Source organism: Pseudophryne corroboree, chromosome 4 (genome assembly GCF_028390025.1).
Source record: "Pseudophryne corroboree isolate aPseCor3 chromosome 4, aPseCor3.hap2, whole genome shotgun sequence".
Taxonomy (NCBI): Eukaryota; Metazoa; Chordata; class Amphibia; order Anura; family Myobatrachidae; genus Pseudophryne; species Pseudophryne corroboree.
In genome coordinates this window covers 136,138,193-136,210,281 of record NC_086447.1, presented here as the reverse complement: position 1 = coordinate 136,210,281, position 72,089 = coordinate 136,138,193, and positions in this window count along the sequence as shown.

Genomic DNA, 72,089 nt, shown 5'->3' with positions numbered 1-72,089 from the left:
GCTGTGAGGCCAGGAAGGCCCCAACGGAGGAATTTCAGCTAGGTCGATTTCTGCACTTCCTACAGTCAGGGGTGACTATGGGCCTAAAATTGGGTTCCATTAAGGTCCAGATTTCGGCTCTATCAATTTTCTTCCAGAATAGAACTGGCTTCACTGCCTGAAGTTCAGACTTTTGTTAAGGGAGTGCTGCATAGTCAGCCCCCGTTTGTGCCTCCAGTGGCACCGTGGGATCTCAACGTGGTGTTGGATTTCCTGAAGTCGCATTGGGTTGAGCCACTTAAATCCGTGGAGCTAAAATACCTCACGTGGAAAGTGGTCATGCTGTTGGCCTTGGCGTCGGCCAGGCATGTATCAGAATTGGCTGCTTTATCATGCAAAAGCCCTTATCTGATTTTTTTATATGGATAGGGCGGAATTGAGGACTCGTTCCCAATTCCTTCCTAAGGTGGTATCAGTTTTTCATGTGAACCAACCTATTGTGGTGCCTGCGGCTACTTGGGACTTGGAGGATTCCAAGTTACTGGACGTAGTCAGGGCCCTGAAAAATATATGTTCCAGGACGGCTGGAGTCAGGAAAACTGACTCGCTATTTATCCTATATGGACCCAACAAGCTGGGTGCTCCTGCTTCTAAGCAGACTATTGCTCGCTGGATCTGTAGCACGATTCAACTTGCACATTCTGCGGCTGGACTGCCGCACCCTAAATCTGTAAAAGCCCATTCCACGAGGAAAGGGGCTCTTCTTGGGCGGCTGCCCGAGGGGTCTCGGCTTTACAAATTTGCCGAGTTGTTAATTGGTCGGGTTCAAACACTTTTGCAAGAGTCTACAAGTTTGATACCCTGGCTGAGGAGGACCTAGAGTTTGCTCATTCGGTGCGTCATCCACAATCTCCCGCCCGTTTGGGAGCTTTGGTATAATCCCCATGGTCCTTACGGAGTCCCAGCATCCACTTAGGACGTCAGAGAAAATTAGATTTTACTCACCGGTAAATCTATTTCTCGTAGTCCGTAGTGGATGCTGGGCGCCCATCCCAAGTGCGGATTGTCTGCAATACTTGTATATAGTTATTGCCTAACTAAAGGGTTATTGTTGAGCCATCTGTTGAGAGGCTCAGTTATATTTCATACTGTTAACTGGGTATAGTATCACGAGTTATACGGTGTGATTGGTGTGGCTGGTATGAGTCTTACCCGGGATTCAAAATCCTTCCTTATTGTGTCAGCTCTTCCGGGCACAGTATCCTAACTGAGGTCTGGAGGAGGGTCATAGTGGGAGGAGCCAGTGCACACCAGGTAGTCCTAAAGCTTTCTTTAGTTGTGCCCAGTCTCCTGCGGAGCCGCTATTCCCCATGGTCCTTACGGAGTCCCAGCATCCACTACGGACTACGAGAAATAGATTTACCGGTGAGTAAAATCTTATTTTTTTAGTTATCACATTTTACGCCTGTGATTTTAGATGGGTATGTACAGTACTTATTATGTCGACATTCAGGAGTATTGACATTCAGAATGTCAATACTGTAATGTTGACAGCAGTGGCGGTACCAGAGGTGGGGCTGCAGCACAGTCCAAAGTTCAAATAGGGTCGACACACCAACTGCCACCAACTGTCTTCCCAAATGGACTCACTGGCAGTTGGTGTGGCTTCCCTATTTGAACTTTGGACTGCGCTGCAGCCTCACTTCTGAAGCCGCCACTGGTTGACAGATTGAAAATGTCAACATTCAGAATGTCAAAGTATTGCACCAGAATGTTGACATGTTCAAAATTACATCAAACATGTTCAATATGTCGACATGATGTATGTCGACATTATGGACATATAAGTTTTGGGGTTAAATTTAGGCTGTGGTTAGGGATATATTAGGGCTAAGCTGTGGTTAGGGTTAGGATAAAATAACAGTATTGACATTCTCACTGTTTAACTGCAAAATGTCGACAGTTTGAACTTGTTGGCATTAGAGATGAGCGGGTTCGGTTTCTCTGAATCCGAACCCGCCAGAACTTCATGTTTTTTTTCACGGGTCCGAGCGACTCGGATCTTCCCGCCTTGCTCGGTTAACCCGAGCGCGCCCGAACGTCATCATGACGCTGTCGGATTCTCGCGAGGCTCGGATTCTATCGCGAGACTCGGATTCTATATAAGGAGCCGCGCGTCGCCGCCATTTTCACACGTGCATTGAGATTGATAGGGAGAGGACGTGGCTGGCGTCCTCTCCGTTTAGAATTAGAATAGATTAGAGAGACACTTGATTTACTAATTTTGGGGAGCATTAGGAGTACTCAGTAGTGTACAGTGCAGAGTTTTGCTGATAGTGACCAGTGACCACCACTTTTATTTATAATCCGTTCTCTGCCTGAAAAAAGCGATACACAGCACACAGTGACTCAGTCACATACCATATCTGTGTGCACTGCTCAGGCTCAGGCCAGTGTGCTGCATCATCTATTATCTATATATAATATTATATATATCTGTCTGACTGCTCAGCTCACACAGCTTATAATTGTGGGGGAGACTGGGGAGCACTACTGCAGTGCCAGTTATAGGTTATAGCAGGAGCCAGGAGTACATAATATATTATATAGTGAGTGACCACCAGACACACAGTGCAGTTTATTTAATATATCCGTTCTCTGCCTGAAAAAAGCGATACACACAGTGACTCAGTCAGTCACATACCATATCTGTGTGCACTGCTCAGGCTCAGGCCAGTGTGCTGCATCATCTATATATATATTATATATCTGTCTGACTGCTCAGCTCACACAGCTTATAATTGTGGGGGAGACTGGGGAGCACTACTGCAGTGCCAGTTATAGGTTATAGCAGGAGCCAGGAGTACATAATATTATATTAAAATTAAACAGTGCACACTTTTGCTGCAGGAGTGCCACTGCCAGTGTGACTAGTGACCAGTGACCTGACCACCAGTATATAATATTAGTAGTATACTATCTCTTTATCAACCAGTCTATATTAGCAGCAGACACAGTACAGTGCGGTAGTTCACGGCTGTGGCTACCTCTGTGTCGGCACTCGGCAGCCCGTCCATAATTGTATATACCACCTAACCGTGGTTTTTTTTTCTTTCTTTATACATACATACTAGTTACGAGTATACTATCTCTTTATCAACCAGTCTATATATTAGCAGCAGACACAGTACAGTGCGGTAGTTCACGGCTGTGGCTACCTCTGTGTCGGCACTCGGCAGCCCGTCCATAATTGTATATACCACCTAACCGTGGTTTTTTTTTCTTTCTTTATACATACATACTAGTTACGAGTATACTATCTCTTTATCAACCAGTCTATATTAGCAGCAGACACAGTACAGTGCGGTAGTTCACGGCTGTGGCTACCTCTGTGTCGGCACTCGGCAGCCCGTCCATAATTGTATATACCACCTAACCGTGTTTTTTTTTTCTTTCTTTATACATACATACTAGTTACGAGTATACTATCTCTTTATCAACCAGTCTATATATTAGCAGCAGACACAGTACAGTGCGGTAGTTCACGGCTGTGGCTACCTCTGTGTCGGCACTCGGCAGCCCGTCCATAATTGTATATACCACCTAACCGTGGTTTTTTTTTCTTTCTTTATACATACATACTAGTTACGAGTATACTATCTCTTTATCAACCAGTCTATATTAGCAGCAGACACAGTACAGTGCGGTAGTTCACGGCTGTGGCTACCTCTGTGTCGGCACTCGGCAGCCCGTCCATAATTGTATATACCACCTAACCGTGGTTTTTTTTTCTTTCTTTATACATACATACTAGTTACGAGTATACTATCTCTTTATCAACCAGTCTATATATTAGCAGCAGACACAGTACAGTGCGGTAGTTCACGGCTGTGGCTACCTCTGTGTCGGCACTCGGCAGCCCGTCCATAATTGTATATACCACCTAACCGTGGTTTTTTTTTCTTTCTTTATACATACATACTAGTTACGAGTATACTATCTCTTTATCAACCAGTCTATATATTAGCAGCAGACACAGTACAGTGCGGTAGTTCACGGCTGTGGCTACCTCTGTGTCGGCACTCGGCAGCCCGTCCATAATTGTATATACCACCTAACCGTGGTTTTTTTTTCTTTCTTTATACATACATACTAGTTACGAGTATACTATCTCTTTTTCTTTGCGTCATGTGCTGTTTGGGGAGGGTTTTTTGGAAGGGACATCCTACGTGACACTGCAGTGCCACTCCTAAATGGGCCCGGTGTTTGTGTCGGCCACTACGGTCGCTAATCTTACTCACACAGCTACCTCATTGCGCCTCTTTTTTTCTTTGCGTCATGTGCTGTTTGGGGAGGGTTTTTTGGAAGGGACATCCTACGTGACACTGCAGTGCCATTCCTAGATGGGCCCGGTGTTTGTGTCGGCCACTAGGGTCGCTAATCTTACTCACACAGCTACCTCATTGCGCCTCTTTTTTTCTTTGCGTCATGTGCTGTTTGGGGAGGGTTTTTTGGAAGGGCCATCCTGCGTGACACTGCAGTGCCACTCCTAGATGGGCCCGGTGTTTGTGTCGGCCACTAGGGTCGCTAATCTTACTCACACAGCTACCTCATTGCGCCTCTTTTTTTCTTTGCGTCATGTGCTGTTTGGGGAGGGTTTTTTGGAAGGGCCATCCTGCGTGACACTGCAGTGCCACTCCTAGATGGGCCCGGTGTTTGTGTCGGCCACTAGGGTCGCTAATCTTACTCACACAGCTACCTCATTGCGCCTCTTTTTTTCTTTGCGTCATGTGCTGTTTGGGGAGGGTTTTTTGGAAGGGCCATCCTGCGTGACACTGCAGTGCCACTCCTAGATGGGCCCGGTGTTTGTGTCGGCCACTAGGGTCGCTAATCTTACTCACACAGCTACCTCATTGCGCCTCTTTTTTTCTTTGCGTCATGTGCTGTTTGGGGAGGGTTTTTTGGAAGGGCCATCCTGCGTGACACTGCAGTGCCACTCCTAGATGGGCCCGGTGTTTGTGTCGGCCACTAGGGTCGCTAATCTTACTCACACAGCTACCTCATTGCGCCTCTTTTTTTCTTTGCGTCATGTGCTGTTTGGGGAGGGTTTTTTGGAAGGGACATCCTGCGTGACACTGCAGTGCCACTCCTAGATGGGCCCGGTGTTTGTGTCGGCCACTAGGGTCGCTTATCTTACTCACACAGCGACCTCGGTGCAAATTTTAGGACTAAAAATAATATTGTGAGGTGTGAGGTATTCAGAATAGACTGAAAATGAGTGTAAATTATGGTTTTTGAGGTTAATAATACTTTGGGATCAAAATGACCCCCAAATTCTATGATTTAAGCTGTTTTTTAGTGTTTTTTGAAAAAAACACCCGAATCCAAAACACACCCGAATCCGACAAAAAAAATTCGGTGAGGTTTTGCCAAAACGCGGTCGAACCCAAAACACGGCCGCGGAACCGAACCCAAAACCAAAACACAAAACCCGAAAAATTTCAGGCGCTCATCTCTAGTTGGCATACTGGTGTTGACATTCTGAATATCTGAAATGTCGACATGGCATATATATATATTCATAGTCAGCTCCAGTTCCTAAAAGTGTTATGGGGGGCACACACGGAGTGATGTTCAGCTCATTTCTAAGCAATCTGACTAGATTGCTTAGAAATTAGCTGAACATCGCTCCGTGTGAAGGCACAATCTAGCAGGTCGCTTAATTCACCGCTGGGTGAAATGAGCGGCCCCCCGTGTCTGTCCCACCCTCGGTCAACACATCACGCTGTGCTGAGCTGGGGGAGAGATGTGTGCTGAGCGGTCTGTGCTAGACCGCTCAGCACACATCTCTGGGGAAATCTCCCCATCAGTACGGCCCTTTAGACTAAACAATGACAACTTTATTGTCATTAACAAGACAGAATGAATTGTCAAGTGAAAAAACAATGAAAAACACCATAGCACAATAAACAACAGACAACAAAAACATATGGAATTTCACCTCCTTACACAAAGGGGTCTATTTACTAAACTTTAGAAGGAGATAAAGTGGACGGAGATAAAGTAGCGGCCAATCAGCTCCTAACCAGTGGTGCAAGTAGAAAAAATGTCTTATATGTACTGTGTGCGCGCGCCGCCAAATGCCACATGGGGCATGGCCAATGAAATTGGGGGAGTGATACACATATGGGGGGATGATACACATATGGGGGGAGGGGCAGATACACATATAACCCCAATAGTGCCAGATACACGTTGCCCCACAGTGCCAGATATACATTGCCCCACAGTGCCAGATATACATTGCCCCACAGTGCCAGATACACATTGCCTCACTGTACCAGATATACAAATGCCCCCAGGGTGCCAGATATACATTGCCTCACAGTGCCTGATACACATTGCCCCCCAGTGCCAGATACACAAATGCCCCCAGAGTGCAAGATATACAATGCCTCACGGTGCCAGATACACAAATGCCCCCAGAGTGCAAGATATACATTGCCTCACAGTGCCAAATACACATTGCCCCACAGTGCCAGATACACAAATGCCCCCAGAGTGCCAGATATACATTGCCTTACAGTACCAGATACACAAATGCCCCCACAGTGCCAGATATGCCCCCAGTGCCAGATACAGAAATGCCCCCAGTGCCAGATACACATGTCCCCCCAGTGCCAGATATGCCCTCAATGTCAGATATGCCCCCAGTGCCAGATACACATGTCCCCGCAGTGCCAGATATGCCCACAGTGCCAGATACACATGTCTCCCCAGTGCCAGATATGCCCACAGTGCCAGATACACATGTCCTCACAGTGCCAGATATGCCCAAAGTGCCAGATACACATGTCCCCCAGTGCCAGATATGCCCCCAGTGGCAAATACACATGTCCCCGCAGTGCCAGATATGCCCACAGTGCCAGATACACTTGACCACCAGTGCCAGATATGCTCCCAGTGCCGGGTATACATGCCCCCCCCCCCCCCTTCCCCTGCTGCTCACCGTTGCTGCTGCTGTCCTGTGTGTATGTGTGTGTGTGTGAGGGGAGGAGAGCGCAGCCTGCGCCTCTGCTGCACCTCAGTCTCCGGCGGGTGTCTTCGTTCAATTCAGAGCCGATCCGTGAGCCAATCAAAGCTCGCGGTCTGGCAGCCTTGGCTGCCGGTCTGTGAGCTCTGTTTGGCTCACGGGCGGCGCTGAATTGAACGAAGACACTGAGGGGCAGGAGAGGCGCAGGCTGCGCTCTCCTCCCCTCGCATCAGCGGCGGAGGGATGGATGGAGCGGCGCCCCGGCGGCGGTGGGTACGGCGTACCCACGGCTAAATTCTTAAGGGTATTCCGTACCCACCCGTACCCGCACACTTGCACCGCTGTTCCTAACTGCTCCTAACTGCCATGTCACAGCCTGGGTTTGAAAAATGGCAGTTAGGATATGATTGGTTGGTACTTTGGGGGACATTCCGAGTTGATCGCTCGCTAGCTGTTTTTAGCAGCTGTGCGAACGCATATTCGCCGCCCACAGGGGAGTGTATATTAGCCTTGCAAGTGTGCGATTGCATGTGCAGCCGTGCTGTACAAAACCATTTTGTGCAGTTTCTGAGTAGCTCTGAACTTAAACAGCCCTTGCGATCACTTCAGTCTGTCAGGTCCCGGAATTGATGTCAGACACCCGCCCTGCAAATGCTTAGAGACGCTTGTGTTTTTCCAACCACTCCCAGAAAACGGTCAGTTGAAACCCACAAATGCCTTCTCTTTGCGATCAGCCTTGCGAATGGATTCTTCGTAAAACCCATTGCACAGCAACGATCCGCTTTGTACCCGTACGTTGCACCTGCGCAATGCGGTGCGTACGCAAGCTTAGTTCTGACCTAATCGCAGCGCAGCGAAAAAACCTACCATGCCATCAGGTCAGAATGACCCCCTTTATCTCCATCCGAGGTTTTGTGAATAGACCCAAAAGACTCAGATCAGTTCATAATTATAGATGAGGAAAAAACTGTAATGTAAAAGCTTCATGCAGGGCAGGTGCTAGGGTGTTTTGCGCCCTCATTCAAAAGGTATAGTGCCCCATTTCTCCCTATCCCGGCTTAAGAGACCCACTTTCATGCAAATATATATGCAAATTAGTTTGCCCATAATCCATTATGACTTTAAATAATGGCCCTCATTCCGAGTTGATCGGTCGCAAGGCGAATTTAGCAGAGTTACACATGCTAAGCCGCCGCCTACTGGGAGTGTATCTTAGCATCTTAAAATTGCGACCGATGTATTCGCAATATTGCGAGCACAAACTACTTAGCAGTTTTAGAGTAGCTCCAGACTTACTCTGCCTGTGCGATCAGTTCAGTGCTTGTCGTTCCTGGTTTGACGTCACAAGCACACCCAGCGTTCGCCCAACCACTCCCCCGTTTCTCCGGCCACTCCTGCGTTTTTTCCGGAAACGGTAGCGTTTTCATCCACACGCCCATAAAACGCCGTGTTTCCGCCCAGTAACACCCATTTCCTGTCAATCACATTACGTTCGCCGGAGCGATGAGAAAGCCGTGAGTAAAAATACTTTCTTCATAGCAAAGATACTTGGCGCAGTCGCAGTGCGAATATTGCGCATGCGCACTAAGCGGAATTTCACTGCGATGCGATGAAAAATACCGAGCGAACGACTCGGAATGAGGGCCAATGTACTGTAACGTTTGCACTATTTTGCCGTGTAGCTGACATAATAGGACTCAATTGGTGATTAGTACAAAGTATTATAAAAGAAAAATATATTAGAAAACAAAAATGTGTGCATGTGCAGCCGAGCTCTGCAAAAACAGTTTGTGCAGTTTCAAAGTAGCTCTGAACCTTCTCAGCGCTTGCGATCACTTCAGCCTATTCGTGTCCAGATTTGACGTCATACAAACCCGCCCAGCGAACGCCCAGCCACGCCTACGTTTTTTCAGACACGCCTGTGTTTTTTCAAACACTCCCTGAAAACGGGCAGTTGACACCCAGAAACGCCCCCTGTCAATCTTCCTGCGGTCGTCAGTGCGAAGGAAAACTTCGATAGAACCTGAGCACAACCACAAAGAGCTTTGTACCCGTACGTCGCGCGTGCGCATTGCGGGGCATATGCATGCACAGAAATGCAATTTTTTCACCTGATCGCTGCGCTGCGAAAATCGTCAGCGAACGATCAACTCGGAATGACCACCATTGGATGAGAGCAAATGAGAGCATTTGTAGTAGAGATGTGCGGCGGGCACTTTTCGTGTTTTGGTTTTGGTTCTGGTTCCATGCTCGTGTTTTGGATCTGGAATGGTTTTGCCAAAACCACCGTTTTGTGTTTTGGTTTTGGATCTGGATGATTTTGAAAAAAACACCCCATAAAAACAGCTAAAATCACAGAATTTGGGGGTAATTTTGATCCTATGGTATTATTAATCTCAATAACATTAATTTCCACTCATTTCCAGTCTATTCTGAATACCTCACACCTCACAATATTGTTTATAGGCCAAAATGTTGCACCGAAGTGGCTGTATGACTAAGCTAAGTGACACAAGTGTGTGGCACAAACATCTGGCCCATCTAGGAGTGGCACTGCAGTGGCAGACAGGATGGCACTTATAAAAAAAATAGTCCCCAAACAGTACATCATGCAAAAAAGTAAAATAGGTGCAATGAGGTAGCTGTATGACTAAGCTAAGCGACACAAGTGTGCGGCATAAACACCTGGCCCATCTAGGAGTTGCACTGCAGTAGCAGACAGGATGGCACTTAAAAAAAAAATAGTCCCCAAACAGCACATCATGCAAAGAAGTAAAAGAGGTGTAATGAGGTAGCTGTATGACTAAGCTAAGCAACACAAGTGTGCGGCACAAACACCTGGCCCAGGGCCGGCTCCAGGCATGTTCGAGTCGAGCGCCCGCATGCTGGCGCCGACATGTTGGAGCCTGGAGCCGGCCCTGTCTTATGCTAAAATCAGTGATCTGTGGCTATGCGCGCTGTGCGGCGCCGGCGTCTGATGTCAGACACTGGCGCCGAACAGCGCGCACAGATCACTTACACACACAGCGCGCCCGCCTACAGCAACACTCCCCCTCCCTCATCGCTGGCACAGCAGGTACTTTGGGGGCATATGCGGCACAGTGGGGGCATTAATGTATCTGGCACTGTGGGGGCATATATGGCACTGTGGGGTCATTTATCTATCTGGCACTGTGGGGGCATATCTGGCACTGGGGGCATTAATGTATCTGGCACTGTGGGGGCATTAATGTATCTGGCACTGTGGGGGGATTAATGTATCTGGCACTGTGGGGGGCATTAATGTATCTGGCACTGTGGGGGCATATCTGGCACTGTGGGGGCATTAATGTGTCTGGCACTGTGGGGGTCATTTATCTGGCACTGTGGGGGCATATCTGGCACTGGGGGCATTAATGTATCTGGCACTGTGGGGGCATATCTGGCACTGGGGGCATTAATGTATCTGGCACTGTGGGGCATTAATGTATCTGGCACTGTGGGGGCATATCTGGCACTGTGGGGGCATTAATGTATCTGGCACTTTGGGGGGCATTAATGTATCTGGCACTGCGGGGGCATTAATGTTTCCTGGCACTGTCGGGGTCATTTATCTGTCTGGCACTGTGGGGGCATATCTGGCACTGGGGGCATTAATGTATCTGGCACTGTGGGGGGCATTAATGTATCTGGCACTGTGGGGGCATATCTGGCACTGTGGGGGGCATTAATATATCTGGCACTGTGGGGGCATATCTGGCACTGTGGGGGGCATTAATGTATCTGGCACTGTGGGGGGCATTAATGTATTTGGCACTGTGGGGGCATTCATGTGTCTGGCACTGTGGGGGTCATTTATCTATCTGGCACTGTGAGGGCATATCTGGCACTGGGGGCATTAATGTATCTGGCACTGGGGGCATTAATGTATCTGGCACTGTGGGGGGCATTAATGTATCTGGCACTGTGCGGGCATTAATGTATCTGGCACTGTGGGGGGCATTAATGTATCTGCCACTGTGTGGGCATATCTGGCACTATGGGGGCATTAATGTATCTGGCACTGTGGGGGACATTAATGTATCTGGCACTGTGGGGGAATATTTGGCACTGTGGGGCATTAATGTATCTGCCATTGCTGGGGGCTTTAATGTACCGGCATTAATGTATCTAGCACTGTGGGGGGCATTAATGTATCTGGCACTGTGGGGTCATATCTGGCGCTGTGGGGGCATTAATGTATCTGGCACTGTGGGGGGCATTAATGTATCTGGCACTGTGGGGGCATATCTGGCACTGTGGGGGCATTAATGTATCTGGCACTGTGGGAGGCATTAATGTATCTGGCACTGTGGGGTCATTTATCTATCTGGCACTGGGGGCATATCTGGCACTGTGGGTGGCATTAATGTATCTGGCACTGTGGGGGGCATTAATGTATCTGGCACTGTGGGGGCATATCTGGCACTGTGGGGGGCATTAATGTATCTGGCACCGTGGGGGGCATTAATGTATCTGGCACTGGGGGCATATCTGGCACTGTGGGGGGCATTAATGTATCTGGCACTGAGGGGGCATTAATGTATCTGGCACTGTGGGGGGCATTAATGTATCTGGCACTGTGGGGGCATATCTGGCATTGTGGGGGGCATTAATGTATCTGGCACCGAGGGGGCATTAATGTATCTGGCACTGAGGGGGCATTAATGTATCTGGCACTATGGGGGCATATCTAGCACTGTGGGGGCATTACTGTATCTGGCACTGTCGGGGGCATTAATGTATCTGGCACTGTGGGGTCATTTATCTATCTGTCACTGTGGGGGCATTTATGTATCTGGCACTGCTGGGGGGCATGTCATGTGCATCTGGAACTGCTGGGGGGCATGTCATGTGTAGCTGGAACTGCTGGGGGGCATGTCATGTGCATCTGGCACTGCTGGGGGGGCATGGCATGCATCTGGCACTGCTGGGGGCATATCATGTCTATCTGGCACTTCTGGGGGGCATATCATGTGTAGCTGGCACGGCTGGGGGGCATATCATGTAGTGTTCCTCCCGTGTCTCAGTGCAATACCTGGTGCAATGTGTCGCAGTGCTCTGACTGGCGCAAAGTGTATAACGTGCTCTGCCTGGCGAGGTGTGTATAGCAATGACGTGCGGTGGGGTGAGGCAGGTGAGGCAGAGCCTTTCCTCTCATACTAACGTTTGTGCCAGAGTTTTGACTGTATAAAGTATATGAAAAATACAAAGAATATGTTTGAAATATCTTCTTTGCATTATTCTAATCATTTTTATAGCCAAAACTCTGGAGTAAAAAGTCTATGGCAGGTGAGGCAGTGCCTATCTTTTCTGCACATCTCTGATCAAAACTCACCAAATTTCCAGGAGTTTATACTGCTGCACCTGTTAATGCCCAGATGTACGCTTTGCTCATATATTGCATGTAAATCTGGCTCTGGTGCTAGCCAGTGCCTCCTGAGCTATTTAGCTCACCGCACGTCCCTGGTGTATAGTAGGTTCTACCTGGTGCAATGTGTATTAGCTGCACTACTGTGTGGTGTAATGCGAATTGCCACTATTATGTGGCCACGCCCCTTCCCCAAGTCGCACACTGTCCATGATTTCGCCAGGGGAGCATTAAGCATTACGGTATGCACATAATTTTGCCCTTCTAATTTAAAAATGTGCCCTCCCGAATGCAAAATGTGCCTTCCCCGTGATCAGCACCCTGCCCTAAAAAAATCCTACAGTAAACACTATCATGTATAGCTGGGGGGCATGTCATGTGTAGCTGGCACTGCTGGGGGGCATATCATGTGTAGCTGGCACTGTTGGGGGGCATATCATGTGTAGCTGGCACTGCTGGGGGGCATGTTAAGTGTAGCTGGCACTGCTGGGGGGCATGTTAGGTGTAGCTGGCACTGCTGCTGGGCATGTCATGTGTAGCTGGCACTGCTGCGGGGCTTGTCATGTGTAGCTGGCACTGCTGCGGGGCATATCATGTGTAGCTGGCACTGCTGGGGGGCATATCATGTCTATCTAGCACTGCACTACTGTAGACATTATGTGTATCTGGCACTATACTGGAGACATTATGTGTATCTGACACTATACTGGAGACATTGGGGGTAATTCTGAGTTGATCGCAGCAGGAAAGTTTTTAGCAGTTGGGCAAAACCATGTGCACTGCAGGAGAGGCAGATATAACATTTGCATAGAGAGTTAGATTTGGGTGTGGTGAGTTCAATCTGCAATCTAAATTGCAGTGTAAATATAAAGCAGCCAGTATTTACCCTGCACAGAAACAAAATAACCCACCCAAATCTAACTCTCTCTGCACATGTTATATCTGCCTCCCCTGCAGTGCACATGGTTTTGCCCAATTGCTATCAAAAATCCTGCTGCGATCAACTTGGAATTACCCCCATTGTGTGTAAGGAACACTACTGTTGCTGTTATGTGTAAGGCTGCTAATTGTGTGCGTAGAGGGGGTGTGAAAATATATTTATTTATAGTTTGATAATATGAAACTTTTCCAGGAGACCACGCCCACTTTTACAGGAGCACGCGCATAGAGGATGGGAGGGGGCGCTTTGAAATTTTCTCGCTCAGGGTGCTAGTAGGCCTGAAGCCGGCCCTGACCTGGCCCATCTAGGGTTGGCATTGCAGTCCCACTGGCAGATACCAGACGCGCGTCTAACACCAACATAGCTGTCAAGGCTTCATTTATCCGCTTTGCAACAGGATGACTGCTGTCATATTTCATCTTCCTCGCAAAGGATTGTTGGACAGTCAGTTGCTTAGTTGAAGTAGTACAAGTGGTCTTTCAACTTCCCCTCTGGGATGACAATCAACTCCCAGCAGAAACAACAGCAGCGGCAGCAACCAGAGTCGGCCCTAACCAATATGATGCCCTTGGCAAGATTTTGGCTGGTGCCCCCTAGCACCACCGCTCGTTCCGCCTCTGACCTAGCACCCCTCTCCCAGCACCATCACCCCTCACCCATAGCAGTCCTCATTTTGGTATTTGTACCCCCTATATTTTAAATAGGAACAGTTTGCACATTTGGCGCACAGCCCAAAGAGGGGTGTGTTTTTGCTGGCAAGAGGCATGGCCACACAATAGTACCCCCAATTCCAATTACGCCACACAGTAGTGCAAGATTATTCACATTTGATCATGCGATAGTGTCCATAATTCATATTACATCCCACAGTAGTATCACTTTACCTTAAACGTTACTCCTCACAGTAGAGCCCCAAATTCACATTACATCACACTGAATTGCTCCTTATTCACATTACACCACACCCTATTGCTCTTTATTCATATTAGACGACACAGTAGTGCCCTTTCTATAACGCAATGCCACATAGTAGAGCACCTTATACACATAATGCCACACATTAGTAATGCATTTATACACATAATTCCACACAGTAATGTGCCTTACACATATGAGACACATTATTAATGTCCTTATAAACATAATGCGCCTTACACATTATGACAACCTTTATTAATGCCCTTATACACATAATGTCCCTTACACATATGCCGTACATTATTAATGCCCTTATATACATAATGACACACATAGTGCCCCTTACACATTTGCTGCACATTATTAGTGCCCCTATACACATAATGACACACATACAGTAGTACCCTGCTACACATATGCCACACATTATTAATGCCCTTATACACATAATGACACACACAGTGCCCCCTACACATGTTGCACATTATTAAATCATTTTTACATGATACACATAATGCTCCATACACATATTCCGAACACTACTGCATAACCAACCCACTCACATGCACACAGCACTCACACTGCCACTAACACTGTGACCTCTCTGCCTATGCTTGGATACAGGTGAGTCCTCATAAATTTTGCCTCAATGCTGACGTCGGGCACCTTTTTTTAATGAAAATGCATCTTATTTGCATTGCTATATGGCTGGGATGCGCAAGCAGCTTCTGCTGATTAAAATGATATGCAGCATGATTATATACTGTGTGAGACTGTGGCTGTATCTGCATATGAAATGCTACACACAGAATATAGGCATGCCGCATATCATTTTAATCAACAGAAGGTTCTGATGCCCCTAGGCTTATCAAATGGATAGGTCGAAATATATAGGAGAAGCCTTGAAGATCCTAGAAGACACCTCCACCTACGAGAAGCTTCCTAAGGACCCAACGGGGGAATATAAAGAGGAGTTGAAGATTTTGTTAAAAGAAGCACTTGATTTGGGAATTGTGAACAGAAAGGAGTATGATTACATCTACCAAGATCATCCGAAATTGCCGGTTTTCTATATCCTGCCAAAAATCCACAAGGATAGGAGGAATCCGCCAGGCAGGCCTATAGTGGCAGGGATAGATTCTCTTACCAGCAATCTCTCAGAATATATCGACCAATTCCTTCAGCCATTAGTACCGAAACAACAGAGCCATCTAAGAGACTCCATGGATATTCTACAAACCCTGGCGGAGTTCGATTGGAAAGAAGGTTACACTCTAGTCACTTGCGACATCACCTCTTTATACAGCGTGATTGGGCATGAAGAGGGATGTGAATACGTGGAAACAATCCTATGTGAGGACAACATCATCCATCATCGACAGATTAACTTCATCATGGAGGCAATTAGATTCATCCTGAGCCACAACTATTTTTGGTTCGAAAACACTCACTACAGGCAGGTTCGCGGGACCGCGATGGGGATGAAATTCGCGCCGGGGTACGCGAACCTGTTTGTGGCGGGATGGGAGAACCAGAAAATCTGGAACAACAATCCGATGAGAAATAATATAAAATTGTGGAAAAGATTCATAGATGACGTAATATTCATCTGGTCAGGAACACAAGAGGCTTTGGATAGATTCATCATATATATGAACCAGAATGATTTGAACCTTCGTTTCACCGCGAACTGCAGTAAAGAAAAAGTAATTTTTCTAGATCTGGAAATCTATGTGGAGAACAATCAACTGGAGACCCGAACTCATATAAAGGAAGTTGATTGCAACACCTACATCGAGAAAACCAGTGCTCATCACCCAAACTGGCTCCGGAATATTCCGAAGGGCCAGTTTAAGCGACTAAAGAGAAATTGCTCTAAGAATGACGAATACCAGAAACAGGCCGAGGATATGACAAAAAGATTTATGAAAAAGGGATACAACGAAACAGAATTAAAAAAGAACCACGAAGAGATAGGTGGACTGAATAGGAATAGCCTCATGATTCCCAAGAATAAAGAAAAAGAAGAGGGGATAAAGAATGCAGTATCCTTTATTACTCAATATAGTTCCCAGGCAAGGGAATTGGAAGGAATTCTAACTAAATACTGGCCCATTTTACTAAAAGATGAGAAACTGAATCAATTACTCCCTAAAAAACCACGCCTGATATATCGAAGAGCAAAAAATCTTAGATCCTCATTAGTAAAAAGTGCCCTACACTCCAACACAAATAAGGTGGAGATGCAGACCTGGATGAACAGTGGGGAAAGAAAAGGTTTCCACTATTGTTTACGATGCCAGAATTGTAAAAATTCTAAGCAAACAAGCACCAGGGGGATACAAACCTTCCGTTCAAACACCAACAAAAAAGAATTTAAAATTGAAGATTCTGTGACATGTGACACGAAGGGAATCATCTATCTGCTGGAATGCCCGTGTGGGCTACAATACGTCGGGAGAACCATAAGACCCTTAAAAGTACGTATTGCAGAGCATATACGGAATATAAAAAAGAATGTGGAAACACATAGTGTTCCAGTACATTTTACAAATTTCCACAACAGCGATCCTGCAGGCTTGAAATTTATGGGTATCAAGAAAATAAAGAACAACTGGAGAGGTGGCGATAAGATAATGGAAATATCCAAGGAAGAAGCAAAATGGATCTATCAGATTGATACAATTACACCTAAAGGTCTAAATATAGATTTTGATCTAGCAGCCTTCTTATGAATTAATAATTATATAATTCAATATAAAAATGACTTATTATAAATATGAACTTCTTGCCCATATACCACCTCAATCTTTCACCTTTTCTTCTCCCCCCCTTCTTTTTTCCCTTTTTTCCTTTACTTCTCTTTTTATTGATGCCAGACTGAATTTGCCTCAATTAATGGAACAACCATTTAATTAATTGAATTATTAAGTCCAATTAAGGTTTGGATTTAGCATATATAAAGTGCATGGATTGGGATTGCAGCTATCCCTGACGAAGCTCCTGAGGGGGGGAAACGCGTTGGAGCTGCATTCAGAATCTGTCACCCGAGTGAACGCCGCTCACCCACACCCCGCTCACACCCCCGGAAGCCACGGACCGCGAAACCGGAAGCCAGAGTGGTGTTGCTCGTAACCCACCGGCAGTGCAGGACGAAGGAGCACTGAGGCTCTGGGAGGCGGCGGCTGGCGAGACGATCAAGGAGGGAGCCTGAACGGAGACTAAGGCGGGGAGCCGGCGGACAGAGTAAACGATAGAAGGTACACCTGACATACATTTTGCTGACAGGAAATGAAATAGTACCCACTACGATCTGGAATAACTCTGTTATTATACCGGGTGTATATGGTCCTATCTTATTGTCAAAGATACATATGATACAAATGATGGGACCGTAATGTGACGTTTTTAAAGCACATCCCTTTTTAAACTATAAAGAACACTGTTTACATTTTGGGAGCCTTTGTGGCCAAGGAATTCAGGTCCCAGGACATTGTGAGCCGATTAGGCTGTGACTGTGTGGATCCATTTATACTCAGATGGACTAACATGGGAAATAGATTCCATTGATGTTTTATTGTGTTCATAAAGATTTTTTATTTGAGTTAAATAAAAGCGCTGTAATTTTATTCAGTCTGGCACTTTCCTATATTTTGTCTTCTCCATTTCTTTTCCTTTTCATCTTTTATTTTCCCATTTAAATATTGCGCCTGGAATTCTTATTTTTATCAAATGCCCTAGGCAATTGCCTAGTTTGCCTATGCCTATGGCCGGTTCTGGCAGCAACAGCAGTAGGAGGAAGTGGTTCTTGAACTTTCTCTATTTTATCCTCCAAATATTTGTTCTCCATTATTTTTCTGGAGTTATATAACAAAATGCAGCAAAGGAGAGCATACCTCTACACCACAGAAGGCAAACCCTGTAAAAATTACTTGGATTAAATATTAATAACCCCTTTATTAGGAGTAAATAATATACAGCAAAGGACAGCACCACTGAACATATATGGTAGCACCACTGGACTGGACTCTACTGGACTGGATTTGTACGCCAGTACCACTGGATTTATGTGGCAGTACCACTGGACATATATGGCGGTATGACTGGACTCGATTTATATGGCAGTACCACTGGACAATATACGGCAGTATCACTGGAATTATACGGCAGTACCACTGGACTTATATGGCAGTACCATTGGAATTTAGTGATGTGCACCGGACATTTTTCGGGTTTTGTGTTTTGGTTTTGGATTCGGTTCCGCGGCCGTGTTTTGGATTCGGACGCGTTTTGGCAAAACCTCCCTGGAATTTTTTTGTCGGATTCGGGTGTGTTTTGGATTCGGGTGTTTTTTACAAAAAACCCTCAAAAACAGCTTAAATCATAGAATTTGGGGGTCATTTTGATCCCATAGTATTATTAACCACAATAACCATGATTTCCACTCATTTCCAGTCTATTCTGAACACCTCACACCTCACAATATTATTTTTAGTCCTAAAATTTGCACAGAGGTCGTTGGATGACTAAGCTAAGCGACCCAAGTGGCGGACACAAACACCTGGCCCATCTAGGAGTGGCACTGCAGTGTCAGACAGGATGGTCGATTTAAAAAATAGTCCCCAAACAGCACATGATGCAAAGAAAAAAAGAGGTGCACTGTGGTCGCTGGATGGCTAAGCTAAGCGATACAAGTGGCCGACACAAACACCTGGCCCATCTAGGAGTGGCACTGCAGTGTCAGGCAGGATGGCACTTCAGAAAAATAGTCCCCAAACAGCACACGATGCAAAGAAAAATGAAAGAAAAAAGAGGTGCAAGATGGAATTGTCCTTGGGCCCTCCCACCCACCCTTATATGTATAAACAGGACATGCACACTTTAACAAACCCATCATTTCAGCGACAGGGTCTGCCACACAACTGTGACTGAAATGACTGGTTGGTTTGGGCCCCCACCAAAAAAGAAGCAATCAATCTCTCCTTGCACAAACTGGCTCTACAGAGGCAAGATGTCCACCTCCTCCTCATTGTCCGATTCCTCACCCCTTTCACTGTGTACATCCCCCTCCTCACAGATTATTAATTCGTCCCCACTGGAATCCACCATCTCAGGTCCCTGTGTACTTTCTGGAGGCAATTGCTGGTGAATGTCTCCACAGAGGAATTGATTATAATTCATTTTGATGAACATCAACTTCTCCACATTTTCTGGAAGTAACCTCGTACGCCGATTGCTGACAAGGTGAGCGGCTGCACTAAACACTCTTTCGGAGTACACACTGGAGGGGGGGCAACTTAGGTAAAATAAAGCCAGTTTCTGCAAGGGCCTCCAAATTGCCTCTTTTTCCTGCAAGTATACGTATGACGTGCCTACTTGGATGCGGTCACTCATATAATCCTCCACCATTCTTTCAATGGTGAGAGAATCATATGCAGTGACAGTAGACGACATGTCAGTAATCGTTGGCAGGTCCTTCAGTCCGGACCAGATGTCAGCACTCGCTCCAGACTGCCCTGCATCACCGCCAGCGGGTGGGCTCGGAATTCTTAGCCTTTTCCTCGCACCCCCAGTTGCGGGAGAATGTGAAGGAGCAGCTGTTGACGGGTCACGTTCCGCTTGACTTGACAATTTTCTCACCAGCAGGTCTTTGAACCTCTGCAGACTTGTGTCTGCCGGAAAGAGAGATACAACGTAGGTTTTAAATCTAGGATCGAGCACGGTGGCCAAAATGTAGTGCTCTGATTTCAACAGATTGACCACCCGTGAATCCTGGTTAAGCGAATTAAGGGCTCCATCCACAAGTCACACATGCCTAGCGGAATCGCTCAGTTTTAGCTTCTCCTTCAATGTCTCCAGCTTCTTCTGCAAAAGCCTGATGAGGGGAATGACCTGACTCAGGCTGGCAGTGTCTGAACTGACTTCACGTGTGGCAAGTACAAAGGGTTGCAGAACCTTGCACAACGTTGAAATCATTCTCCACTGCGCTTGAGTCAGGTGCATTCCCCCTCCTTTGCCTATATCATAGGCAGATGTATAGGCTTGAATGGCCTTTTGCTGCTCCTCCATCCTCTGAAGCATATAGAGGGTTGAATTCCACCTCGTTACCACCTCTTGCTTCAGATGATGACAGGGCAGGTTCAGGACTGTTTGCTGGTGCTCCAGTCTTCGGCACGCGGTGGCTGAATGCCGAAAGTGGCCCGCAATTCTTTGGGCCACCGACAGCATCTCTTGCACGCCCCTGTCGTTTTTTAAATAATTCTGCACCACCAAATTCAATGTATGTGCAAAACATGGGACGTGCTGGAATTTGCCCAGATGTAATGCACGCACAATATTGCTGGCGTTGTCCGATGTCACAAATCCCCAGGAGAGTCCATTTGGGGTAAGCCATTCTGCGATGATGTTCCTCAGTTTCCGTAAGAGGTTGTCAGCTGTGTGCCTCTTCTGGAAAGTGGTGATACAAAGCGTAGCCTGCCTAGGAACGAGTTGGCGTTTGCGAGATGCTGCTACTGGTGCCGCCGCTGTTGTTCTTGCTGCGGGAGGCAATACATCTACCCAGTGGGCTGTCACAGTCATATAGTCCGGAGTCTGCCCTGCTCCACTTGTCCACATGTCCGTGGTTAAGTGGACATTGGGTACAACTGCATTTTTTAGGACACTGGTGACTCTTTTTCTGAGGTCTGTGTACATTTTCGGTATCGCCTGCCTAGAGAAATGGAACCTAGATGGTATTTGGTACCGGGGACACAGTATCTCAATCAAGTCTCTAGTTGCCTGCGAATTAATGGTGGATAACGGAAACACGTTTCTCACCGCCCAGGCTGCAGAGGCCTGAGTTATCCGCTTTGCAGCAGGATGACTGCTGTGATATTTCATCTTCCTCGCAAAGGACTGTTGGACAGTGAATTGCTTACTGGAAGTAGTACAAGTGGTCTCTGGGATGACGATCAACTCCCAGCAGCAGCAACAACAGCAGCGCCAGCAGCAGTAGACGTTACACTCAAGGATGCATCGGAGGAATCCCAGGCAGGAGAGGACTCGTCAGACTTGCCAGTGACATGGCCTGCAGGACTATTGGCTTTCCTGTGTAAGGAGGAAATTGACACTGAGGGAGTTGGTGGTGTGGTTTGCAGGAGCTTGGTTACAAGAGGAAGGGATTTAGTGGTCAGTGGACTGCTTCCTCTGTCATCCAAAGTTTTTGAACTTGTCACTGACTTATGATGAATACGCTGCAGGTGACGTATAAGGGAGGATGTTCCGAGGTGGTTAACGTCCTTACCCCTACTTATTACAGCTTGACAAAGGCAACACACGGCTTGACACCTGTTGTCCGCATTTGTGTTAAAATAATTCAACACCGAAGAGGTGATTTTTTTTTGTAATTTGACCAGGCATGTCAATGGCCATATTCGTCCCACGGACAACAGGTGTCTCCCCGGGTGCCTGACTTAAACAAACCACCTCACCATCAGAATCCTCCTTGTCAATTTCCTCCTCAGCGCCAGCAACACCCATATCCTCATCCTGGTGTACTTTAACAGTGACATCTTCAATTTGACTATCAGGAACTGGACTGCGGGTGCTCCTTCCAGCAATTGCAGGGGGCGTGCAAATGGTGGAAGGCGCCACCTCTTCCCGTCCAGTGTTGGGAAGGTCAGGCATAGCAGTTGACACAATTGGACTCTCCTTGGGGATTTGTGATTTAGAAGAACGCACAGTTCTTTGCTGTGCTTTTTCCAGCTTAAGTCTATTTATTTTTCTAGCGAGAGGATGAGTGCTTCCATCCTCATGTTAAGCTGAACCACTAGCCATGAACATAGGCCAGGGCCTCAGCCGTTCCTTGCCACTCCGTGTCGTAAATGGCATATTGGCAAGTTTACGCTTCTCCTCAGACGCTTTTAATTTAGATTTTTGGGTCATTTTACTGAAGTTTTGTGTTTTGGATTTTACATGCTCTCTACTATGACATTGGGCATCGGCCTTGGCAGACGACGTTGATGGCATTTCATCGTCTCGGCCATGACTAGTGGCAGCAGCTTCAGCACGAGGTGGAAGTGGATCTTGATCTTTCCCTATTTTAACCTCCACATTTTTGTACTCCATTTTTTAATGTGTGGAATTATATGCCAGTATCAATAGCAATGAACTACTACTATATATACTGCGCACAACTGAAATGCACCACAGGTATGGATGGATAGTATACTTGACGACACAGAGGTAGGTAGAGCAGTGGCCTTCTGTACCGTACTGCTATATATTATATACTGGTGGTCAGCAAACTGTGCAAAACAGAAATGCACCACAGGTATGGATGGATAGTATACTTGACGACACAGAGGTAGGTAGAGCAGTGGCCTACTGTACCGTAATGCTATATATTATATACTGGTGGTCAGCAAACTGTGCAAAACTTAAATGCACCACAGGTATGGATGGATAGTATACTTGACGACACAGAGGTAGGTAGAGCAGTGGCCTACTGTACCGTACTGCTATATATTATATACTGGTGGTCAGCAAACTGTGCAAAACTTAAATGCACCACAGGTATGGATGGATAGTATACTTGACAACACAGAGGTAGGTAGAGCAGTGGCCTACTGTACTGTACTGCTATATATTATATACTGGTGGTCAACAAACTGTGCAAAACTTAAATGCACCACAGGTATGGATGGATAGTATACTTGACGACACAGAGGTAGGTAGAGCAGTGGCCTACTGTACCATACTGCTATATATTATATACTGGTGGTCAGCAAACTGTGCAAAACTGAAATGCACCACAGGTATGGATGGATAGTATACTTGACGACACAGAGGTAGGTAGAGCAGTGGCCTTCTGTACCGTACTCCTATATATTATATACTGGTGGTCAGCAAAATTATGCACTGTACTCCTACTATATACTACAATGCAGCAAAGATATGGAGCGTTTTTCAGGCAGAGAACGTATAATACTGGTGGTCACTGGTCAGCAAAACTCTGCACTGTACTCCTCCTATATAATATACTGGTGGTCCCCAGTACCCACAATAAAGCAGTGTGAGCACAGATATATGCAGCACACTGAGCACAGATATGGAGCGTTTTTCATGCAGGCAACGTATACTGGTGGTCACTGGTCAGCAAAACTCTGCACTGTACTCCTCCTATATAATATACTGGTGGTCCCCAGTACCCACAATAAAGCAGTGTGAGCACAGATATATGCAGCACACTGAGCACAGATATGGAGTGTTTTTCAGGCAGACAACGTATAATACTGGTGGTCACTGGTCAGCAAAACTCTGCACTGTACTCCTCCTATATAATATACTGGTGGTCCCCAGTACCCACAATAAAGCAGTGTGAGCACAGATATATGCAGCACACTGAGCACAGATATGGAGCGTTTTTCATGCAGGCAACGTATACTGGTGGTCATTGGTCAGCAAAACTCTGCACTGTACTCCTCCTATATAATATACTGGTGGTCCCCAGTACCCACAATAAAGCAGTGTGAGCACAGATATATGCAGCACACTGAGCACAGATATGGAGTGTTTTTCAGGCAGACAACGTATAATACTGGTGGTCACTGGTCAGCAAAACTCTGCACTGTACTCTTCCTATATAATATACTGGTGGTCCCCAGTACCCACAATAAAGCAGTGTGAGCACAGATATATGCAGCACACTGAGCACAGATATGGAGCGTTTTTCAGGCAGACAACGTATACTGGTGGTCACTGGTCAGCAAAACTCTGCACTGTACTCCTCCTATATAATACTGGTGGTCCCCAGTACCCACAATAAAGCAGTGTGAGCACAGATATATGCAGCACACTGAGCACAGATATGGAGCGTTTTTCAGGCAGACAACGTATAATACTGGTGGTCACTGGTCAGCAAAACTCTGCACTGTACTCCTCCTATATAATACTGGTGGTCCCCAGTACCCACAATAAAGCAGTGTGAGCACAGATATATGCAGCACACTGAGCACAGATATGGAGCGTTTTTCAGGCAGACAACGTATAATACTGGTGGTCACTGGTCAGCAAAACTCTGCACTGTACTCCTCCTATAATAAAGATATGCAGCCCCCCTGAAACAAAGTGAGAGGACGCCAGCCACGTCCTCTCACTATCATTTCCACTGCACGAGTGAAAAATGGCGGCGACGCGTGGCTCCTTATATAGAATCCGAATCTCGCGAGAATCCGACAGCGGGATGATGACGTTCGGGTGCGCTCGGGTTAACCAAGCAAGGCGGGAAGATTCGAATCTGCCTCGGAACCGTGTAAAATGGGTGAAGTTCGGGGGGTTTCGGATTCCGAGGAACCGAACCCGCTCATCACTAGCAGTAACACTTGACATATACGGCAGTATCACTGGATTTATACGGCAGTACCACTGGACATATACGGCAGTATCACTGGAATTCTACAGCAGTACCACTGGATTTATAAGCCAGTACCAAGGGAATTATATGGCAGTATCACTGGATTTATACCACAGTATCACTGGAATAATACAGCAGAATTACTGGAATTATACGGCAGTACCACTGGATTTATACGGCAGTACCACTGGACTGGATTTATACAGCAGTACCACTGGACTTATACGGCAGTACCACTGGACATATATATGGCAGTATCACTGGACTGGATTTCTACGCCAGTACCACTGGATTTCTACAGCAGTACCACTGGACATATACACCATTATCACTGGAATTATATGGCAGTATCACTGGATTTATACGGCAGTACCACTGGACATATAGTGCAGTATCACTGGACTGGATTTATATGCCAGTACCACTGGATTTATACAACAGTACCACTGGACATATACGGCAGTACCAATGGACATATACGGCAGTATCACTGGACTGGATTTATATGCCAGTACCACTGGATTTATACAGCAGTGCCACTGGACATATACGGCAGTATCACTGGAATTATATGGCAGTACCACTGGACATTTACGGCAGTATCACTGGATTTATACGGCAGTACCACTGGATATATACAGCAGTATCAATGGACTGGATTTCTACTCCAGTACCACTGGATTTATACGGCAGTACCACTGGACATATATGGCAGTATCACTGGAATTATTCAACAGTACCACTGGACTTATATGCCAGTGCCACTGAAATTATACGGCAATATCATTGGACTTATACGGCAGTATCACTGGAATTATATGGCAGTATCACTGGAATTATACGCAGTACCACAGGACTTATACGGCAGTACCACTGGACTGGATTTATACGGCAGTACCACTGGTTTTATAAGGCAGTACTACTGGATATATACGGCATTATGACTGGACTGGATTTATACGGCAGTACCACTGGAATCATATGGCAGTATAACTGGATTTATACGGCAGTATCACTGGAATTATATGGCAGTATCACTGGAATTATATGGCAGTACCACTGGACATATATGACAGTATCACTGGAATTATATGGCAGTACCACTGAACATATACGGCAGTACCACTGGACATATACGGCAATATCACTAGACATATACGGCAGTATCACTGGACTGGATTTATACGCCAGTGCCACTGGATTTATATGGCAGTATCACTGGACATATACGGCAGTATCACTGGATTTATATGGCAGTATCACTGGACATATATGGCAGTATCACTGGATTTATACGGCAGTACCACAGGACATGTACGGCAGTATCACTGGATTTATACGGCAGTACCGCTGGACATATACGACAGTATCACTGGACATACTGTATAAGGCAGTATCACTGGACATATACAGCAGCACAGGAACACCACCACTGGACTGATGCAGGACAACACAGCACCACTGCAATGGACTGGACTTATTCAGCAGCACTGGACATATGACAGCAGAGGACACCACCACTGTGACTGGACTGATGCAGCACAAGACACCACCACTGGACTGATGCAGCACAACACAGCACCACTGGACTGGACTTATACAGCAGCACTGGACATATGGCAGCAGAGGACACCACCACTGTGACTGGACTGATGCAGCATAAGACACTACACTGGACTGTATACTGGGCAGCACAAGACAGCACTGGAATTGCCACCCTACTTTCCCTCCTGCACAGACACTGAGGACAGAGACACGTCCTCTAGCTACACTCTCCAATGCCGGAGTGAAAATGGTGGCGACGCGCGGTTCCTTATATGGAATCCAAACCCCACGAGAATCTGATAGTGGGATGATGATGTTTTGCCTCGTTCTGGTTCCTGAGTCAGGCGGTAAAGCCAGAGCCAGACTCGGATCCGGGCTCTGGTAGTGAAGTTCGGGGGGGGGGGGGGTCGGTTTTCAGGGAACTGAACCCACTTATCTCTGATCTGTAGGTGATTTTTAGACAATGTCAGGGCTGGTTAGGAGGAGTGATTCTTAGAATTTTCACTCATGGCCAGGTTTTCTATTTTATATGTACATATTCTATTTCCAAACAGGGCCCCAACATTCCTGAATCCAGGCAAACGACTATTATGTTTACTATTGGCAGATCCTTTAGGTATTGATATATTGTTGGTGCCAGCTGTGTGTAATCATACCTCCAAACTGTCCTGCTTTTGGAGAGACAGTCCCATTTTTCAGAGACTGTCCCGCCATCCCGTCCACGGGCCGCAGTATTCCATGGGGGAAAAAGTTTTGGGGAAGTACGGTCACCGCTGCTCTGCACTAACTGCGGGAAAATAGATGCTGGGCGTGTGGCATCTGTTCACAGTGCAGGGAGAGTCTGAAGGCAGCCCCCACAGTGATGCTAGTGGGGTACCACAAGGCACCATCCCCTTTATTGTGATGCTCCGCCCTGAAGGAGGCACAGGAGCTTTCAGCATGCACAGGGTACCGGTTCCAGGTTCAGCTATGATGGGCGGTATGTTTTATGGCCTTCAGTCAACATGATAAATAACTTAACCAGGTTGTGGTTTATTAAACAGGTAGAATGATTTGCAGGATAACACTGGGTTAATGCAGCAGGTTCTGTAGATACAGCCAGGAACATGCTGGGATTATTGCAGGTGGTATGCATATAGAGGATCACACACCTACAGTATATACATATGTGTACATATAAAGAGTGGAAGCATTGGAGTATACACCACATATGCATACAGCGGTGGAGACATAGTGGAGTATGCAGGGACTCTGCTGTAGTGTAAGCAGTCTCTAATGGAGACGCATGGAGATGCCATGCATGTGCAGTAGCACATTCAGGCTGGCCAGGTCAAAGTTCATGCACTACAGGGTCCCGGCACAGCAAAGGAAAGAATTAAGACGTGAGTAGCCGATAGTCATCGCTAGAAAAACAGGTAGGAGCAGGAATAATTGCCAACTGAGTTAAGAGGGTAGGGGGAGGGGCAGTTGCTACATTTGGATGACTGTCCCACTCAGCCAGGACTTTGTATGAAGATTGACTGATTGGCAGTGACCGTTTGTGGGAGGCAACGGAAGTTGGTGACTCTAACGTAGACATGTCGCAACTGTTTTGGAGACATGTCTCAACCTGCAACAGCTGATTTGCGACTGATGTGCACAAGCAGCCTATCAGAGACGCTGTCAGTTGGCGTCTCTGTATAAATCCTAGCGACTGCGTCATTACCATATTTTCACAGATTCGCTGTGTTCCGAATGCACAGCGGCCCTTAGCACCAACTTTTCCTACAGTATTTGCACCCACATGCTAACCAGGTTAGCAGTTTGGTGCACCCATGTCCCAGGGTAGCAATGACTCTAGATGCAGCCCTTTGGTTGATTTCTAGTAAATAGCATTATGACCATCATTTGGAGACATCCAAACAATACCTATACCTCACTTCCAGCTTGCATCAGAAGATCCATCCATGCAGCTTATGCAGAGTGGTAGCAGTGCAGTATCTTATAGCAGAGCACAAGTACAGCAGATATATACAAATAACATTTCTCTATAGGCATTAGAGGGCACTGCCCCCGAGCTGTATACTGGGCAGCTAACCTTGCTTCTTCCCAAAGTTATAACAGCTTAATGCCATCCTGCTAGATACATTAGGAAAGTCCTATGTTGAGCAGAGTCATAGCACAATGGGGGTCATTCCGAGTTGTTCGCTCGCTAGCAGTTTTTAGCAGCCGTGCAAACGCTATGCCGCTGCCCACTGGGAGTGTATCTTAGCTTAGCAGTAGTGCGAACGAAAGGATCGCAGGGCGGCTACAAAATAATTGTGTGCAGTTTCTGAGTAGCTGCTTGCAATCACTTCAGACCATTCAGTTCCTGATTTGACATCACAAACACGCCCTGCATTCGCCCAGCCACGCCTGCATTTTTTCTGGCACGCCTGTGTTTTTCCGAACACTCCCTGAAAACGGTCAGTTGACACCCAGAAACGCCCACTTCCAGTCAATCACTCTGCGGCTACCTGTGCGACTGAAAAGCATCGCTAGACCCTGTGTAAAACTACATCGTTCGTTGTAATAATACGCCGCGCGTGCGCATTGTGCCGCATAGGCATGCGCAGAAGTGCCATTTTTTGCCTCATCGCTGCACAGCGAACGAATGCAGCTAGCGATCAACTCGGAATGACCACCAATATTCCTTGCTGGAGTAACAAACCTGCACAGATTTATTAAATAATTAATACACAATACATATTCCTCTATGATGTCTTATGTGCCTCCATTTTCTTAGGTAGACTAAACAACAAATTACATGGGTTTGGATATTAATACTGCAAAGTTTGCAAAACAGCAGATGTTTTCCTTAGGTGATAAGAGGAATCTTATGGAGCTATTCAGAGATGGATGCAGATCTTTCTCCCGCAGCAAAATCTGCATCCATATACTCACATGCTGTGGGCCGCCCAGCACAGGGCAACGTCACCCAGCATGTGTGGCACCATCCTGTGATGCATTCACAATTTAATGGTGAATGCATCGAATAGAGGTCGACCACTGCCTGCGCAGGCATTGGGCACCGCCTCCATGTTTCCAAATGCGGGAAACGAAGGCAATGTCATAGGCCAGCCCCGAAAACAGCCATGACATGCCTGTGTTTCCTGATCTCCTCCACCCCAACGCCACGTTAGCACTCTTGTATGCCCATTGCCTTTCAATCACCATGTGATGGCATCCTTTTGGGATGCGATCACATGGTGACGGGTCGCAATGCGCGAGCACAGACCCTATGGACACGGCCGCTGCATGTGAACGCAGCGGCTGTGTACAACTCTGAATAAGGCCCTTAGACAGGTGTCATTTCAATATTGTAACCACTATTCTCAACTGTGTTTATTACACATGCAGATGTCACCAGTGCTCAGCTGCTGATAAAGTTAGATTTAAAAAAACAGGTACAGATGTGTCATTGCACATCTTACAGCCTAATCACAGCAAACGCGACTCCTTTTCTGTGATAAGTGTGCCGTCGGATGTGTGCGGGCACTTCACATGAACTCATGATCCATATGATCACATGGTGTGTACACTCCCGCAAAGGGGATTTCCGATAATTGCAGCTAATTCATATCTGCGACCCATTCGCGGGTAAGATGAACGTGGGCATATCTGTAGCTAGGGCATACTTGCCTACTCTCCCGGAATGGCCGGGAGGCTCCCGAAAAATCGGGTGACCCTCCCGGACCCCCGGAAGAGCAGGCAAGTCTCCCAATTTTTAATGTCCCCCATGCCCATCTGCCCACGTAGTAAGTAAAGTGGGCGTTCGTGGCAGTCGATGACACGATTCTTGCTGAATCGCGTCATCATAGCCATGCCCTCTACTGTATAATGCCGGTAATCGCGGCAATACAGAGCAGGGGGCATGGCTTAAAGTATGTGCCGTGATAACCCCACCCCTGTTCTGCCTTCATCTGCCCCTTTTCTACCTCCACCCCACCTCCTATGCTTGTCATAGCCCTGTCCCGCCCCCCTGCTGAGCCGACCTGGGCCCTCATTCCGAGTTGTTCGCTCGCAAGCTGCTTTTAGCAGCTTTGCACATGCTAAGCCACAGCCTACTGGGAGTGAATCTTAGCTTATCAAAATTGCGACCGAAAGATTCGCAATATTGCGAAAAGACTTCTCTGTGCAGTTTCTGAGTAGCTCGAGACTTACTCTTCCAGTGCGATCAGTTCAGTGCTTGTCGTTCCTGGTTTGACGTCACAAACACACCCAGCGTTCGCCCAGACACTCCTCCGTTTCTCCAGCCACTCCCGCGTTTTTCCCAGAAACTGTAGCGTTTTTTCACACACTCCCATAAAACGGCCAGTTTCCACCCAGAAACACCCACTTCCTGTCAATCACATTACGATCACCAGAACGAAGAAAAAACCTCGTAATGCCGTGAGTAAAATTCCTAACTGCATAGCAAATTTACTTGGCGCAGTCGCACTGCGGACATTGCGCACGCGCATTAGCGACTAATCGCTCCGTTGCGAGAAAAAAATAACAAGCTAACAACTCGGAATGACCCCCCTGGCTGCTCTCTCCCGGATAGAGCAGCCAGAATGTCGGCTTGTATTAGCTAGGGGGTATATTTTTATTCAGACTCTGTTATAGAAGGTGTTTCTTTTCTTTCTCTTTTTACACATTGAAAGCAGCTTATTAAGTTTGCAGCATGTGTTTCTACATAAATAAAGAGTTCCTTTTGATTATAATTTCTGCTGCTCGTATACAATATATCATATCTGCTAACAGGTTATGGGCCCAGGACTGCAGAAAAAAAGAAAAGTCAGAACCTCAGTGAAGGAAAAGACGGATCCCAGAGGAAATGAGTGCTGCTACTAGTGCATCTGCATCAAACAAATTGACAGTGATAAGTCTGACTCAACAGAACTGTCAGACATGGAAATTCAAAGTAAAGACGCTGCTTAGAAGAAAAGTTATGTTGAAAAGTTATGTTGAAATGTAACCAGAGGCTAAGCCTGACCCAGCCACAGGGGAATGGACTGAGAAAGACCAGAAAGACCACAGTGCAATATCTCTTTGTGTGGATGATGATTCAATAACTTTGACACTGCAAGAAAAAATTGGGATATGCTGCAGAAATTGTTAGCGCTAATTTAAGTAATAAGCATATTTAATAAGAAAGTAGTATTAGACTAAACTGCTTAAGGGTAAGCACATGCAGGATTATACAGTATAGGATGTGAGCTAGAAATAAAATATTTGTGCTGCATAGATTTTAGACTTTCATATGGCAACTATGAGACACTTGTAACTGCACTTGATGCCAGACCTGATTTTGAACCGCCATTAAAGAACACAAAACATTCACGTGTTCCTGGTCTCTTACTTGTGCTTTTAATAATACAGTCCTGAACTCTCAATGCTGTATCATGCTTATTTGTACATCCTGTCTTGTGATTGAATTAATCCACAGGTTTCCCTTTAACATACAGTGCAAGAAACCTGGTCACTAAAGGCAGATTGCAGAGTCTGAAAAAGCCTGAATGAATCAGCTAAAGGAACAAGGGTCAAAGCAAAATGCAAAGTGCTATAAAGGAGCTGGGAAATACTTCTAATGCTGAATACAAACAGGTGCAGTGATAAATGCTTGGTGTATTGACTCAGGAGCTACAAGTAAAATGACAAACAGTAAATCACAAAGAATAGCAACAGCTATACCATTGTATAGTCTTAGAAGAAATAGGAGAAAGTTATATTTACTTCCAGTTTCTCCAACATTTAACAAAAATATGTCTACATATGCCTAATCTTGACACCAATCTGTTGTCTGTGAAAAAGCTTAACTAGCAAGGATATTGAAAGGTTAAAAATGCATTATTACAAAATGAAGCTATTAATACCACTAAGCAGGAACATATTAACTGCATTTATGGACTAATGTAAAATGTGACCTTATGACAAAAGAAGTATTTTCTCACATTCATTGATGATTACTCCAAGTTCCCAACACTTTATCTGCTACACAGTAAGGATGGAGTTTTAGAAAAACCTGACAAATATCTTCCTCAAGTAAAAGATAAGTTTGGACATCGCAGACAAAGAGAATATACAAGTGGCAAGACACTAGCCATTCTGCAAAGATATGGAATTATGGGGGTTATTCAGAGTTGTTAGCAAACCAAAAATGTTTGCAATTTGGCAAAACCATGTGCAGTGCAGGGGGGGCAGATGTAACATGTGCAGAGAGAGTTAGATTTGGATGGGGTGTGTTCAAACTGAAATCTAAACTGCAGTGTAAAAATAAAGCAGCCAGTATTTACCCTGCACAGAAACAAAATAACCCACCCAAATCTGAATCTATGTGCACATGCAGTGTGACATGCTTTTGCACAATTGCTACCATTTTTGGTTCGATGACAACAAGCAATTACGACAGCATATCTTCAAAATCATTTATTGGGAAAATCAACTGAGTATATACTATATGAACTGCGGAATGGAAAGAAAACATGTTGTGATCCACATGGATTGTGGCAACAACAGAGGGGACTCATTTGTAGATCTGTCATAAGAAAAGCTACAGTAGATGATTTGTTCATCTAACTATAAGAAAAATAAAAACAATCATCAAAATCCTAAGGAAATTATTGAAACAATGTGGGGAAAATATCTCGAGCACTATACAGGAAACCAAAATATGCAATGACAACCAATAATCATGAATGTATTTGGCAGTTTTGATATCTTTCCTTGTAACATTTATTCCTAGCAATAATCTCTATAGGCAGATATTAGCATTATACTGTAGGTATGAAAAAGAAGCAAGCAATAATGTTATAATGTAGCAGCAGTGGGTAATAATGTGCCTGAGCTGATACTCTACACATCTAAGTGTACTGTATAAGTCAATTTTACATGTGCAGTCCTCTGCGTACTGTAGATACACCTATAATGAGTTACTCTGTGCCACTAAATTCAACGTAGCAAACAAACAGGATTCTCCAAGATCATATGAATCATCAGTCAGAGAGATATATAATCCTTCTCATTTAGAGTGTGATAACTGAAATTGGTCAACATGGTCATGAGGTCACTATTGAAAAGGTCGTTGTGATAAAAGGTCGACATGCGTTTTATTACTTATTTTTGTGTGCCGTTTTCTTCGTAACATGACTGGGAACCCCAATTAGTTGACTATGTCACCTCGCATGGCGAGAAAAGGTGCCTCGCTCCGCTACCGATGCGCTCGGCACAGGTTACTATTCCCAATCATAGTCCACGTGGATAGTAAAGTAACAAAAAGTTTACAAAATTTTTTTTGTAAATTCATGTCGACCTTTTCATGTGTCGACCTTTGCCATGTCGACCTAAAGAACATGTCAACCTAATGACTGTAGACCAGGGGTGTGAAAACTACGGCCCGCGGGCCATATACGGCCCGCAGACCGATCCTTCCCGGCCCGCTGCCCCGTCATCAATCATCTCAAGTATGGAGCCGAGTCCTCAGCCCATCAGAGCTCACGGACCGACAGCTCCTGATTGGCTGCCGAACCGCGAGCATTGATTGGCTCACGAACCGGCGCCATTATTTGAGATGCCCGCCGCCGTGTCCAGCACCCATCCCTGGCTCCCTGCTTCCATGTGCAGACAATCGGACAGCGCTCAGGGGCTCCTCCTTAATGCCGCTCCCGCGCCTCTGTGTGCTCTACTCTCCCCGGCTGCCCTTATAGCGCTCCCAGGCAGGAGACGTAACAGGGAGGATCAGAGACTGCTGGGGGTCCAGGTACTCTGGATGGTAACAACCCAGCAGCAGCTGGATCCAGGGTCTGCTCCTCTCCCTTCAACTGTCCTGTGCTGGCAGTGGCAAGTAACACTAAGTAACAAGGAGGCAACACTCTGCTGGGCTCCTTCTCCTCCAGGTAAGATTGTGGACTCTGCCTGCCTAATGTGTAAAAAGAGGGACTCTGCCTGCCATAATGTGTAAAAAGGGGGACTCTGCCTGCCATAATGTGTAAAAAGGGGACGCTATCTGCCGTAATGTGTAAAAAGGGGACTCTGCCTGCCGTAATGTGTAAAAAGGGGGACTCTGCTGTCGTTATGTGTAAAATTGTCTTGTATTGTATATACAAGATATTTTGTATGTGGCCCTTGCATATTCACTGGAAGTGCTGTAGACCTAAAGACCGGATACTGTTGTGGTGGCAGCTATGCTAACATCCACTGACAGGTTATTAAACACCACTATTCCTATATCCACACTACCCAGACAGACACTCTGCACTAGAGATGGCTCTGCATAACCCAATCCTGGTGGGATGCACCTATGGGAGGTCTGTGAGGGTGGATTTTTGTTATTATTCTAATTCTAATTATTATTATTATTATTATTATTATTATACCTATAAAAAAATAACCATTAAAAATGTTTTGAAACAATTACATACTTATTTCCCAGGCAAGTTTTTGTTTTTGCACTATATTTTGTTTTACTTTTCTTGTACAATTTTTTTTAATAACATTTGATAAATAATTTGCAAAAATTTGTTATTATCGTGTGCAACACATATAGACTATGGGGGCTATTCAATTCGTACTGTTTTTTCGACTTGCCGGAAAAACAGCACTTTTCGCCAGTTTGCAGGTCGAATTCACATTTGACCTATTTAAAGCCCGGCATGAATTTTCAACTTGTCGAAAAATCTTACCGTCTGTAAACCACAGGCGTTTTTGACAGTTTTTTTGGTTCATTTATTCCCATGCCGATTCGACAAAAAACAAACAAAAAAAGCATGGTGAAAGCGGAGCAATAACCTGTCAAAAACGCCCGCGATTGAATAGCCACTGGTCAAATTAGTGCCGGTTTTCCGACTGTCAGAAAATTCGGTACTAGTTGAATACCCCCCTATATAGGTACAGATTTAAATTGGGCCTAAGCAGAGACATTGTAAGGGTACTTTGTTTAGACAGTGATCAAACGTAGCCCTAATACATGTTGAGTATCCCTTATCCAAAACGCTTGGGACCAGTGGTATTTTGGATATTGGATTTTTCCGTATTTTGGAATAATTGCATACCATAATGAGTTATCAAGGTGATGGGGCCTAAGTCTAAGCACAGAATGCATTTATGTTACATATACACCTTATACACACAGCCTGAAGGTAATTTTAGCCAATATTTTTAATAACTTTGTGCATTAAACAAAGTGTGTGTACATACACACAATTCATTTATGTTTCATATACACCTTATACACACAACCTGAAGGTCATTTAATACAATATTTTTAATAACTTTGTGTATTAAACAAAGTTTGAGTACATTGAGCCACAGAAAACAAAGATTTCACTATCTCACTCTCACTCAAAAAAGTCCGTATTTCGGAATATTCCGTATTTCGGAATATTTGGATATGGGATACTCAACCTGTACTTACATGTATGTTTGTTGTGAAAACACTCACATGGTACTTGATAGTGTGCACACAATTACCACCATTCTAATGACAACAATGGGGGTCATTCCGAGTTGTTCGCTCGCAAGCTGCTTTTAGCAGCTTTGCACACGCTAAGCCGCCGCCTACTGGGAGTGAATCTTAGCTTATCAAAATTGCGAACTTAAGATTAGCAGAATTGCGAATAGACACTTCTTAGCAGTTTCTGAGTAGCTCCAGACTTACTCAGCATCTGCGATCAGTTCAGTCAGTTTCGTTCCTGGTTTGACGTCACAAACACACCCAGCGTTCGCCCAGACACTCCTCCATTTCTCCAGCCACTCCCGTGTTTTTCCCAGAAACTGTAGCGTTTTTTCGCACACACCCATAAAACGGCCAGTTTCCGCCCAGAAACACCCACTTCCTGTCAATCACATTACGATCACCAGAACGAAGAAAAAACCTCGTAATGCCGTGAGTAAAATACCTAACTGCATAGCAAATTTACTTGGCGCAGTCGCACTGCGGACATTGCGCATGCGCATTAGCGACTAATCGCTCCGTTGCGAGAAAAAAATAACGAGCGAACAACTCGGAATGACCCCCAATGTTTCCAAATGCAAAATATTTGAACGTAAAAGATTTGGATCAGTGGTGTTGATGTATCAAGCAGTGGAATCATTTGGAAAGTGGATTAGTGTAGAAGTTGCCCCTATTTTAACAAACAATCAGCTTATTCTGATATATTTTTTTTAAATTTTGAAACTAAATGTGTCCTCCAAGCTGATAGTTTGCTATAAGCCACTTCACTCCACTTTTTACACTCCTGGACACAATAACCCCAAAGCATATGTACTGTATGTTCCAAACTGTAACACTAAAACATAAAAACATGTGGAATTAAGGTGGCAGTTGTGATGGTGTTAAGGATACTTGCATAAAAATATTATATGATTAATTGCTATCTGACCTGCCTCCCATTTTATGCGCTCAGAGAGGTGCCTTAAGGTAACAATTCACCTGGCTGCTCACTATCTTTTGCATAATCTAGTAGTGCAGGTTGCTCCAAGGCCAGATTATGCAATAGATAACAGCTGAGCACAATGTCAGAAATTTCTGATGGTGAATACAGAAAAATACCACCTGATTTGTCAAGGTACCGTAACCTAGTTTTAATTAGAGATGTGCAGTGGACACTTTTCGAGTTTTGATTTTGGTTGTGGATCTAGATTTTTTGGAAAAAAACAAAAACAGCTAAAATCATAGAATTTGGGGGTATTTTTGATCCCACGGTGTTATTAACATCAATTACATTAATTTCCACTCATTTCCAGTCTATTCTGAACACCTCACACCTCATAATATTGTTTATAGGCCAAATGTTGCACAGAGGTCGCTTGATGACTAAGCTAAGCAACACAGGTGTGTGGCACAAACACCTAGCCCATCTAAAATTGGCACTGCAGTGGCAGACAGGATGGCAGTTTTAAAAACTAGGCCCCAAAGAGCACATAATGCAAAGAAAAAAAAGAAGTGCAAGATGGAATTGTCCTTGGGCCTTCTCACCCACACTTATGTTGTATAAACAGGACATGCACACTTTAACAAACCAATCATTTCAGCGACAAGGTCTGCCACACGACTGTGGCTGAAATGATTGCTTTGTTTGGCCCCCCACCAAAAAAGAAGCAATTAATCCCCCCCACCAAAAAAGAAGCAATTAATCTCTCCTTGCACAAACTGGCTCTATAGAGGCAAGATGTCCTCATCCTCATTCTTCGATTCCTCACCCCTTTCAGTGTTTACATCCGCATCCTCACAGAGTATTAATTTGTCCCCACTGGAATACACCATCACAGGTCCCTGTGTACTTTCTGGAGGCAATTGCTGGTAAAGATCTTCCTGGAGGAATCAAGCATTCATTTTGATGACCATCAGCTACTCCACATTTTGTGGAAGTAACCTCCTACGCCGATTGCTGAAAAGTTTACTGCTACACTAAACACTCTTTTAGAGTACACACTGGAGGGGAAGGCAACTTAGGTAAAATAAAGCCAGTATGTGCAAGGGCCTCCAAATTGCCTCTTTTTCCTGTCAGTATACATACGGACTATCTGACATGCCTATCACCGATTTAATCATCCGCCATTCTTTCAACAGTGACAGCATCATATGCAGTGACAGTAGACATGTCAGTAATAGTTGGCAGCTCCTTCAGTCCGAATCAGATGTCAACACTTGCTCCTGACTGCCCTGCATCACCGACAGTGGGTGGGCAAGGAAATGTTATTCTTTCCCTCGCAGCCCCAGTTGCGAGAGAAAATGAAGGAGGAGCTGTTGAATGGTCATGTTCTGCTTGAGTTGACAATTTTCTCAACAGCAGGTATTTGCACCTCTGTGGACTTGTGTCTGCCGGAAAGAGGATCAAGCATGGTGGGCAAAATGTAGTGCTCTGATTTCAACAGATTGACCACCCTTGAATCCATGCAAAGCAAATGAAGGGCTCCATCCACAAGTCCCTCATACTTAGCAAAATCACTCCGTCTTAGCTTCTCCTGCAATTTCTCCAGCTGCTTCTGCAAAAGCCTGATGAGGGGAATGACCCGACTCAAGCTGGCAGTGTCTGAACTAACTTCACGTATGGCAAGTTCGAAGGGTTGGAGAACTTTGCACAAGATGGAAATCATTCTCCACTTCGCTTGAGTCAGGTGCATTCCCCCTCCTTTGCCTATATCATAAGTGGGTGGATAGGCTTGAATGGCCTTTTGCTGCTCCTCCATCCTCTGAAGCATATACAGTGTTACATTCTACCTCGTTACCACCTCTTGCTTCAAGTGATGGCAGGTTCAGGAGTGTTTTGCTGGTGCACCAGTTTTTGGCACGCAGTCGCTGAATGTCGAAAGGGCTCGCAATTTTAAGGGCCACCGACATTATCTCCTGTCATTTTTCAAAAAAATTCTGCACCACCAAATTAATTGTATGTGCAAACAATGGGACATGCTGGAATTTGCCCAGATGTAATGCATGCACAATATTGGTGGTGTTGTCAGATATCACAAATCCCCAGGAGAGTCTAAGTGGGGTAAGCCATTGTGCGATGATGTCCCTCAGTTTCCATAAGAGGTAGTCAGCGGTGTGCCTCTTACAGAAACTGGTGATACACAGCATAGCCTGCATAGGAGCAAGTTGGCGTTTGTGAGATGCTGCTGCTGGTGCCGCTGTTGTTGTTGCCTTACTCTTAATGGATTGACAAAGGCAAGACATGGCTTGACACCTGTTGTCCAGATTTGTGGAGAAATAATTCCACACCGAAGAGGTGGCTTTTTTGGTATTTTGCCCAGGCAGTGACAATGGGCTTTTTATCCCATGGACAACAACTGTCTCCATGGGTGCCTTAGTCAAACAAACCACATCACATCAGAACTTCATCTTCAACTTCCTCCTCAGCACCAGCTACACCAATATCCTCCTCATCCTGGTGTACTTCTACAGTGACATCCTCAATCTCAAAATCAGCAACTGGACTGGCGGTGGTCCTCCCAGCACTTGCAGGGGGCTTGCAAATGGTGGTAGGAGCCCCCTCTTTCCATACAGTCTTAGGAAGGTGAGGCCTAGACAACCGTGGACTCACTTGGACTCTCTTTGGGGATTTGTGATATCTCTAAATGCACAGTTGTTTTTTCCTGTGCTTTAAAAAGCTTAATTTTAAAAAATTTTAGAGGGAGAAGGGCTTCCATCCTCATGAGAAGCTGAACCACCAGTCATAAACATAGGCCAAGGCCTTAGCCTTTCCTTGCCATTTCGTGTCGTGAATGGTATATTGCCAATTTTATGTTTCTCATCAGTTAATTTATATCTTTTTCTGGTTATTCATTTTTGCTTCTTGGATTTTACATGCCCTTTATGACATTGGGCATTGGCCTTAGTAGACGACGTTGATGGAATTGTATTGTCAATGTCATGACTGGTGGCAGCAGCAGCTTCAGCACTAGTACTAGGAACTGGAAGTGGTTCCTGATCTTCCACTATTTTTTCCTCCAAATTTTTGTTCTCCATTTCACAGGACAGCACTCCTTTATTATTACAGCATGCAGAATAGTGCCCCTTTATTTTCACATCACCCCTGTAATTTTACAGTATACAAGACAGGGCCAGTGTACTTTTATGTTCACAACAGCACCCCTGTATTTGGGCCAGTGTACTTTTATCTTAACAACAGCACCCCTCTATTTTTACAGCATACAGGACCAGTGTACTTTTATTTTAACATCAGCACCCTTGTATTTTTACAGCATACAAGACAGGACCAGTGTACTTTTATTTTAACAACAGCACCCCTGTATTTTTACAGCATACAAGACAGGACCAGTGTACTTTTATTTCAACAACATTACCCTTGTATTTTTACAGCATACAGGACCAGTGTACTTTTAATTTAACAACAGCAACCCTGTATTTTTACAGTATACAGGACCAGTGTAATTTTATTTTAACAACAGCAACCCTGTATTTGGGCCAGTGTTCTTTTATTTTAACAACAGCACCCCTGTATTTTTACAGCATACAGGCCCAGTGTACTTTTATTTTAACAACAGCACCCCTGTATTTTTACAGCATACAGGACAAGTGTACTTTTATTTTAACAACAGCACCCCTGTATTTTTACAGCATACAGGACAGGGCCAGCACCCCTGTATTTGATCAACACCCCTGTAATTTTACAGTATACAAGACAGGGCCAGTGTAATTTTATTTTAACAACAGCACCTCTGTATATAAGCCAGTGTACTTTTATTTTAACAGCACCCCTGTATTTTTACAAGACAGGGCTTCTGCACTTTTATCCTAACAACAACACCCATGTATTTTTACAGCATACAAGACAGGGCCAGTGTATTTTATTTTAACAGCACCCCTGTATTTTTACAGCATACAGCACCACTGTACTTTTATTTTAACAACATCACCCCTGTATTTTTACAAGACAGGGCTAGTGCACTTTTATTTAAACAACAGCACCCCTGTATTTTGACAGCATACAAAACAGGCCAGTGTACTTTTATTTTAACAACGGCACCCCTGTATTTTTTCAACATACAAGACAGGGCCAGTGTATTTTTATTTTAACAACAGCATACTTGTATTTTTACAGCATACAGGACCAGTGTACTTTTATTTTAACAACAACACCCCTGTTTTTTTTCAGCATACAGGACCAGTGTACTTTTAACAAAAGCACCTTGTATTTTTCAGCATACAAGACCAGTGTACTTTAATTTTAACAACAGCACCCCTCTATTTTTACAGCACACAGGACCAGTATACTTTTATTTTAACAACAGCATCCCTGTATTTTTACAGCATACAAGACAGGGCCAGTGTACTTTTTTCACTACACCCCTCAATTTTTACAGCATAGAAGAAAGGGCCAGCATCCTTGTATTTTCACAGCATACAGGAGGACAGTGCCCTTGCCCCCTGTGACAGCCAGGACAGCAACACCCATGTACAGCTGCAGCACCCCTAACAGCACATGAAACAACAGTGACAGCCAGGACAGCACCCCTAACATCACAGGGACACCACAATGAAAGGACAGCACCCCTAGAGAGCACACACTGGCCCCACCGAATGCCACCACCCTCAGAGAGAGACAGAGGTCTGTCTCCCTCACTCTCCAAGTCCGGAGTGAAAATGGCAGTGCTGCGCAGCTGTTTATATGGAATCCAAATCCCATGAGAATCTGACAGTGAGATGATGTTTTGCCTTGTTTTGGTTTCCGAGTCTGGCGGGAAGTCCCGAGCCGGACTCGGTACCCAGCTTGGAATGTGAATTTTGAGTAGGTTCGGTTCTCTGAGAATCCATACCCACTCATCTGTAGTTTTAATAGCCCAAAAGTGCATTCTATCACTCATCTAGTGGTCTTATGGGCATCAATATACTAATGCTCAGCAAGGGTATCCAGGAGTGACAATGGAGTAAGAAGCCAGGAGCAACAGCCATAACCAGAATCAACTGTAATGTCTGTTCTATCGTATTTTGAAACACAAGTTTTATTACATTTGTGAGTTGTATTTCTGGCTATTGAAAGTACTTGAGGTTTTGTTCGATGGTTTATTGATTCTATTTGCTTGTTAGCCCATCTATTTCTGTATGGATCATGTTTTTGCACACATTTTTGGGTTTAGTAAATATTCAAGTTGCAAGTGCTGGGGAACTCGCACAGGAATGCACTCTAAAACAAATCTCTGTTCTTGCTAAATTTACCCTTAGGTATCAATAACTTTGTGAAGAAAGATCATGGATGAACTTGAGTTCTTGATTTGTTTCTAAGGAAACTACGCCAAGATTAGCCTTCTTGCCAATTAAAGTTTTTGGTTCCGACACATTCCTGCCCCTTAATGAAAGTACTGTTCTTTGGATGTCCTCTCTAAAGGTTTGTCAAGCCCCCTCTGTGGCAACTGGCCACAACTCTCTACCGGCTGGCCATACGCCTTAGGATTTTGCCCCTACCACTGCATTTCCTGGTAGGTTATTCATGGCTCATTCCTGCATTCCTCATGTTCCCCAGACCCTAATGTCTGTAGTGGAACATATATCACACTTTTATAGAAGACAAATGAAGAAGTTGTTCATAGTAACCAATCAAGGCTTCTCGTGAGAGCAGAAAAGTAAAGTTGGCAAGTATGATTTGCATGCTACTGTACATGCAAAACAACCAGTTATTGCCCTGCATGGAAAAAACAAATGTTGGTTTGTCAAGGTGCAAATCTACACCTTTGTTTGTGATTTGCTCTCATCTCTGAATCAACATGTGTTTTCCCCTTCAACCCGAAATATAGCAAATGTACTGTAGGTTACTACTGAACTCAAACATGTGACATAATTAGTGTTTCATTTTATTGTAGTTTCATAATAATATATAATGTAATCTAAAACAGTGACATACAGTATACGGCCCACCAAGACTTCAGGTTCAGCTCAATCTTGCTTTATTGTGTTTGTCCCTGCTTATTACACCTGCTTAAAGTGCCTGCTGATATGATGATATAGATAGGTGTCTTTTTTATTGTTTTATTTTTTTCTGAGGTTAAGGGTAATTATTACTGAGGTTACAGGTCATTTATTACTGAGGTTAAGGGTAAAGCTGCACATAGTGCAGCCTTCTAACCTCCCTTTTGGAGGTTAGAAGGCTGCACTATGTGGCTACCTGAAGAGTATCAGATGGCTGATCACTATTTGCAATCAATGATTGCTACTGTAACCCCTGGAGTGCCGATTATTTTTTTTAAATATAAGTGTATGTGGATAGATAGATAGATAGATAGATAGATAGATAGATAGATAGATAGATAGATAGATAGATAGATAGATAGATAGATAGATAGATGGGCAGACAGATACACAGTGTATATTTTTCTTCCACCACATTTCATACCGCAGACCCTCCAACATGACCCGCCCCACTAGGTACAAAATGCTCTGTTTCTGGACTTCCCTCTTAATTTATGATTTCCATCACCTGTGTTGAACTAGTTAAATGATAAGAAAGCTGTTTCTTCACAGGTGATGGCAATAATAAATTAAGAGGGAAGTCCAGAAACAGAGCATTTTGTACCTAGTGGGGCGGGTCATGTTGGAGGGTATGATACCGACACCTAGATTGTGTTCTCTTTCGCAATGATAGTGGTCCCTCTGTAAAGTCAAATGAAACACTGGGAAACTGGCTACAGGAAGATTTCAAGTCGCATAGCCAGGTCTAAAATTAGATAGCACTTCGTGTAAAGATGACAGCTGTATCCACATTTGAAGAATGTTCTCAGTAAAATAACACAGTACTTCTCCAAACCATTGTGTTACCTCAAACAAAGCTGCAATGGTCCCTGAGCAGATCATTTTCACAAGGCTGGAGTAAGTAAGATAAAAAGCTCCCATTTCTGAAGAGCTGCTTTTATGGTCTAGGTCAGAGTGTGCTTTGCATGTTGTTCTCTCCCATCTGAATTTCCTAATAGCCTATCTCCTCAGCTAACAGATGCCCAGCCTCATGTCGGAACCAGATCGAGCCACCACAGAGATACTATCCAACTCTTTTCTTATTGAGCCGTTTCCCTAGCAGATGGTGCAGTGCTGCAGGCACACTCCTTCCTGTTAATTACCAGCCTTATCTACAGATGGAAATGTCAGTCAGCCTCACAGGTCCTGGTTCCTGCCATTGCCTCAGTCCATAGCCCTCTACCTAGGAAAATGCTGCCAACATACACCATGTGTTTTGTGACTGCTGACTAGGCAGGCTACAAAAAACAACTCACATTATGAATATTCATGGAGGAATGTTTAGAGTTTTGTTCATCTGTAGCATTTATATATCTGCTTATAGGGGATTATACCGTAAGACCTTAGCATCACTCTAGAAATGTACAGGTGCAAAGGTGTTTAAGGTAGGTTGTTATAGCAACAAATAAAACAGCATTTAATGGAAGCGATTTGGAATTTCTCCTGTTTGCTTCAATTTCTAACTAGCATTTTCCATACCTTAAGTGCTGTTTAATTCTTCCTTTCCCACAATGAGAGGGCAAGAGGCAATAAGCTAAACTGATTAGCTAATAACTGTTGATTTTCATTAAACCCTGATTATCTCATTATCACATCAGTAACCAATATGACGTCTTTGGTCTTTTATGGTATTATCGCAGACTAAATCTAGATAAATGCATTGCAGAATATCCATTTTGCCTGCCAAATTATACTGTTTCATTGAGTGTGAAGGCAATCAAAGCGCTGTTTGTTCTTTCAGGCATTTGGATTGGATGTCAATTGGGATTGTTCTGCTTTTTCGATGCAATTTTTATGTTCCTTCACTCTTGTTTTGGGTGTTGATGGATCTTTTTTTTTTTTTTTTTAAAGGCTTCTAACATGACTTTTACTTCAACGAGTGCGCATTATACAGCACATACTGTACAGTACTTTTACATTATGTATACAGTAATATGGCGTGACTGGCATTATTGGAAATCATCCACATGAGGGTCAACTGTCTGGATCACTGTTTTTCCTGGAATAGGCCACATACCCTTTATGACCTCTACACTGGAGTCCTTTACCCAGACATATAAGTACTAAAGTACTAACTTGGTCTTTTTTTTAATAAATGCAAAATATACTTCATTATAAAAAATATTTATTTTTAGTTCTCACCTACCTATTAGCACCCTTCACTTGAATTGTTGGGGTATCTTACCCAGGATTCTCTTCCTCTGCAGGACTTTAGCGAAATGGAAAGCAGGCTTAGACTGGACCACAGGGGTACCAGAGGGACCCATTACCTGGGGGTCCACCTCATCCTCTATGGATCAGGTACTGAGCACTTGAATTATAGCTATGTTACCTTATACTGCACAGGACTATGGTATATTTTCTACAGTGCAATGTTGTTATTATTCTGGTATATTATCATACATGCACCGGCAGTATTACTATATATATTTATCAAGGGGATCAGTACATGTACTATCTAATGGTGGGCAAATCAATGTGGTGGTTGGCCACACCCTCTCTGGAGACTGGTCACACTCCTAAACATGGGCCCCTACCAATGTATGTTCCCGGTGGTCCCTTCATGCCCCAGTCCAACACTGGTCGAAAGGTTGACCAAATTTAGGTGTAGGTCAAAATAGGTTGCTGTATTGACCCTTTCTCTTGCCATGCGTCATGATCCTTCAGCATCGTAATATAGTTATGTTATGCTCCTTCAGCATAGTAATATAGATTTGTTTTCAAGTCTTAGCAACATAGTTATTTCTGCTAGGAATGTCAAGAGCCTGAGGTGGAGAGACTGGGCTAAAAAAATGCTCTGCTATGACCTTCTCAAAATTGGGCCCACTGTCCAGAGAGAGGGGGTACCATAACAGGGACCACAACATTCAGCTACAGTGCATGGTAGGGATTACTATTTAAATGGTTTTGCTAAAAATGAGAATTTGCTCTGGACTGCAGCACCAGTCGCACTGCACTAGTTATGCGGCGATATAAAGTATGGCAATAAGCAATAACAGTATACAGTAGTGCCCAATACCTCACTGCCACCAATAATAAATAGGCTGCTAAGTTACACACTGCCGTTCCAAACTGTGGAGGTCATTCCGAGTTGTTCGCTCGGTAAAAATCTTCGCATCGCAGCGATTTTCGGCTTAATGCGCATGCGCAATGTCCGCACTGCGACTGCGCCAAGTAAATTTGCTATGCACTTAGGAATTTTACTCACGGCATTTTCATCGTTCTGGCGATCGTAATGTGATTGACAGGAAATGGGTGTTACTGGGCGGAAACAGGCCGTTTTATGGGCGTGTGGGAAAAAACGCTACCGTTTCCGGAAAAAACGCAGGAGTGGCCGGAGAAACGGAGGAGTGTCTGGGCGAACGCTGGGTGTGTTTGTGACGTCAAACCAGGAACGACAAGCACTGAACTGATCGCAGATGCCGAGTAAGTCTGGAGCTACTCAGAAACTGCTACGAGGTGTGTAATCGCAATATTGCGAATACATCGTTCGCAATTTTAAGATGCTAAGATTCACTCCCAGTAGGCGGCGGCTTAGCATGAGCAAATCTGCTAAAATCCGCTTGCGAGCGAACAACTCGGAATGACCCCCTGTATTCTTATTGGCTTCTGCTGTGAGTAGTCAGTCTTATAACAGATCCACAAAGTATTTTACTATTTGACCATTTATGATTTTATGGTCTCTTATGTATCATTTATTTTTTATGTGCTTTTTGTATCTGCTAGCATATATGCATTCAGATTGATGAAGGCACATACATACTCCAGGAGTGTAGCACTCAGTCACTATACACTGTTGTTACTAACAGCATGATTTAGTAAATGCTGTTTCTTATTTTTAAACTTCCGGTGCTGATATGTTTTGCCTGATTCTACATTAGTTGGCCTGGTTGGTATCCTACACTGTGTTTCATGGGGAGTGTGATGTTTTATTTGAGCAGTGAATCATCTCTCCATTTGTTACATGCTTGGCATACAATAATAAGACCTGCTAAAAAGTTGAAATTCCACCCTTAGTTTATTTACTTTAACTTATGCTTTGTTATTGCTAGTACATTGTTTTTTTATAGCAGGCAGATCCAACAGGAGGCCCATGGGGCCAAATCCGGTCAATGGCATAACTTAAACTGTGCTTCTTCCACCAACAGCACAAACTCTATAAAGCTACTTGGAGGGGAGGGGGCACACAATTATACTCCTTTTCCACTAGTGATGCGGGTCGCAGCCGGGAGCCTGACACGGGTGCTACTCTGCTGCGACCCACATCAGAGCCCCCTTTCCCACTGCACTCACCAACCCGGCATATTGCCGGGTTGGTGACACTGCTGGTGACGTGGCAGGGGCGGCGCTGGGAGATCACATGATCTCCCAGCGCCGCCCTTCCATACACTGTGAACGGGAGCCATGTCGCATTGACTCGGCTTCCGTCTACACTGCACAGCTTACTGGGTTGAACTTGTGTTCAACCTGGTAAGCTTCCCGGGTAGAATTCCCAGATCACTTGATCCGGGTTTTTGCAGAGAGAGCCGTTTCCACTAGCAAAAAACACAGGTAAATGCGCGCCCCTGTGCATTTACCCGTGTTTTTTGAGCTAGTGGAAAAGGGGTATCAAGCTTTAAAGAGTGAAGGGGAGGACACAATCCAGCTATATAAAGCTGCAGGGGCACAAACCAGAAAGGGATAGGGCACAAACAAGTTATATAAAGGAGGACAATAAATCAATAAAGTAGCAAAAACAAAGAACAATAGCGCTAAAAATGGTCACAAATGCAAAGGTGGATCACAAGTAAATTCACAATTTAATAAAAATTATGTATATATGAGCATAAAACATCAAAATGCAATGCATATAAGTGGTCAGTACCACATAAAAATTCTAAATAAAAACAATGATGGATTGCGTAATTCCCAATGGCAGGTGTTCTAATTATAAATGCCTGGTGTGATGGACCTGTTCCTATAACAGTCCCCTTTAATTCATAGAGCCCAATGTCCTATCCATGGATCATAGTTACCACCAGAATCTTCAGAGGTATTTAAGCGAATCTGCGTCCGCAATGGGAATGGAATGTCCTTGTATAATCCAATGGAAATTTCCAATGGGGACTTGGTCCAGGTCCAGAGCGTCCACAAGAAGGGAGTTGGCACAGTCAGGCAGGTCTCACCAACGCGTTTCGTTGAATAAGAGCAACTTTTTCAAGGACGCTCTGGACCTGGACCAAGTCCCCGTTGGAAATTTCCATTGGATTATACAAGGACATTCCTATTTCATCGTGGATAGCCCATTTCCACCACATAACGAGGAACAGCCATTGCGGACGCAGATTCACTTAAATACTTCTGAAGATTCTGGTGGTAACTATGATCCATGGATAGGACATTGGGCCCTATGAATTAAAGGGGACTGTTATAGGAACAGGTCCATCACACTAGGCATTTATAATTAAAACACCTGCCATTGGGAGTTACGCAATCCATCATTGTTTTTATTTAGAATTTTTATGTGGTACTGACCACTTATATGCTGTTATGCACTCCAGTGTCTGCAGGAATGTACTGGTGTTTGAACTGTTATGCAAAACAAATGGACTCACAGACAAACTGGGGAATATGACATAACGTACACAGAAGGTAATAGGGTAACAAAATACACACAAAGTGAACAGAGAAGCCCAGAGGCTAAGGAACTGGGTATCTCCTTTGTATTAGAACTGCACAGATGGAAAAAGCAAGATGTTGTGTTTTAATACATAGAGAACCCGAAATGCTGTTGCTAAGGGCAACAGCAAAACCCTAAAGGGTTACCAACGGGTGTGGCAGTAAACTCCTTGGTCAGAGATGGAATGATAGACACAAGGAGAGTCTCCACAATCCTATTTCTCACTTGCAGTGCACAGGTTTTAGCCTACTGCCACTAAACTGACCCCTGACACCTAGCACAGTGAGACAGGATTAGACAGGCAAGTCTTAGAATACAGCCGCAAACTTGCTAAGTTCACAGAGTGGTAACAGAACCCCAGCAAGCTAAACGACTGACTCCAGTCTTACTGCTAGGTCTGGATTGGCAGAGTGTAATACCAAATCCCCAGGCCTATTTGCAGTAAGCAACAAACAAATACAAAGCTACACAGTACTGGCTAACTTTCATGAACTGACTAACCAACAAAGATTCAGCAGCATCTGCTTACCCTGAAAAGAGGCCTTATAAAGCAGGTGCTGTCCACGCCCCACTCAGACCTCACAGACTGTGAGCACAAAAACCAGCACCGGATCCCCTGCTGTGCACAGAGCCTATAACCACTGCACAGCAAAAGACCCGAACCGGAGTATCAGCTGCGCTCAGGTTACTCCACTAGCACTTGTCTCCCGGTTGCCATGACGACGTGGCAGCACAGGGCAGGAGACCCTAATAGTACCCCCCCTCTGACGAGGGGTCAAAGAACCCCTACCACTGGGTTTATCGGGGAACTGCGAGAAGAAAGAGCGTATCAGTCTGGGGGCATGAAGATCACAACTGCGCACCCACGACCGCTCCTCCGGGCCATACCCCTTCCAGTGCACCAAAAATGACAGCCGACCCCGAACCACCTTGGAGTCAAGAATCCTTTCAACAACAAACTCCCTCTGGCCACGTATCAGAAGAGGGGAAGGTCTTCCACTGGAAGAAGGATTACTAATCGCCCGTTTTAAAAGGGAACAATGAAATGTTTTATTGATACCCAAAGAACGGGGCAGATCTAACTGAAATGCCACCGGATTGATAACCCTGGTGATCTTATAAGGGCCGATGAACCGGGGCCCTAACTTATGAGATGGCTGTCTCAACTTCAAATTCTTGGTAGACAACCAGACGAAGTCTCCTAATTTGAAGCTGCAGGGTCTTTTCCGCTTATCAAAAACCCTTTTGGTCACTAATGACACAGACACAAGGGCTTTCTTCACTTTCCGCCAAATACCTCTAAGGACCGAAACCACAGAGGAACCACCAGGCGTGGAGTCCAGGGGGTCAAAAGAATTGGCCTTAGGATGATGCCCATACACACAAAGGAAGGGAGAGATCCCTGTAGCAGAGTGAGCCGCGTTGTTATAGGCAAACTCCGCCATGGACAGATGAGCAACCCAGTCAGTCTGACACTTGGAGACATAACACCTGAGGAACTGCTCCAAGGACTGGTTCACCCTTTCAGTCTGCCCATTAGACTGCGGATGGTAGCCTGACGACAAGCTGACAGAAATCTGGAGATCGGAACAAAATGCCCTCCAGAATTTGGCCACAAACTGGGATCCGCGGTCAGAGACCACATCAAGTGGCAACCCGTGGAGATGCACAACATGCAGCATAAATAATTCAGACAGGCGTCTGGCTGATGGCAGCCCAACCAGTGGAACGAAGTGCGCCATCTTCGAAAACCTGTCAACGACAACCCAGATGCCTGTCATCCCCGAGGATTTGGGCAAGTCCACCACAAAATCCATTGAAATGTGGGTCCATGGCTTAGATGGGATAGAGAGTGGATGTAATGGGCCAACAGGAACCCCTCTAGGAGTCTTATTTCGGGCACAGATGTCACATGCCCGAACCCACTGATCCACATCCTTAGCCACCGAGGGCCACCACACCGCCCTAGATAGCAACTCCCGAGTTCTGGCAATACCCGGGTGACCTGCCGACTTCTTGGCATGGAATTCCAGGAACACTCGCTGTCTTAACCTAGGAGGCACAAACAAAAGACCTACCGGAAGGTCTGGAGGAGCCTGCTCCTGTGCTCTAAGGACTAATGATAAGAGGTCCTGGGTAATGCCCACTTTAATACATGATGGGGAAACAATGGGCAACGGCTCCTCGGTGGTCTCCTGGATTGGAGCAAAACTCCGCGAGAGCGCATCAGCCTTGATGTTTTTTGACCCAGGGCGATATGTTATCAAAAAATTAAAGCGAGCAAAAAACAAAGCCCATCGTGCCTGCCTGGCATTGAGACGCTTCGCTGACTCTAAATATGCCAGATTCTTATGGTCAGTGAGAATTGAGACCACAAACTTAGCCCCCTCAAGCCAGTGTCTCCACTCCTCGAGTGCATCCTTAATAGCCAATAATTCCCGGTTACCCACGTCATAATTCATCTCGGCAGGCGAAAATTTACGGGAAAAGTAAGCACAGGGATGAAGGCGATTATCAGACACTCCCATCTGAGAAAGCAGTGCCCCAATACCCATCTCAGAGGCATCCACCTCCACCACAAAAGGACGCTCTGGATCTGGGTGTCGCAGCACCTTGGCCGAAACAAATGCCCTTTTGAGACGGGCAAAAGCCGCTTTAGCCTCACAAGACCAGTGAGCAACATCCGCCCCTTTCTTAGTGAGTGCCACCAAGGGCGCCACTATAGACGAAAATCCAGCGATAAATCGTCTATAAAAATTCGCAAAGCCCAGGAAACGCTGAAGCGCCTTCAAACTAGTGGGCTGCACCCAATCCCGGACTGCCTGTACCTTGGAACCCTCCATTTGGAAACCTTCTGGGGAGATAATATATCCTAGAAATGCGATTTGCTGAACTTCAAATTCGCACTTCTCCAGCTTCGCCCCAAGCCGGTGGTCTCTGAGTTTCTGGAGGACTAAGCGTACATGCTTCCGATGTTCCTCCAGGGAATGGGAGAAGATTAGGATGTCATCTAAGTATACAACTAAGAATCTATCCAAATATTCCCTGAGCACATCATTCATGAAATCCTGGAAGACTGCCGGGGCATTACAGAGTCCAAAAGGCATCACCAAATATTCATAATGCCCTGAGTGGGTATTAAAGGCAGTCTTCCATTCATCCCCCTCTCTTATTCGGATTAGATTGTACGCACCGCGTAGGTCAATCTTAGAAAAAATGGTGGCAGTACGAAGCTGGTCAAACAAGACCGAAATGAGAGGCAGTGGGTATGAGTTTTTAATCGTGATACGGTTCAATTCCCTGAAGTCGATGCAGGGTCGCAACGAACCGTCCTTTTTACCCACGAAGAAGAACCCCGACCCAACTGGAGACTGTGAAGGTCTGATAAATCCCTTAGCCAAGTTCTCCTGAATGTACTCTGCCATAGCCTGAGTCTCAGGACGTGACAGGGAGTAGAACCTGCTCTTGGGAAGCTTAGCATTTGGCAACAAATCAATGGCACAGTCATAGGGGCGATGGGGAGGTAGTACCTCTGCAACTTTTTTGGAGAACACGTCCGCAAAATCTGCATAACACCCTGGCAATCCTGGCAAACTTAGCTGCGAGAGCCTGACTGGAAGGCTCAAGCAACTCCTGAAACAATCAGTACCCCAACTAAGAATCTCCCTAGAGACCCAGTCAAATTGAGGATTGTGGGCCCTTAACCAGGGTAACCCCAACACCAATGGGGCAAAAGTACAGACAGTCACATAAAAGGACAATTTTTCAGAGTGTGTGGCTCCAATAAACAAAGAAATCTGGCTAGTGCAAGAGGTAATTTTACCTTGGGATAATGGTTCCCCGTTTAACCCACAAATCTCAATTTCCGATGCCAAGGGTACTAAGGGAACAGAGTGTTTCAGGGCGAATTGGCGGTCCATAAAAACCCCGTCGGCCCCACTGTCCACAAAGGCCTCAGTCTTGACAGTTTGACCGAGGATCTTCAAGGTCACCGGAATGATAAAAGTCTTCTTGGGAAATTCTGACTTCTGGCCTGACAGGATATTTCCAATCACCCTCAGGCCCTGAAGTTTTCCGGCTTTTCTGGGCATGATACTACCACATGACCTTTATTCCCACAGTACAAACACAACCCCTGCTGTCTCCTCCGCGTCTTCTCACGCGAGGAGAGGCGGGTAGCCCCAATCTGCATAGGCTCCTCAGAAAATTCCTCAGAGTCTGAGGTTCCCTTGGGAAGGAAGGAAATCTCAGTCTCCCTTTCAAGCCTACGCTCTCTCAGCCGTCTATCCACCCGGATGGATAACTGCATGAGCTGATCCAAGCTATCAGGCAAGGGATATTGTACCAGTTGGTCCTTTATCTGGTTAGAAAGACCTCTTCGGTACTGGTGTCTCAGGGCTGGGTCATTCCACTGGGTATCATGGGCCAACCTCCGAAACTCCGTACAGTAAACCTCAACTGGCCTTCGCCCTTGCTTAAGGATCGAAATCTGAGCCTCGGCTGAGGCCGTCTTGTCAGGGTCATCATACAACATGCCCAGTGCCGTAAAAAAAGCATCAACACTTTTAAGCGACGGACAGTCAGGCTGCAACCCATATGCCCAGACCTGTGGGTCTCCTTGTAGCAAGGAAATCACTATGCCCACCCGCTGAATCTCCGACCCAGAAGACTGAGGCCTAAGCCGGAAGTATAGCTTGCAGCTCTCCTTGAAACAAAAGAACTGCGAGCGATCTCCAGAAAAACGATCCGGGAGATTTACTTTCGGCTCCTTAACCCCTGCAGGTGCTGCTGCTGCGGGAGCTCCACCAGCAGCCTGGGAGGTGTGCATTTTAATGGACAAATCATTAAATTGTCGAGTCAGGACCTGCACCTGATCGACCACCTGTTGCAACGTATTTTGAGGGGTATGCTCCATATTCCCACAAAATTTCAACAGGAGTATTAGGCTGCTGAATATGTTATGCACTCCAGTGTCTGCAGGAATGTACTGGTGTTTGAACTGTTATGCAAAACAAATGGACTCACAGACAAACTGGGGAATATGACATAACGTACACAGAAGGTAATAGGGTAACAAAATACACACAAAGTGAACAGAGAAGCCCAGAGGCTAAGGAACTGGGTATCTCCTTTGTATTAGAACTGCACAGATGGAAAAAGCAAGATGTTGTGTTTTAATACATAGAGAACCCGAAATGCTGTTGCTAAGGGCAACAGCAAAACCCTAAAGGGTTACCAACGGGTGTGGCAGTAAACTCCTTGGTCAGAGATGGAATGATAGACACAAGGAGAGTCTCCACAATCCTATTTCTCACTTGCAGTGCACAGGTTTTAGCCTACTGCCACTAAACTGACCCCTGACACCTAGCACAGTGAGACAGGATTAGACAGGCAAGTCTTAGAATACAGCCGCAAACTTGCTAAGTTCACAGAGTGGTAACAGAACCCCAGCAAGCTAAACGACTGACTCCAGTCTTACTGCTAGGTCTGGATTGGCAGAGTGTAATACCAAATCCCCAGGCCTATTTGCAGTAAGCAACAAACAAATACAAAGCTACACAGTACTGGCTAACTTTCATGAACTGACTAACCAACAAAGATTCAGCAGCATCTGCTTACCCTGAAAAGAGGCCTTATAAAGCAGGTGCTGTCCACGCCCCACTCAGACCTCACAGACTGTGAGCACAAAAACCAGCACCGGATCCCCTGCTGTGCACAGAGCCTATAACCACTGCACAGCAAAAGACCCGAACCGGAGTATCAGCTGCGCTCAGGTTACTCCACTAGCACTTGTCTCCCGGTTGCCATGACGACGTGGCAGCACAGGGCAGGAGACCCTAACATATGCATTGCATTTTGATGTTTTATGCTCATATATACATAATTTTTATTAAATTGTGAATTTACTTGTGATCCACCTTTGCATTTGTGACCATTTTTAGCGCTATTGTTCTTTGTTTTTGCTATTATATTTAGGGGTCTGACCAGCCCCGGTTTTTATAGCTGCTGTGGTGAAACTCACATCTAGCGCCTGAGTAGTCATACCTCAGGGTATTTCTTTTCTCTGCTTGCTACAATCAATCAATAAAGCCTGATTAAGAGGGGAGCACTTGGCCAGTTAAGTGGCTGGAGGTTCAACCATATCTTTGCAAACATATCTAACTGAGATCTCTGCATTACTATTATCATATAGTGTGTAAATCTCATTAACTGGTCCATTATAGTGTGCTGGGGGAATTCTGTGTTTTCTTGTCTAGATTAGTCCCCCTACCTGTAAATGGAACAATAAACTGATTAAAGCAACTTGCTATTTTTGTGTATCACTGTTCTGAGAGGCAAGTATGGGATCAGTAGTTGAAGGGCATGCTGGCAATTCGGAGGATCTTGGGGTTCCTCCAGATGAGTTAGCTCTCAATTTAGAAATATATAAATGTTTGTGCTATTATCATGTAGCAATACACATATGTATGAGCCAAAGAGGAAGCCGCTGATGCTGTTGGCTGGGAAACGCGTCATCAACACACCTTACAATCAGGAGCCGGCCAGTGTGTATTCTGCAGGTACTCGTTGTGCACGCTGCAGAGTGTAGGTAACTTGCCACACACAGAGTGGAGAGCGGAGAAAGCCTGCCGTATACTGCAAAAACAGAGGCAATCTGACCAACGCTGTACAGCAGTGAGCTGAAAATACAAAACTCCCTGGAAGTCCATTTACTGTGGAGGAGACGAATTCTTCAGAATAGCGTCTGCAGACGACTGCTCCATACTGAGGGTTGGCGGACAGATAACAGGAGCCTTCTCCCTGCAGTTTTATCCCCATTCATGATATGGCACTCCAGTTCAAAACATAATTCATACACTTTTTCCCTCTCCCTATCCCCCAAACAGCTGCATGACATAATTGTGTGTGGGGGAAGGGCTACATTTAGGCAGCTACTGATTGGTTGTGACTAGTGTACTCATCACCTATGTTAAATTACTCCTCCCTGACCCCTCCATACCAACAACTACCACTCTGCATTACCCCCTGACCCACTACTACCACACTGAACTACCTCCTGTCCTGTCACCCTGCGACCCACTACTACAACTCTGCACTACCACCTGTCCCCTCCATGCCCACCACTACCTCTCTACACTATACCCTGACCCCTCCTTGCTCATCACTACCACTCTGCACTACCCCCCTGTACCCTACATGCCCATTACTACTTTTCTTCACTACCCCCTGATCCCACCATACCTAAAACTACTTTATTTGCATTCACATTACTGATGTCTCCTTAACCAGCACTACTTTACTGCACTACATCACAAGCACTACGTAATTGCCCCCTCCACACCCAACACTATAACACTGATCACTCCATATTAAGCAGTGCACCTAGGGAAGCCAATCCCGGGACATTTTTTCAATCACGGTTATCGGGATTGAAAAATGGCCAATCCCGGGATTCCCGGGATACCTGGGATTGGCTTTTAGCTATGTGGCCGCCCCCTCGCTCCTCACACATAACTCACCATATATCGGGGGCGGGCGGGTTGGGAACATCCTCTGGCGGCTCCCAGCAGCATGTGATGATGCAGCGTGACCTCTCAGGAGGAGGAAGCCGGGCAGCGTCTGAGCGTCCTGTGGACGCTCAATGCTGATCCCTCAATCCCCGGGATTGGAGCTTCCAATCCCGGGATTGAATCCCGGTCATTTTTGGCCCTAAATCCCGGGATCCCGCCGATCGCGATCCCGGGATTGGCCACCATAAGTGCACCTTCTTCTTCTTCCTTTTCTCCAGATAAAGCTAGGTTGAAGTGAGGGCGCAGGGGTCTGCCTGCTATTTACTCATAAACAAATCATAAGTCAAATTATATGCCCTGAAAGGCAGTTACGTTCAAGCTACAATTTTCTATAACTTGATTTAGTGTATTAATTGCGGTAGCTCATTGTAGCCTATGGGCTACGGTTTGCTTAAAGAAGTTCCGTCTGGGTTCCCCCTGGAACCCTCTGCCGGAAATGGCCTCAGTGCATTGCGGTCACTTGTGACCGTGCATGTGCAGGACCCCCGGCAGTAGGCAGAGCACATCGCAGGGACAGGGAGAGGTGGCACACAATAGGCCCTTGTTAAATGTCAGCTCCAGGCCCATGTGGACCTTAATCTGGCACTGAGTACATGTGATGCCATTGAGGAGCATTGGACTGTACAAAGTGTTCCCTGCAGAGCCGGATTAAGGTCCTCATGGGCCTGGGGCTGAAAATGATCAAGAGCCTATTGTGAAAAGTTGACAAGGTGTGGCTAATGTTGTGTGGGTGTGGCCAGTGCATATGTATGTGTACATTCCCTACACTATAAGCCCCAATGTCTCCTAAAATACATAAAAGTAGAAAAACAGCATCACTTTGTGAGGAAATGTAAAAAATAATTTTAATTCTTAGAATTAGTGGCAACCATGTGACCAGCTGGGCAGTTAATAATCATCATGCTATCGTGGTGATGGGCCTATTTTTATCTGAGGCCTAGAGCTGTAGCTCCATCTGCCCCATTGTTAATCTAACCCTAGTTTCCTGGACACTAAATGTCACTGCTCACTACTGGGCCCTCATGTGTTCTAGATTTTCTAGGAAAATCATATTTCTTATTGGAATCGTGTAATAATGAATCCTAAAACCAGTGCATCACTATAGGGGGCAGGAGGTGTGGGCTGCACTAGGTGGGTGACACCAATACAGCCAGTGCTGTTTCTAGGGCAGGCGAGCCGGCACTTGCTGGATCCTATCCTGCTCCCCACTAGGGCGGAGAAGTTTCACGGAATTATTATTATTATCCTTTATTTATATGGCGCCACACGGGTTCCGCAGCGCCCAATTACAGAGTACATAAACAAATAATCAAACAGGAAAACAGCAACTTACAGTTGACGACAATATAGGACAAGTACAGGGTACATAAACATAGCTACATCAGCAGATGACACTGGAATAAGTATCAGGTGGCAGAAGACTGCTGGATTTGGTGCAGCTGAAGATTATTAAAGTAAGAAAAGGGTAAGCACATAAGGGAAGAGGGCCCTGCTCGTGAGAGCTTACATTCTAAAGGGGAGGGGTAGATAGACAGGGGTGAGACAGATGGGGTACATAGAGAGCGTGGAACAGAGGTTTAGGATGAGATTTGGCTTGGTTTGGTGAAGAAGTGGGTCTTGAGAGCCCGTTTGAAGTTTTGTAGAGAGGGGGAGAGTCTGAGGGGGAGAGGTAGGGAATTCCAGAGAAGTGGTGCAGCACGTGAAAAATTTTGGAGGTAGGAGTGGGAGGAAGTAATCCGTAGGCAGCAGAGTCGGCGAGCATTAGCAGAGCGAAGAGGACGGGTGGGAGTGTAAAGCGAGATAAGATCAGAGATGTAGATGGGAGAGGAGTGGGTGAGGGCTTTGTAAGCAAGTGTGAGAAGCTTGAAATGGATTCTGAAAGGGAAGGGGAGCCAGTGAAGGTCTAGTAAGAGAGGAGAGGTGGACGTAGTGCGTTTGGTGAGGAAAATGAGCCGGGCAGTAGCATTGAGGATAGATTGGAGTGGAGAGAGGTATTTGTCAGGAATGCCAGTCAGGAGGAGATTACAGTAGTCCAGTCATGACATCACAATGCAACTGCATCATTTTGCAAAACTCCACCACCCGAGTGGAGTACTATGGGTGGGAGGAGGGGGAGCGGGATAGCTACTCCCCTGGCAATGAGTATTACCCCTAGCAATAAGCATTGCCCACCCCTGGCAACGAGCATGACACCCAGTGCATGAAACCCCAGGCAATGGCATGACACCCAGTGCATGAAACTCCTGGCAACGAGCATGACACCTAGTGCATGAAACCCCTGGCAACGAGCATGACACCCAGCGCATGAAACCCTATGGCAATGCGCAGGTAATTTAAAAAGTAATTAGAAGCTTTACTGTAGGGCATAATGTATCACGGGCATTGTGGTGTGTGGCAAATATGGCACAGGGGGCATAATATGGTGCAAGGGGCATTACTGTGTGGGGCTTTATATGGTGGAATTATTTTTTCCCCCTGTGGTGGCCGAGGTCTGTTGGTGCAAAAACTGAGGTATAAGGTAGTCTTTTCCAGCAAGACCACACCCATTTTAGTGAGGCCATGTCCCCATGCTGGCAGCGTTGTCTATGGGGGGGCGCATTTTTGAATGTCTATGGGGGGGCGCATTTTTTAAATACTCGCACTGGGAGCCAAATTGTCTAGTAACAGCCCTGAATATAGCAGAGCTGCTCTGCTATTTTGGTGTTACCCCTGAGAATGGTCAGCGAATATGACGAGCAGCACATTGCCCTATTAGAGTCTGATTGCTGCCCAGCTCATAGAGTGCTGGGCAAGTCCCCAGTGTAACGAAAAATAGGGACGTGAAATCTGATCATGCCCCCAAAACAGCGGAAACTACAGGCATGGATGCACACGTGAGGAGTCTACAGTGGTGCACTGGGAGTCACCAACACCAGTGACGCCACTACCTAGAATTCCCAATGCTGGTAGATGATAAGTTAGAAAAATGAAAAAATCAATAAAACTCATCACATTATGGAGTAAGTCAAACAAAATCTCAAAGGGACAGTTGCAAATATGTCTTCACAGTAGTAACTAAAGGGGGCGATTCAGGTTGGGTTGTTGGGTGGTTCTTGGAATCAGCAGTGATGCTCTGATATGGTAATGCAGCAGGAGGTGTCTGGTATAAGTAGAGGTCTCCTGCTTGCATGTGTGATCTGGTGCTGCGTTCGAGAATGCAGCATCGGATCATCTATGACACCATATGCTGGCTGAGTGCCCCATAAGGTTATGCAGACCAACTACTGCACTTCCATCGCTGAGGCCAGAAAATCTTTGTCGGAAGATAAAGATCCTGAGCTTGGCCCTCCCATAAAACGGAAGTGACATGCGGCCATTTTGTAAAATAGATGCCATCGCCGCCCCCTCCCCCAAACGGTTGCTTTTTTTATATACAGCAAAACCAAATGATCTAATATTTTCTTTATGGTGCAATTTTTAAGACAATCAAATTTCTCCTCGGAATCATATAACAATGAAATCTAAAACCAGTGCGTCTCTACGGGGTGTGGGAGGTGACAAAATGGTTATTAAAATGGTTATACGCTTCTAACCGCTTTACATTGAAAGTCAACACTCAAGTTCATGGCCTTTCTAGTGACTTATACAGTGGTAAACCTGGGCCATGTGCTTATTCTTCATGCCAGGTTTTGTGCATCTCAGGATCTCATTACCCTTTCCAGAAGCTATATTGTACAGTGTACTGATATTAAACTTTCTAAAATGCTTTTCTAGCTCAGATTTCCCAAATAGGTTATATATTACTATAATTGTACAAAAAGATGGTGTATTTTACTCACTGAGAAGATATTACTACATTTTATCATTCTTCATCTCTTCCATCTGTCCCTGGTTTTGAAGAAGGTGTGGGAAGGTGTGCCAATGGGATTATTAAAATGTTCACAGCAGCACAGAATATTTCAGAAGATCACTTTGTTGATCTTGTAGAAAGCCACTTGTGTAATTTTGGGGTCTATTTGTGGTACCCCAGATCCAGAGAGTGCCAGTATAACAAAAGTGCCCTGGTGTGGGTATTAATATATATATATGTGAAAATTATATATACAGATGGAGCCTCGCTCATATTGGCATCTTTGCTGTGCCTAGGTACACCAAGGTTTATTAGCATAAGCCTTTCATCTATTGTTATCAGCTGCAATACAATACAGAGAGAACAATACAGCAGGGGATTAAGTCCAACTGCCCTGGCTCAGTTAATCCTATTAAAGGAGAGAGTATTGACTGCATAGGAGAGGAAAGAGTTAAACATCTGGGGAGGGGTGGACCTAGCTGTGAGGAAAGTACAGCCTTCTTTAGGGGGAGGGTTTGCTATATATAGGGAAGGAGAGGCCATCTTAAGTCTCTTGGTGATTTGCTTTGGGGTAAGTGCTGCTTTGCAGAATCCCCCCATTTTCTTTTTCGGATTTATACATTTCAGTGTTTTGTCAGCTAGTCATGGGCAAAGTGATTCACTGAGCTGAGCTGAGACACATGACTCAGTTCAGTGAAGTGTCTGGAGTCAGTGTCTCGGCACATGAGTCATGACTCATCTGTAGTGGAATGTGTTGCAGAGACTGCACATGAATCAGTGAGTTGCCAGTTCTGGAGGATCAGTGCTGGACTCATGGAGTTATTCAGCTGCAGTGATTGTACAGTGTATCTGGGGGAGGCAGCTGCTTATGCACTGATTGTTAATAATATGTTAACATAGATTTACTGTTATGTTGATATATTATTAATAACCACTTATTGCATACTAGTTATAGAATATGACATTACTTTTGGCTGAGGAGAGAAAGCTTAACAGCCATGAAACACATAATTCATTCTGTAACTAAACCAAATAAAAACGTTTTTTTTTTTTTTTATCTTGCATACTTTGCTAATTGGATGATTTTAGGTGGCCTTGGATTTATTATATTATCCACTATCTAGCCTCCAGGGAGTTTGCCACCCACAATCACACTGAGCAGGATCAGTGAGCACTGAGCTGAGAGCCCTGTACCACAGGGGCTCCACCTCCTGCTGCATGAATCAGATTCATTCACTGAGTCTACACAGTGTACAACTGTCTCACTCACTGGCAGACTCAGGATGAATCATGATTCATGACATGGATCAGGCACAGCAGCACAGCACTCACTGACTGGTGAGTCGTGACTGCTCCCTCCCCCCTCCCACTGGGTGTCACCTGGTATAGCCTCTGGCCAATCACAGCTAAAGACAGCAGAACACACTGACTGAAGGACACAGGACACAGAGTTTCCTCCCTCTGTCTGAGAGAAGCTGCTGCTGCTGCTGTCTCGACTCATGAAACAGTGAGTGACTCGAATCATTCACACTTCCTGATGATTCCAGTCACTGTGTTGAGACAGAGAGTCAGTAGCCATCTCTATTGTCAGCTCCCTACATTTAGGTCACACATCAGTGCTCTGGCTGCCACTCGCCCACGTTACCGCTCATCGGGCGGTGGGGGCTGGTTCCGGGGGCGAGCTGGCTGGCCCTGGGGACGGCGTCCCGTCTCCTAGGGCCTCCTCGAGGGATCTGGCGGAAGCCGGGCCGGATGTGACTGGTGGGAGCGGCCGACGAGGAGGATCAGAGAGGGAGTCAGGCCGCCCGGAGGTGGGCGGGCAGCAGCCCTTGCCTCCGGGCATGGCCGGGGAAGCCCCAGTGCCGGGTGCCCGCGGGAGCGCGCCGCGCCAGGCGCTCATCCAGGGACCGGAGACTGAGTTCGATGCCCAGCTCTTCCCCCTTGCCGGGGCCGGCTAGTGGTTCCAGGCGGGGGGAGGGCACTGAGCGGGGGACGGTGGCCAGCCGAGCGAGGCCTGTCGCAGGGCCTCGCACGGCGTCATCCCCAAACGCTTCGGCTGAGAGAGCACGGACCGGAAGCGGTGGGACGCGCGCGCGCCCACGCGCGGCTCCGGCGGCGCCGCTCGCGCACGTGTGCGCGCAGCGGCGCCGCTTTCCTCCTTGTCTCCTCAGCCCTCTCCCCCGCAGCCGGAACACGGTGTGGAGCGGGGAGGGAGGGGGAGAGGCAGTGATCAACCAGGTTAAGCTAATGGAGCTCTTAATGCAGGAGCCCAGACAAGAGGCCTTGTGGTGACAGAGAGCAGTGGGGCGCGCGCCCGAGGTGCGCGCGCGCCCACGCTCGCCTCTGGCGCCGCTAGCCGCGCACGTGTGTGCGCAGCAGCGCCGCCGGCCCTGCTGTCTCCCCTGCTATCTCCCAGGCAGCCGGAGTCCGACGGGAGCCGGGGGGAGAGGGGAGACAGGGCAATTATGATCACTGGCAGGGCAGTGCGATACCAAGGAGAAGGGGTGCGGCAGCAAGAGGTCACCGGGTGCGCGAGCCCGTGTCCACTGAAAGCGGAGCAGTGCGCGCGCGCTCTGCTGCGCCGCGGGGTTCCCGGTCTTTTCAGATCACTCCCCCAGGGCCGGAATCTAGCGGCCTGCGGGGGAGGAGGGGGGACAGGGAATGGGTTAGTGGCCGCGGGGCTGCTGCACGCGCCGCAGGAGCTCGCGGCGGTCGTCCCCCCCCCCCCCCTCTGCGGCATCGGATAGTTCCGATACACGGGAAGAGGGGACAAATTCGGAGGCGAGGGCAGTGCGGGCGTCGACAGCGGTGCCTCCGCTTTCCCGCAAGGGCAGCGTGCGTCGGATGCCCGGCACACGCATGTCGGGCGGCGAGTGCGTGGTCGCACGCGGGCCCCGGCGAAGGACCCAGGACCGCGTTTTGGGGCAGTCACGACCCCTCCGGAGCGCTGGCTCGGCCCTGGCCACAGCGGTGAAGGTGTTAGGGCCGCTAGCCGCAGCTGCCTCCCCTAGAACAGCTGTTCGTTCCGGCGGGCTGCGGGCTATGGCGGCGCAGCGGGTGGCACGCGCCTGCCGTGAGCTCGGGACGGTCGCCGCAGAATTACAACAGGGTCCAGGGCAGGACGCGGGGGAGCTCACGGCCGCAGCGCCCCCGGCACTGAGGCCGCGGCATGTGCCGCGAGTGCTGGAGGGGTCCTCCGCTTCTTCCTCTTTTTCAAGGGAGCTCGGGGATGAGGCGATGGCAGATTTCGAGGAGGAAGGCAACGATTTGGACGCGCCGGAAGATTCCATGTCGGGGCAGTCGGCGGCATCAGGTAAGGTGGTGCAGTCGGTATTCGGGTTCCTCCATGAGATCTAGTTCGCGTAGTTCTTCCTCTTCCTCATCTTCAATGTAGTCACAGGCGTCCGAAGTCAGTAGCACAACTAGGGCAAAGAAGCGGGCATAAATTCGCCAAGAGGGCAGCGGAACGGGCGCAAGCGGCTTAGCGAGGAAGCGCGTAGGGCCAAGAAGCTCGCAATTTGCCCGGTGTCGTGCGATTCGTCTATACTGCTGTACTGCGGGGGCTGCGAGATAGCTGCCGCAAGAAGATTTGGAGGGGGGACTTCGTGGACGTGTTCGTATTGACGAAGGTCGCGAAGAAAGAGTATAAGGTGGCGGCGCAAAGAAGGGCATCGGGGCTGAGGCATTCCGTACCTTCGATAATTGCCTGGCCGGGTTCTGGGTCTTCGCGGCATCTTACCTGGAGGACAGGCCGGCAGAGCACACGAATATAATTAGGTACCTGCATCTCGTACATGACATGCAGCGCACGTCTTCGGGATCGGAGTGGCGCAGGTACGATCAGGAATTCAGGGAACAACAGGAAGGTTTGCAGGTCATGGACTTCGGGTTCAAGGACGTTGAGGTTGGGCTCAAGGTCACCCGGGCTTCGCTACAGGCGGAGGAGCCCCGGAAGCCGGGGGCGGACGGGCACCACGCAGGGTCGTCCTCCCAGTGGTTCGGCGCGGACGGCGGATTGGCCAAGTCAGGTAGGTCGGCAGTCCGCGCAGGGGGGCGTGCCACCACAAAAGGAAAATGTTTCACGTTTAACAACGCGGCGTGTTCCTTCGGGGGATGACTTGGTCATCTCTCCAGTGGGGGTGGTTCCTAAGAAGGCTCCAGGCGCCTTCCGGCTCATTTGAGTTCGCTTTTAGGTGTGTACTGCCGGAAGCTGTGAAGGGCGACTGCGGGGTGTGCCAGAACGCACCATTTCGTGCGTTTGTCCTCAGAGATTAAGAGGGATTTGGCAATATGGGCCTCGTTCCTCGAGGACTTCAACGGGGTGTGTATATGGCAGGCCCCAATGGCGGACAGCGCTAGGTTGCAGCTGTTCACCGACGCAGCGGGCGCCTCTGGATTCGGTTGCCATCTGGAGGGATCTTGGTGCGCGGCCTCGTGGCCGGCAGAATGGCATCGCGGGGGTTTCACGAAGGACCTTTTGCTTCTGGAGTTTTTCCCATTATGGTGGCGTTGGAGGTCTGGGGCGATCGGCTGGCTAATCGCAGCATTTTGTTTAGATGCGATTATCTGGGCGTGGTGCATGCGATTAATAACCAGAGGGCAAAGTCGTTGGTGGTTATGCGGGTGCTAGGGCAATTGGTTTTGACATGCTTGCGTAGGAACCTGTGGTTCCGCGCGCAGCATGTGCCCGGTTTGGAGAATGGGATTGTCGACGCTTTGTCGCGAGGACAGTGGGAGAGGTGTTGGTTGTTGGCACCTGAGGCCAACGAGCAAGGTTTTCATTGTCCCGGTTAGGTTTGGCAGGTGATCGGGCCGGACTGGAGGGTCTAGCGTTGCGGTCAGTAGCGCCAGCCACGCTCAAGGCTTACGAACAAGCTTGGAGTGAATGGGAGGAGTTTGTCCAAGGGCGTCAGCATCAAGGTAAGAGTAGGCATCGGCTGATGCTTTCTTTTATGTGGCAGCTTTACGTCTCCGGTAGGTCACGAGCAGTGGTATCGCGGTATTTGGCAGGCATCTCATTTTTCTGCAAGCTGCGAGGCGTCCCTGACGTAACGAAAAGCGAGGTTCTGCGGAAGGCAATGAAAGGGTGGGCGCGAGTTGCGCCGTCGCCACCGGATAGGAGGCGGCCCATCGATGCGGCTTTGTTGCAAGCCGTCATCGAGGCGGTAGGGCGAGTCGCGTCGTCCAGGTTTGAGACGCTTTTGTTTAGTTTGGCGTTCTCAATGGCTTACCACGGGGCTTTTCGAGTTTCTGAGTTGGTAGCGCCTTCCAAGAGAGCAGATTCGCGCATGCTGGTCGGGGACGTGGTAGTGGGTGAGAGGTCCTTGCTGTGCAGGTTGCGACGCTCCAAGACGGATCAAGTGGGGAGAGGGCGCTGGGTTACAATGGTTCCAGCGCTAGAGGAGAGCGTTTGCCCAGTTGGCTGGCAAGGCAATATGTGGTGGTGCGACCCATTAAGGAGGGGTCTTGGCTGTTGCATTATGATGGGCTGCCAGTCACGAAATACCAGTTTCGTTGGATGCTGAGTCGTTGTTTGGCGGGCTTGGGCCTCCCACCCACTGCTTTCGGTACCCATTCCTTTCGCATAGGCGCAGCGACGTCGGCTGCTGCGGCGGGTTGCTCCAGAACTGAAATCCAAGCGGTGGGGCGATGGAAGTCGTCAAGTTACAGACGATATATTCGCCCCGTCACATGAGAGGTCGGTTTGCGCTTGGGGCTTTGTTTAAATGGCAATGTATTACGTTGTTCCAGTTCTGTGATTTTATGGTGTTGTGCGTCTGTTGGTGTTCCCCCTTTTTTACCCTACTCAGGGATTAGCTACTCGCCGTTGCTGGCATGAGTCGGCAGCGGGGGTCTGGAGTTATTTGCGATTTTTTGCCTGACTTGACGGACTGAATTCTAATCTATAATTCGGCTAATTTGGTCTAATCAGAGTCCCTCAGCAGGTCTTTACGTTTCACCTCCAGCTGAGTTATTACATGTGTTTCCCATTTTATACCCCCCCCCCTTTTTTTATTTCGTTTGTTTTATTTGATCCTTCCCCTTTGTGTCTTTAATTGCGCTTTAAATTGGCAACGGAACATGGTGCAGTCGGCTAGGCCGTGACTGCTGCAATGGCGAGATCTAAAGTTTTCTTTTTTGGCAGATCCTTCAGTATAAACAATTAATAAGCCTCTTAGTAATCAATTCTACCCCTCTTTTTCCCTTCAGGATGGTTCGGAGACTATTTGCCCATTTGGGTGGTTGGCCACTCTTACATTTACTGGGCGGCCAGGTTTGTGGCCTCGGAAGGGTCTCAGGCATTGCTAGGAACACAGGGTGTCAGATGGCTTGGCTGGCGAGGAATGATGTGGGGTGAGCTGAGGAGTAGGTTAGTGAGTCAGGCCAGCAAGCATGGAGTCCCTAGGGTTTTGGTTGTCCATCTAGGTGGCAACGACCTGGGGAAGAGGACATCCTTGGATCTGCGGTGGGCCATGATACAGGATCTGGCAAGTGTGACCGCGGCATGGACCAATTGTGTGTTGGTTTTTTCCATGATGGTGCCAAGATTGTGTTGGAGGGGTGTGGCGGATGGTCGCCAGATTGATGAGGCCCGGAAAAAGGTGAACGGAGCGGTGGCAAAGTGGGTGCTGTCCCACGGTGGGAGGGTGGTTCGCCACCCGAGGATACGGTTCAGAGACAGCCACCTTTTCCGGCGCGATGGAGTACATCTATCCAATGAGGGGATGATGTTTTTTCTGGAGGATCTAGGTTTCGCTTTGCAGGAGTTAGGGTAGGTTTATGGTGGCGGTGCGAAAGACTTTGGGGATGAGTCTTTCGCTGTTGGCGGAAAAGAACGGCAGTTTTGTATTGTAGGGAAAACTGTAGTGTTTTTACAGTTTGTTGTGGTTTAGGTGCACTCACCTCCATCGACTTATGGCCGCTTGACCACCCGTCCGGGAAGGCAGCGGCAGGGCACCCAGGAGCGGTGGGTAGTCACTGTGGGGGTTGAGTTGTCACCTATTACCGGTTTATAGTAAGTTTTAGTAAATTTATAGGGTTAGTTATTTAAAGTTAATTCAGATTAATTGAGCCGTTCTTTTGGGCCGCCACCATATGCCAGCTGGAGCGGCATATTAAATTAATTTCTTTATTACAGGTTTCCTAATGGATAGGGACAAATAAATAGCTAGCAATTTTCTGCCAAAATTCAAGTCTCAGTGTCGTTATTTCTGGTTCTAGGTTATGAATGCTTTACTTTCAAAGAAAGGGGTCCACCAAATATCACTAAGATGTTTAGGAGAGAGTATTGACTGCATAGGAGAGGAAAGAGTTAAACATCTGGGGAGGGGTGGACCTAGCTGTGAGGAAAGTACAGCCTTCTTTAGGGGGAGGGTTTGCTATATATAGGGAAGGAGAGGCCATCTTAAGTCTCTTGGTGATTTGCTTTCCCACCCTCCCGCCCTGGTATTAAGAATTTGTGGCACGTGGGCTTTGGCTTTAAGTTGTTGGCTGTTTTCGTTGGCTATTTATTGGCGGAAAAGAACGGCAGTTTTGTATTGTAGGGAAAACTGTAGTGTTTTTACAGTTTGTTGTGGTTTAGGTGCACTCACCTCCATCGACTTATGGCCGCTTGACCACCCGTCCGGGAAGGCAGCGGCAGGGCACCCAGGAGCGGTGGGTAGTCACTGTGGGGGTTGAGTTGTCACCTATTACCGGTTTATAGTAAGTTTTAGTAAATTTATAGGGTTAGTTATTTAAAGTTAATTCAGATTAATTGAGCCGTTCTTTTGGGCCGCCACCATATGCCAGCTGGAGCGGCATATTAAATTAATTTCTTTATTACAGGTTTCCTAATGGATAGGGACAAATAAATAGCTAGCAATTTTCTGCCAAAATTCAAGTCTCAGTGTCATTATTTCTGGTTCTAGGTTATGAATGCTTTACTTTCAAAGAAAGGGGTCCACCAAATATCACTAAGATGTTTAGGGATAGATGAGAAGGGCTCCATATGTAATATTGGTAATGGCTGTTATTATATTCACTAAAAGTTACTGTTTTCTCCCCTAAGTGGTTTAATGACTTTTTCCACAACCCCAGACTGTTGACTGTGAATAGGGCATAGACTAAGCTATAAGAGAGCCATCTGCAAGCGCAGTTAGTGGGAGCAGGACTGGCATGCACTGGCACAGAATCTGTAGTTGGAGAGATGGTATCAAAAACAGGTAGTTTAACTGTAGCCCTTAGGCGGAGGTGAGACGCCATATTGCAGTTCCCGAAGCTAAACAGCATTCATGATGACTGGGAAATCCGAGCATGCGCAGCATCTTCCCTTCTGGCAGTGAGATCTGGGGTTCCCGTATCTCTTGTAGTAGAGACGGAGCTAATTCACCAGGAGGCTGACCAAGAGGCAGAGTTCCAGCGGCCTCTATGTAGATGGAGCTCTCATAGAAGGAGCAATGGAGGTAGACTTGTCCCCGTATAAGAAACCGGGGAGGTGGATCATCCTTTCCCTTTTTGTGAGCAGAGACTAATTTAGAGACAGCAGCACTGCAAGACAGCTGGATCGTTACCTGTCTGAGGTCTGTAGTAAAGAACCTCACACAGCCCTACACTGCAGGACGGGTGTAGCGCCGGTATGCTGATCGCCGGGATCCCAGCCGGTGGCATTCTGAAGACCACCCCTGCAGGACTACATGTCAGCTGAAATCCCGGTAACATAGTGATTCACAGGGTGTAGTGACCAGCATAGTGATGTACTGTAGGTGCTCTCAGCAGTGGGATAAGTACAAGAGGGAGAGCAGGGGGACCTGAATGAAAGGAAAGCAGACTGTAGTCAGACATATACATATCTGACAGGAGTAAAAGTAATTCAACGTCCTCACCCCCAGTAGTTATAGAAGAAGAGTTACAAAGTATTGATTGTGACAAATTATTCAACTGTGTCTGCGGATTAGAGACAATGGGCAGATGTATTAACCTGGATAAGGCATAAGGAAGTGATAAACCAGTGATTAATGCAAGGTGATAAATGCACCAGCCAATCAGCTCCTAACTGTTAATTTACATATTGGAGCTGATTGGTTGGTGCGTGTATCGCCTTGTACTTATCACTGGTTTATCACTTCCTTAAGTCTTCTCCATGGGCCTAATTCAAGGTTGATTGCAAAATAACATTTTCCCCTAATGGGCAAAGCCATGTGCACTGCAGGTGGGACAGATGTAACACGTGCAGAGAGAGAGAGATTTGGGTGGGGTGTGTTCAAACTGAAACTTAATTGCAGTGCAAAAATAAAACATAAAGTATTTACCCTGCACAGAAACAATATAACCCACCCAAATCTAACTCTCTCTGTACATGTTGTATCTGTCCCACCTGCAGTGTACATGGTTTTGCCCATTAGGGGAAAATTTTATTTTGCAGTCAACCATGATTTAGGCCCAGTGTACAACACTACAGGGCTTCCGTCACTTCAGGAAACCTTTATCTAAACAATAGAAAAAAAACAGACAATCCTAACAAGGCAATTTCACCTAAGGAGCAGGCCCAGTTTCAGCAATAGCTGATCTTCACTAGAAGTGATGTAACAGTACGGACAACTTTTTAAAATGTATTTAACCTGGGCAACGTTTTACAATAGAGCTCTCATCAGCAGTTATTTATTCACTTTTAAGGATAAGAGCAGAGGCGTCGGAACGGGGAGGCCATCCCCCCCCCCCCTCAACATGAGAGAGGCACCGCTGTACTGGAGGAGCAATGTGCAGTCAGGTAAAAGACCACACACTGCATTCCCTATGCAGTGTGAGAGAGGCGCCAATGTACTGGAGGCAGAGCCAGCCCTAGCTATAGGTAGACTAAGTAATTGCCTACATTAGGGGCAGGCTCAGCAAACGGTGGTGGTCATTGGCGTTGTGGCAGCTCTGGTCTTGCACATCTGAGCAGAGCTGCCTGTGATAACGCCGGAGCGGGTGCGGAGTCAGTATGCTAATGCGGGTTGAGGCGCTGGGCAGTGTGGGTATGCCGGCCCCTGACAAATATGGCCGCCAGTCGGGAAGGAGGGCTTCTGTGAATGCCCAGCCCTCATATATAGGGGAAATGCTGACTGACGCTATGGTTTGACAGCGCGGCTGCAATCACCCTGCCTGCATGACCACTCTCGCCAGCTGCCGTATTTTCCCCATCCATCCCTACTGTTGCACTCCACTTTTCTATCCCTCCTACCCAGAATGCCGGGACGGGAGCAATGTCATCACGCACGGCATTCTGGGAGCAGCTGTGGGGGAGAGAAGAAAAAAGAGCATCAGCTGCAGCCCGTTGGGTGATGGAATGTAGTACTACTACATGTAGCCGCATGCCCTCCCACCCGTTCTGCAGCCTTATTGCCCTGAGGAGGAGATCCATGACCCAGGCAGTCCTGGATCCCTGAACCAGCAGCACAGCACAGAAGCTGCAGCATCAGCACTGACAGGCGGATATGTGTGACGGCCCTGCCAGGGTGAGTGCAGGTGTACACTTGCCCTGGCTAACTCACTCTCTCTTTCCCTCCCTCTCTCCCATCCTCACCTCTCTCTCTCCCCTTATACTCCGTAAATCTGGTAGGAAGCCACCCTCATAAATGTTCGTATGGATGTAACATCTGTGGATTATTCATCATTTCCTTGCCTGGATATTTTATGACAAATTTTTATTATTAAAAAACCTGTTTTTAAGAAATGCATGCTTATCTGTTATGAGTGAATCACAGGTTGATAAAGTTATATGACTGATATCGCTTGTAAATTATGCTACACTAGATTGCTCTTTTCTATTTTTACATGTTTATCTATCTGGACACCACATCTCTCATTAATTAAGAAGAAGTTAGCAGATTGAGAGAGCTCCACCCATCCATAAGTTAAGTAGAAATATATGGTATTAATTTTATTAGGAGGCGCAGAGAAGGGTTACCCCATTTTTTCTATATTAGTAAATTTGGAGCGTAATTTTAAGTAATTGGTTGTTAGAATTCATTGTGACTAGTCATTCACCGTAACCAGTGGCGTAACTAGAAATTTTTTTCCCCCGAGCCAAAAAATTATTTGCGCCCCTCCCCCCCCAACCCCCATAATTGGCACTAGTAAAGGGATAAACCTGCGCTGCAAAAAAGGTGTGTGGCTTCATTGAAATGGGCGTGCCTTCACATAAAGGGGCGTGTCATTGCAGGAAAAGACTACCTTATACCCCAGTTTTGCAACCTGCACGCCCAGACGTTGGCCACCACAGGAAAGAAAAATAATCCTGATTCATGCCCCTTACATTATTTGTCATTTTTCCTCCTTATAGTAATGCCCAGTATACATTATGCCACATACTGCAATGGCCCTTAGACATTATGCCACACACAATAATGCCCATGACACAATATGCCACACACCGTAATGCCCCCGACACATTTTGCCACACACCGTACTGCCTGTGACACATTATGACAGGAGTCGCAATGCCCGTTATACATTATGCTACACACTGCAATGCCCCTAATACATTATAGCACATACAATGTCTGTGACACATTATGACACACACCGCAATGACCCTGAGACATTATACCACATACCACAATGCCCGTGATATAGTATACCACACACTATATCATTATGTCATACACATTATGACACACACCGCAATGTCCGTGATACATTATGCCACACACTGCAATGACCCTGAGACATTATACCACATACCACAATTCCCGTGATATAGTATACCACACACCGTAATGCCTGTGACACATACCGCAATGCCTGTTATACCCTATGCCACACACCGCAATGCCCGTTATACATTATGCCACACTGCAATGCCCCTGAGACATTATACCACATACCACAATGCCCGTGATATAGTATGCCACACACCGTAATGCCTGTGACACATTTTGACACACACTGCAATGTCCGTGATACATTATGTCACACACCGTAATGCCCATTACACATTAAGTCCTACAGTAAGGCTTCTTATTACTTTTAAATTACCTGCTCGTTGCCAGGGGTTTCATGCTCTTGGTTTCATGCACGGTGCCAGGGGTTTTCATTAGTGATGAGCAGGTTCGGTTTCTCGGAAACCGAACCCCCCCGTACTTCACCCTTTTTACACGGGTCCGAGCCATACTCGGATTCTCCCGTATTGCTCGGTTAACCCGAGCGCGCCCGAACGTCATCATCCCGCTGTCGGATTCTCGTGAGATTCGGATTCTATATAAGCAGCCGCGCGTCGCCGCCATTTTCACTCGTGCATTGGAAATGTTAGGGAGAGGACGTGGCTGGCGTCCTCTACGTTTATGTTGATGCATTGCAAATATTTTGTGCTTGCTTATTACTTAATTGTGGGGACTGCGGAGCAGCTGTAT